Source organism: Lycium barbarum, chromosome 10 (genome assembly GCF_019175385.1).
Source record: "Lycium barbarum isolate Lr01 chromosome 10, ASM1917538v2, whole genome shotgun sequence".
Classification (NCBI taxonomy): domain Eukaryota; kingdom Viridiplantae; phylum Streptophyta; class Magnoliopsida; order Solanales; family Solanaceae; genus Lycium; species Lycium barbarum.
In genome coordinates this window covers 3728132-3800220 of record NC_083346.1, presented here as the reverse complement: position 1 = coordinate 3800220, position 72089 = coordinate 3728132, and the positions used below count along the sequence as shown (strand labels likewise).

The window sequence follows — 72089 nt, the reverse complement described above, 5'->3', positions numbered from 1 at the left end:
TGCAATTAACTTGTAGCTTTTGATTCCATGCTTCTGAAACTGATTCTGATTTTTATTCTTGGAAAGCAATACTTGTGCCATGTACAGATTTGCTATTGTATTCGCTTTTCACATGTCTACAACTCATAACTCTCACAGACGTTGGAATTGTTTACAAATTAGCAATACCTAGAAATTTATTTAAAATTTAAAATAAGAAAAATGACAGCAAGATCACACTGAGATTGTATAGACTACTGTACCATGGATCCATGGTGTGTTGACATATTTTTCTTTTTCATTATTAAAAAATAGTAAGGTGTACATGTGGCTTACCTTACAGGTAGTTATTATACCACTAACATGTTGAACATAACTTATCCTCGTCAGTCATTTGTCATTTTGATATGACTTAGGAACTTACAAAATACCAAACGTGAATAATTAGTAGATGAATGATTGGCTGGATCATTTGCCTCACTGCATAAGAACCCGTTTCTATGTTGCATACCCAATAAAAAATCGTCATAAGAACCCGTTTCTATGTTGAATACTCAATAAAAAATCGTTATCCTTCTGTTGCCTGGTGTGGCTAACACCAGATGATCAAGAAAAGACAAACTGATCAATCAAGATTCAGCCACGACCTTTCTAACATCACTAACATTTTTCTTTTCTAGAGTTTGCAACCATTATAACAAGGAACTATAAAAATGAAGAAGCTCATGATGATGGAATAATGTGGTTCTTGGTTTGCTTATATCTAAAAATGTGGACTGTCTGTTCTATATTTCCTTTCTTGTGGCATATGCAAATGTGGTGATCACATTGGTTGTAGTACTTTGTGTAAACCCCTATTGGAGAAATGTCTGGTTTTATTATGTCGAGTCTTATATGTATTCTTGTTACTATTATTTTGCTTCCAAATGTAACCTTAAAAATTAAGGTAACTTTAATTAGTTATTTCATTATGTAAATCATATGTATGAGTCGTTCTTGGTACCTATCAAGTTTATTAATACTAGTGAAAGTTCTATTGATTTGCTGTGTCTGCTTTCAGGAATTGCCAGAATGATATTCCTCCCATTGTACAAATGATTTCTATGTACGGACAAAATTAAGATTGAAACATCGTTTTAGAGCTTTCTTACTGAGCTATGCCAAAGGCACAATATAATCGAAAATGGCCTTCAAAAAATGTGTAATAACTGAATGCACTACTGCTGTCTACTGCACGCATCTAATTATGGCATACAATATGAGATTAGCATTATTAATTTGTGTGTAATCTTGGACTTCAGATTGGACGCGATATTTTTGAAACATCGAATTCTATGATTAAGTGCTTGTTTTGGCTAATCTGAAAATATTAGCTTCGCTGGGAAAACTTGCTTCCCACATTGCGAAAGTTCTTTTTCTGATGACCTCTGGTTCGTGAAAGAGAGCCTCTGTACCTGTTTGAAAGAAGTGAATTGCCTAAGTGACTGCCAGGAAACAGTGCATGCTTCAAAGAGAAAAAGAACATGCAACACTTGGATTTGAGGATATAAATATTATCGAAAATGGCCATTTAAACGTGTGTTTTCTCTGCAGGTGTGTAAATATGGCCTTGAAAGAAGTTTCTTTTCTCTGCACTTAACCTTGCATAGCAGTTTCCATGGATGGTTGTTCTTTCCCGCGTGTTTATTTACTACTCTTTCTGTTCCATTTTATGTGAAACACTTCCTTTTATAGTCTATTCCAAAAAAGAATTTCAACTTCTCTTTTGAAACACAATTTTGTAACCAAAAAAATGTCATGGCATACTTAAGACCTCAAGTTCCAAAAGTCTTGCTTTCTTAATCTCTGAGTCCAGTCAAACAACTTTACATGAAATGAAATGGAGGGAGTACAAATTTCAAACAAGAGAAGATTAGAAGTCCTTCTACGATTATATACTTGTTTGTGGCACATTTGCACGACCGTCTCTATGAACTCATGGTTATGGAGTGTTGTCTTCCAAAATCGGTGCGTTTATGCTTTGACAGTCTGGTCAATGCTTGTTATAGTTTGTCCCATAGTAGAGTTCAGGCTTTTCTATGTCGATCAATATGTAAATTGGATATTATCGTTTACTCCCTGCCTATCTGGTGTGAAGTTTATTTTTTGTCTTGCAATATTTGTTCTGTGTAGCAAAAATGAGTTGTATTGACTTGTTTTCATTTCTTTATTGCAGAGACATGGATTTTACAGGAAAGGTTGACTACTCATCTGCTGTGGCATTACTTGGATTTTCACTGATTTTGTCAATCAAGTCCTGGTTTATGCGCCTGTTCTTGCCTATACAGACACCTATCAAATGGACTCTGGTAATGTTATCGTCACATTTTAATTTTGGGATACAATGTGCATGCCTTAGCAATAAGATGTTGACTGTTCCTCTTGAGTTGTGCTTATACAAGTACTTATTTTTAGTTCACACAAAGTAGCCAGAACGGCAGAAGCAAATCTAGAGCGGATTTAGTAAGTTCAACTGACTTTACTGCTTTCAGATCGAACCATGAAGACATACATGGAAACAAAATTGTGCGTATATCTAATATATCACACCAATACTAAACTCACTAGGATTAAATGCTGGATTCGTCTCTGACTCTTCAGACAATCAGACCAAGCTTGTTATTTTCATTTAAACATGAAAGTAGTCACTTGATCAAACAGAGACGTGGATTTGAACCAATGATACTAAAGGGTGTCCATTTCCCTCTTAGTTGTGTCTATACTGATATCTTTTAATTCGCGCTGCCAGTGGAAACGCTTGGTTTTGGTCTTAGCCAGCAGTATTAAGGTATCCAGCACCTGTATTTCAAAAAGAAAAAAGAGCGTAAGAGATAGAGAATAGGCTAATGATTACTCGATAAGAAATCAGCATAAAGAAAATGGATATTGCATGTTTACGTCTTTAGATTTTACTAATATAATATTCAGTGACTGACAATCAGTGTTGTTGAAGGCAACAAGCTTTAAAAATCGCTCCAGATGTAATGGGGCTTTAGGCACAAAGCGCAGTTAAACTATGGCTTTAGTATAAAAAAGGGCAAAATGAAGATTTTTTTTTTTATATATATGTAATGTAAGAAATAATTAACAAATTGATTCGTAATGTTTTCCTTAACAATTAATACATCTCTTTGCCGATTAATTTTATCCTATGGGACTGCTCGATTCAAGATAGAACTCATGGGCGATGAGGCACCTGCGCCTTGCCTACACTGAAGTGCAGCTTAAGCAAGCGAAGCACGTTTAAGTTTTTCTGTGCTTAAGTGTGCCTCAAATGAGCTATTGACAACTCTGCTGACCATGTATTTCGACTTGTTGTAATAGGTTTTGCCTATATTATTTCTTAGGTCACTAATCCCACTTAATGAACAATATTACCTGCATATTATTTTATATGATCTAAATGTGTACAAATTCAAAGTTAAACTCTTATATTTGAATATCCACCCACAAGTACGAGCTGTACGAAAGGCTAGCTAGCTACATTTGAAAGGATTTCCTTTTAAAGCAAGAAGTTACCTGGAGTACTTTGCTGTTCGTACTTGGAAGTATTGACATGGTCATGGGACACATGATTATCAAATATGTTATGAGTGATTCAAAATGCAGCATAGGTCTAATGAATATATCGACTTTATCACTTGGGGGAATGGCAATTTCTCTTGGATCTTCATATTTGAGGATGTTCTTACTCTGCAATATTGTCAATGACATGACTATTAAACCAAATTCAAGAAGTACTAATGCATTAATTAATCAAGAAAGGAGCAACCAAAAAACAAAACGAATTCAAAATTCTTACCTTCTGGCAAAATATTGCTTATATGAGACCTTCAGAATAGTTGAACTTTCGGACAAAGTGAGAAAGGTTGGTGTGGGAACTAGTATCCAAATCTCCAAAACATAGTAAGGCTGTTTCCAATGTAGGAGGATCCATAGATGAAAAGGGCATTTTGTGACCTTCAAATTCAAATTCCATCAAACTTGGAGCTTGAATATCAACTTTTTCTAGATTCCTCAACTCTGATATTGTCAACTTCTTGAGTTTTTCACTCAAGATTTCTATATTTTTCAGCTTATAGCAACGTGTTAGATCCAATTCTGAAATGTTTGAGAGCTTAGAGAATATGGCTTGAAATTGTTGCTCTGTGATGTTGCTATGCTCGAATTTGAGTGTTTCTTAAGCATCCATAATTTCCATTTTGCAAGGAAGAAGATTGTCCTCCTGATTATAAACAACCGCATCGAAGATTTGGGAGTCCGGAGCCAAAATGGCTTATTTTTGCAGCCATTAGATCAAAATAGACTTTTTTTTTTTTTTAATACCACAATGACCAACGAAATACCCACACAAGACACTGTTCATAGCCGGAATTTTTTAACACTTTTTTTTTTTTTTTCATTTCGTGAATAAAAAAACTAAATAGGAAATTATATATATATATATATATAAATAGGATAAAAAAAAATTAAATTCGTTCATATAAAAACGAAATTGGAAAAAAAAAAAAAAAAATATATATATATATATATATATATATATATTGCATTTCGTTGGTATATCTACGAAATAGTAAAAAAAAAAAAATTGTATTTCGTTTATTAAAAAACGAAATATGTAAATAATTTTTTTTTGTATTTTTGTATTTCGTTTATATAAAAAAATAGGAAAATAATTTTATTTTCATTTCATTTATATAAAAACGAAATAGGAATACATATATATATATATATTTCATATACCAATGAAATAGGATAAATATATATAATATATATATTGTATTTCATTTATATAAAAACGAAATAGGAAAATAATTTTTTTTTTCCGTTTATATACCAACAAAATATATATTCATATAAAAATAATATTTTCCAATTTCGTTTTTATATAAATGAAATACAAAATATATATATATATATATATATATATATATATATATATATATATATATATATTTATCCTATTTCATTGGTATATGAAATATATATATATATATATATATATATATATATATATATATATATATATATATATAGTTTTTATATAAACGAAATGAAAATAAAATTATTTTCCTATTTTTTTATATAAACAAAATACAAAAAAAATTATTTTCATATTTCGTTTTTAGATGAACGAAATAAAAAAAAAATCTTATTTCGTTTTTTAATAAACAAAAAAACAAATAGTTGTAAAGTCAAGACATAACTTTATTTTGAATATAAATATAATTCTAAAAAATATAGGGAGAAAAACTAGTTGTAAAGTCGTTAAACTTTAGATGGTCATAACTTTGCGCTCGGACGTCCATTTTACGCGTTTTTTTTTTTTTTGAACTTGCGTATTTTTTCGAGATCTATGCGGACAAACCGCCAAAAACAACTTTTATTCTATTTAATTTCAATTTTTCCCCAAATTGGCGTGAAATTTTCAGTTTTATTTACTTATAAGATGATGATACGCAATATATTTCAACGTAAAATCTCGGGGTAATGTAGCTGTGAATGTCAATTTCACTTCTGCGGTTTCAATTTTTGAAAATAAAGCTGACTAATTTTCTCGACATATAAAGTTGACTAAAATAACCTTACAGTCAAACACTAAGTTTTTTCAAACAAAACTTACTTCGGCCACATTTTCAACACCTAAAATGACGATCCGAACGTCTACGTATCCTTGATGTATTGGGCCTACATTACTGTACGCAGAAAAAAATATCAGGTTCTATATAAAATATTGGCGTTTCGAAGTCTTGACACACGACTAATGATTGGTCAAGGTATGGAGAAAAACACTAAGTGTTGCAAAAAATAAAGTTGGCCAATTTTTATTATTTTTGGTACTGTTTCTATAACGCAGTATTTTACTGCGTTATAGTAAAAAAAAATTGGTATTGTTTTATTGCGTTATAGAAAAATATATATATATATATATATATATTTTCCAATTTCGTTTTGATATGAACGAAAAAAAAAATCACATTTCGTTTTTTAATAAACGAAATATCAATATATATATATATATATATATATATTCCAATTTCATTTTGATATGAACGAAATATTTTTTTTTTCATATTTCGTTTTTTAATAAACGAAATACAAAAAAGAAAAAATATACTATTTCGTTGATATACCAACGAAATGCAATATATATATATATATATATATTTTCCAATTTCGTTTTGATATGAATGAAATAAAAAAAAATCATATTTCAAATAAAATAAAAGAAATAATATATATATATATATGTATTCCTATTTCATTGGTATATAAACGAAAAAAAATAATTATTTTCCTATTTCGTTTTTATATAAATGAAATACAAAAAAAAAAAAAAAATTATCCTATTTCATTGGTATATGAAATATATATATATATATATATATATATATATATATATATATATATATATATATATATATATATATATATATATATATATATGTATGTATTCCTATTTCATTTTTATATAAACGAAATGAAAATAAAATTATTTTCCTATTTTTTTATATAAACGAAATACAAAAATACAAAAAAAATTATTTTCATATTTCGTTTTTTAATAAACGAAATACAATTTTTTTTTTTACTATTTCGTAGATATACCAACGAAATGCAAAATATATATATATATATATATATATATATATATATATATATATATATATATATATATATATATATATATATTCCAATTTCGTTTTTATATGAACGAAATTAAATTATTTTTTTTATCCTATTTCGTTTTTTAATACACGAAATGCAAAAAAAATATTATATATATAATTTCCTATTTCGTTTTTTTATTCACGAAATGCAAAAAAAAAAAAAATTGTTGCATTTCGTTGATTAACTCACGAAATGCAAAAAAAAAAAAAATATATTTGTTGCAATGCAACAAAAAATTCGGCTATGAACAGTGCCTTGTGTGGGTATTTCGTTGGATAACCAACGAAATACCCATTGTGGTATAAAAAAAAAAAGGCAGCCTATTTTAGTCTAATGGCTACAAAAATAAGCCATTTTGGCTCCGGACTCGAAGATTTGGGGCTTGGACTATCACACTTTCGAGATTTTTGCACGCCTCAACAACCAAATTCTCCAGATGTACTAAGCCACGAACATGCAATTTGTTTATTCCCTCGATATCGACTAGTCGTAGAATCGTGATGAACGGGCATCTATGGGTAAGTCTTTGGAATTGTTCTTCCAAGATATGGACATAGCACAGGTAAAGTTCTTCAGATTACTGAATGTAGTGAATCTAGCGGTGCTAATATCAAACTCAAACTTGCACCTGTATGGTTTCAATGCTGTCAGCTCTTTAGCTGCATAAATAGCATCAGGTAAACTATAGCACGAACGGATATCAAAAGACCAAATTTCCAGCACCCTGATGTTAAGTTTAACCACCAGATCGATCCAACGATCTATATGAGGAGCCAATTCTTGAATATCATCTCGACATTTAAGGCTGAATTGTTCAAGACGTACGTTTTGTTCGACATGGGGTCATAGGGATTGATCGACCAACTTGACAAACTCTTGTGAGGACATATAGCTAAAGGTGTTGACATATCGGTCTTGACTGAGTACCAGAATAGGTCGTGAAGTCCAAAAATCGTACCATCTCTTCGACAAAACACAAGTTCGAGCAGCCTCTTTCGGGTTAATTTCAGTCTGGCATAAGATTTGATGAATGATATGCACAGGTAACTCTGATATTCTATCCTCGCCATGAAAACTTTTGGCCTCCATCTTTAATAATGCTAGCCTACGTACCCTTTTTACCAGCTTCCCTTTTTTTATTTTCTGCTATAACAAAAGAAGATACGTTTGTTTAAATAGTACATTTCAACAGTCCTAGTGGGAATTGGTCACAACTTTTAACTTCCTTTTCTTCTCAAACGGGGAAAGTTCATGTGGGAAGTTTTTCTATCAGCATACTTAAGGTTTCAGTATAATTAATCGGTAGTGTTAATCAAGTTATTACAATTATGATCTCGTTTATCATAACATAATTGCAGTATAATTTTAAATATCATGTTTGGTTGAACAAGTGTAATTACATATTTTGATCTTATTCTATTTTAAATAATAAAAGCTAATTATAAAAAAATAAATTGTGTTATAAAAATAAATTGAATAAAAATATTCAATTCAATGCTGATTAAGTAATAAAAATTAAGATTAAATTGGTCCTAATGTTAAGACGTCGACAAATTAGCTCTTGAATATTCTCTCAACTTAGCCTCCAATCACTTAAGGAAAGTAAGATTAAAGGATAGGTCGATCAATGTGGGGAAAACTGTTTTAAATAAGATTCTTATAAAATTGTAATTTTCTTAATTTAACTTCAATCATTCATCAAGTTCATTGCATAGAAAGCAAGTCTATAGTATATCCTAATCTCTCCCGTCAGAAAATCACATTGTATACACAAGGTCAATACATGCTCATTCCAATCTTGTCAAACTTTGCTAACTCCCCCTTCTCAACCCGTATCTTGGTTGTTGTGGAAACACATCTTCCTATTTCATCTTTTTCTCGAATCTCTTTTAACGAAAGAAATAAAAGCTCGAGAAGGAATACCAAAACCTATTTCACTCGCTGAGTCTTTTTGGCTGAACAAAAATTCTACATCCGCAACATAATTCTGAGACATATAAACCCATTACACCGTTGATTTGTTTAACTCCCTAAAATAACCAGCTCAAGTCTTCTGCAAATACCAAAAGCTTATTAATAAGCCAACACTAATTAGCAATTGATGATAGAATGTACTTACAAAAAATGTAAATCCATTAAATCACTTCAAACTTTGTTATCTTGTTCTCCGCACTTGTCTTCCTAAGCCACAGAAAGTTTTGGAGACTAAACAAAGATTAAGACGAAAAGTCCAGCAGTTAAAATGACGTAGAGTTTACATAGAAAATTGAGAAGATTATAATATATAGATGAGCTAATCTAATGCAATTTTTTAAAGATTCAGCAAATTCAGACTCTCCTTAGATAATAAACAAGTTTAGTCTGTCAATAATTTCTTTAAACTAGTAATTTGACTGCAGAATATACAAACTAATTTTGATAAAACTAAATAAATGAACTTAACAATTAAACACCAAATTGTCAAACCCCTTGAATTTGTCCCAGAAAAAATAACCCCACAGAGTCGAGCAAAAGAACCTTAGCAAGAAGGAGCTAAAGGTTCGATTTTTAAGAGCTCGTTTTCATTTGGTAATTTGTAGTTATACTTAAGCAAAGTATTGAAAGCCGTATTTACTCTTTCTATTTCTAACCATCAGGAAGATTCATTAATTCTTCAAGCAATGAGAGTCGGGTCAACTATTCAATCAAATGATATTGAACATGTTTTCCATCTCTTCTCGAGAAATAAGTGAGTTATTTCTACCTTCAATAGCAAAGCTTAAAAACAATTACCTACTAGGAAACCTTCTAGAAGGGTGAGGGAAAATAAGAAGCATTTGTCAATATCGTAGAAGTCATAGAAACTGAGCTATTAAAACATCTGAAGAATGAAGAATATAAGTGAAAAGCTTCAAAATTCTAGGAAGATACTGGAAAACAAATTCATTGGCACATTCCATGATGTACTCGAAATGTTCTTGTTATGTAGATGGTCCCATACTTCATCATTATAACCATACAATTGCACTATGAGAAACTCCAGTTCAAGATACACCAAAGGTGGAAAATATATATATATATATATATATATATATATATATATATATATATATATGTCAAAGCTCAAACTAAAATGTGTAAACTAAATTAAAGAGAGGGCATGTTACCTGTGGCCATCTACTCAGAAGCTGCATAACCATAGGTACCCATTACACTAATAGATACACGGGTTCTAACGTCCATTGGTTCCCATTCTTTCCCAGTCTAATACTCATATCCTGAATAAACAGCATGAAGCTTTGTATCATCAATCGATTCTGTCAAATGAACGGTAAATCTGGACGTATGGGCATGTAAAGAGATATAGAAATGTAGTGAACAGAACCCCTTAGTAATTCCACAGATTATTCCACAAAAGGTAACATAGAAAATTTTAGGTACCAACTAGCAACTCAACTGCAGAAGCGATCAATCTAAAGTACCAGATAAAAAGTAATTAGAAGTGCATTTGTAACAACGTAATGCATTTATGTTATAAAGGATTGTTAACTGACAACAGCTGATGTTTGTATTTTAGCCTTGTCTTTTTAAGCAATATGCAATGAACTTTCTTCATCACAGCTTCACAGTGTATTTCTGTCAATTTTGTGGCATGGAAAGATCGTAGGAGGACGGTACGCAAGCTAGCACCGACACCACAGTTATTAAAAAAAAAACTAAGAGGACTAAAATAGAAAACCCAATATACCTCTTACTGAAAGACTTAAAACTAGAAAAACCAAAATATAATCCACATTCCCAGATTCCAAACCCATTGCTTGTAGTCTTATATTATGGGCTATAACGAACGTTCAATTCGACGGATAATTCTAGATGATGCAATTGAGAGCTAGGACTTTTATTTTTAACCTTTAATTATTCAAATGTCACTTTTCTATGCATTGAACTTTCTTCATCACAACTTGACAATGTATTTCTATCAATTTGTGGCATGGAAATATCATAAGAGGACTAAACTAAAACACCCAATATACCCCTTTACTTAAAAAGACTTAAACTAGAAAAGCCAAAATATTATCCACATTCCCAAATACCCCACTCAAGTTGCTAATGGTCTTAAACTACATGCTATAAAACTAAATTTTAATATGACGGATCAATCAAGATGATGCAATTGGGACTTTGGGAGGCAAGAACTTTTCTTTTGTAACCTTTAAATATTCAAAGGTCACTTTCCCCTATACCTAAACAAAATGAAAAGAAACGAAAAGACTAAAGTTTAACCAATTAAAATTAATATCATTCGTTTCAATGTCACATTTCTAACATTGATATTTCAACAACCCCCAATCTCCAAAGACTTGTAATAATATTTATGAACTCTCTCAAACATATACTACTACTTCTATAAGCTACCCAACTATTCGAACAGAGACGAAAATCGGCCATAGCTGTAAGGGCTCTCGCTCACCAGATCAAAACTACACCGAGCAAACTTGAGCTCTAAAACATACAATGGCAACTTTCACATTTTCCCTCTGTTTTCTCAGTTTCCTCTTTGTCTTTGTTCATTCTTCTTCTTCCCCTTATCTTCTATCACCCTCAACATTTTACCAAAGTTACAATAAGATGCTCACAAGTTTCAAAATATTCATTTACACCCCTCCTCAACCCATAACTTTTTCTCCTCCTCCTTCTTCAATCTTCTACAATTTCCTTCTTAACAGCCAATTTATAACAAAAGACCCAAACAAAGCTCATCTATTTTTCATACCTTTTGCACCTAACACCACCACGCGCTCTATAGCGCGTCTTGTTCGTGACCTTAGAACAAAATATCCTTACTGGAATCCAACACTCGGAGCTGATCACTTCTTCATATCACCTCAAGGAATCGACTTTTCTTCTGACAGAAATGCCCTTGAACTGAAGAAAAATTCAATTCAGATTTCTGTTTTTCCCACTACTTCCGGTAAGTTTATACCTCATAAGGACATCAGTTTGCCTCCGGTAACATCACCCTCACTCGCACGCGCCCACGCGCCGACGAAAGAAAAATCCTCATCCTTACTCGAACTATCTCACGCGCCGGTGAAAAGCGATCAGTCGTTTCTAGGTTATTTAAAATGGGACGGAAAGACGGAGTTAGACTTTGTAAACGAGTTGAAGTTAGACTCAGATTTCATCGTCGAATCTGAGCCGTCGGATCATATAGTAAGCAAATTCTGCTTGTTCCTCTACAACGCTGCTGACGTGGCGCTAACTATAACGGAAGCGATGTCATCGGGATGCGTGCCGGTAGTGATTGTAGACCGTCCGATTCAGGATTTACCGTTGACGGACGTACTGAGATGGTCGGAAATGGCGATGTTGATCGGAAACCGACGTGGAGTGAAAGGATTGAAGGATGTGCTGAGAGGTGTACACGTGGATCGATATGAGAAGATGAGGGGATTGTGTGTGGCGGCAGCTCACCATATGGTGTGGAACGCGGAACCTCAGCCGTACGATGCTTTTTATATGGTGATGTATCAGTTGTGGTTGAGACGGCATACGATTAGATACACTCGGAGGGAAGATTTTTTACTACATTTGCTTGTATAGTAGTTAATAATACTATAGTCCTGATTAATGGTCAATAAATTGGATGTTTTTTAGAATGATTGTTAATTTGTTTACTCCCCTAATATGAAAGAATATTTAATGCTTTTGAATAAAATATGTACAATTCGAACCTTTTAATGTTAATCTGAGCTCAACATGTTCAATCAAATCTTGGTTATTAATAGGTTTTTATTTTAGTTCTTATAATATAGCACATTAGACTTTTCATTAATTGAATTTTGTACTTTTTTTCTTTCTTTTGGTAATTGAAAAACTTTAGTAATTACCTGAGAACATTACATAACAGAGGTGAATAAACCAATTCAGCCCCTCTCTAAGGAAATACAAAATGCCATAAACTATCAAAACAGACCAAAAAAAAAAAAAAGGGATCGTCGGTGATGAGCAGGAGGAAGGTGAGGATGACGTCAAGTCATCACGCCTCATATGCCTTGGGCGACGCACGTGTCAATGAATGCTCTTATTACACTCATAGTCTCTAAAAGATGAGAATCAACTATATATCATCTATATCAAAAATTCAATTATTGTCAGGGGCGGACCTATGTAGAATTTTTGGGTGCTCGGGCACCCATTAAATTCAATTACGGAGTGTATAATTGTATAGAAAATATAAAGAAAACAGGTATAAATAGTTAATAGAGCACCCCCGAACTCAAAATTCCTGGATCCAGCACCCCCGAACTCAAAATCCTGGGTCCGCCTCTGATTATTGTATATGTTATTAGTCGATGCTTTGTACAAAGTACTGACACACTATAATGGCCACCACAAGATGAATACTTTCTTAAGGCATGCAACACTGCGGTTCAAAGTTTTTCATTGAACAGTATCCATTTCACATACACATATGAGATCTGTAACTTGGCCCGATGAACAGTCCCATTATTACTCCCTCCATCCCAATATAATTTAGGGTATTTCACTGGCCCGAAATTTAAGAAAGAATTTTTTTTTTAAATTTTGTGATCTAAAATAAGTTGTAGAACTTTTTATGGCTAGAAATCCTTTCATTTAGGGTAAAATGAGAATCTTAAAATTAAATTGTTGCTCAATATAAAGGTGTCGTTCTTTTTTTAACTGACTAAAAAGAAAAGAGTGTCATTTAAATTGGGACAGATGGAGTAGCATTCAAAACATGCCAGTACTTCCTTATATTTAAAATTTGACAAAATACATCAAATCCCACTTAAACTATACCCAAAATGTCGAATTCACACTCAAGCTATACAGGCGATCTATTACACACCTGATCATCTAAAAACTGAATTTATTTGCACCTTGCAAGATGATGTGGCAAAAAAAAATTATAATAAAATCAAGCGCGTATGCGATCGAAAATTAAAGCAAAAAATCAGAATCCCAACCCCCCCTCCCCTTCTTCTTCTTCTTCACGCCCCACCGTCCATTCGTTCTACTTCATTTTTTTTTATCACAATTCTCTACAACTACTTCATCAATCCAAAATGATCTTCACAATTCTTTATCAATCCATATAGAAGAAATTCACCTTGTTACAACAACTTCACCAATTTAAAACTTTTTCACTCTCCACAATCAAATCCGTACACACCAACCATGGATTTCACTACCCCTCTAAACCCCCACCCTAACAATTTCACCACTACCAAACCTTCCACCACCAAAGGTCACAACACCACCATCACCTATTTCAACACCCATCACCAAATATCACAGCAACACCACCCCCACCACAAAAAATGACGACCATCATCATCAATTTCATCACCGTCCACTAAAACCATCACTAAAGAATAATTCGGTGCAAAATCAAGAGAGGATTTTACATAGAGAAAGAGAGAGAGAGAGAGAGAGAGAGAGAGAGAGAGAGAGAGAAAGGAACGGTCCAACAAAATAGCAAAGATTGAATTTTGTGCAAAACCCAGAAAGAATTTTCCGGCATCTTGGCCGGATTTTTGCGGCAGATTCCGGCTTCTTTGTTTTCTTCTCTCCTTTTCTCTCACCATCGAGATTCATTTTCTGTTTTTTTACGGTGGGCCGTAAATTGGTGGTGATGGCATTTTTGTTTATAGTTAGTAAATTTGATGGTGATGATGGAATTGATGATTGGGTTGAGACGGTGATATGCCACCGGTGATAATGGCGGTTTTGTAATGAGTATAGAAGAAAAGGAAAAAGAAAATAGTGTAAATAAAAAAGAAAATAGAAAAACGAAAAAAGAAAAAGTACTTAAAATAATAAAATTTATTTTATTTCCACGTGGCGCTGACGTGACATGGGCATGTGGAACACCACACACTGTGAAAGTGGTATAATGCCTTGCAGGGTGCAAATAAATTCAGTTTTTAGATGTTCAGGTGTGTAATAGGTCGCCTGTATAGTTTGAATGTGAACTCAACATTTTGGATATAATTTAAGCGTGATTTGATGTATTTTGCCTTAAAATTTTCCTTACCATCCATAAAGCTTGCCTGAGGACTTCCGTTTGAGAAATGTACTTGCTATTTATATATAAGTATGGACTCATGTAATCCACAATTTTCTTTATCCAGACTTAGAGCCCAAAACAATTTGCATATAGCAGCCTGGTTCCACACCTTTGGATTCAAAATATTTATCCCACCTGCACTCCTGGGCTGCAAATAGCCTCTACCAGCTTGATCACCTTCTAAAGAAGCAAGAATTTGTTATATCCCGTATTTTTGCATATTCGGGAAATTTGAAATAATTGTGACTTGTAAGAAATAGGGCCATATTTTGATTTTATTTAATATATGTGTTGTCCATGAAACGTTGACGTGGAAATATGGAGGAAGGCCAAGGTCAAAATTTGAAATTGTGGAAATTAGTTTTCAAAAATTACAAAGTAAGACCTATAACTAAATGGGCTCAAAATAAATGAGAAAAAAAGGGAGGCCCAACACTTTGTGGGGTGGCCGACCAACTTGCAATGGCCCAAGCCCATGTGGAAAACTTAATCTAAGTAAATAAATAGAAGAGACCTTTACTTAGTCATCATTTTAGAAGCTTCAAGAAAACAAGATTGAGAGCATCACAAAAGAAGGCCATTCGGCCAATACAAGAAAAGAAGAGAAAAATTTTAGCCCATCTAAATTTGAGTCCAAAAATCTAAATTTGCTTGTATTCCTACTAAGTTCAAGACCCTCTTCAACGGGATATAAATTTCGAGGCAAGAAAGTACTTTTTTTATCAAGTGGAAAATTTGGAAAAAGGTAAAAATTGTATCTTTTCTTATGAAAAATTTATATTTTTATAGTGAGTAGAATTTAATGAAAAATATGAAGATGTTGTGTGTGGTGTGTGAGCCGTGTGTGTGTGTGTGTGTGTGTGTGTGTGTGTGTGTGTTGTGGCCGTGTGGTGTCTTTTGTGAAGAAAGATGAATTGAATTTGTTTAGTATGTTAATTATGTTGTTGTGGCCTTGTGATGTAAATGGAAGATTAATGGTTTTAGTAGGCATGAAAAATTTGTTGTTAAGTTGTTGTCGGAAAATATGTGACTTTATTATAGTTTATGTAATTATGGGAATGGAGTTGTAAGATGCAAATTGTTGTTGTTGTTGATGGAATTGGAAGAAGAAAATGCGACGTTGCGACTTTGTCACATTTGTGGAGATTTCGAATGGAATATGGTGATAGTGGGATTATGGAATATTTTGTGGAATTGTATGAAATGCTTGAATTGTATTTGGTCGATCTTGAATTAATAATGAATATGTGAACCTTGAGATTTGCTTGAAAATGCGCAGTTGAATTGAATAATGATGAAATATATAGAAAGGAAGGTTACTAGTGTTGGAATGCATTTTAAATTGATTTTTGATGTTATTAGTATGGTTGTTGATGAATTTGGTCGAGTTAAATTCTCGAGAATGTTGAATTTACAGGGGAGATGCTGCTGAAATTTCTGTAGACAAGTACTAATTAGAATTGAATTTCTAAGTACTTGTAGCTAATATTTGGTAATTGATAATATTATTGTAGATATTGGAGAGCCCGAGACTTGAGTCGGGATTTGTTTGGCGAGCGATCGAGAATTGTTAACGAGCGATCGAGGTATGTAAAGCCTACCGTTCCTTCTTTTTGGCATGATCCTTTTTTTTGGAATGAACAAAAAAATGTATATGTATGCTTATAAAGAAAATTCTATTCCTAGCGCCGCTAGGATGTCCTATGTCTTTGATTTCCCTAAACTATCCTATATGGTATGATGCATACTTGTGATGTTCGAAGTTCTAGTCGATACGTTTCCGGATGTTGTTCGAAAATATTTGATATGACTAAAGTTTTGGATATGTATATTTCGGATATGCGCATATGATTCTAAGGCTCCGTTTGATTTGCTCCATAATGTTATTTGAAAGCTTCTTAATACGAATGACACCTAAATTTCCAAAAATGACCTATGAAATGTTTTCTTTTGAAGGTTTTGAAATTCAAAAGCTCGCAACTTTTGTATACTAATTTCGATTAACTCGATACTTACTTTGAGCCTTCTGATATCAGTATATATATGTAATTATTCGTCGAGTCCTGGAATTTATTTATTGGTATGCATATGGTTTCCGCACTACTCCGCTCGTGCCTACTACTATGACATCGTTCGCCGGTTCCCGGGCCGGTTTTGTGATCGTGCGCATTATGTTATATTCGGCAGTATGATGTGTTACGGTTCCCGAGACCTCGCCATAGGGCCGGGTTCCGCTTATATACAGCGTTATGATGTGATATGGCATATGATGTGTTCTGATGATGTGATATGTTTGATGATATGATATGTTCGGGGATTGTACGGAGATTTGAAACCTTCTGGAGTATGATGTGTTGTGGCGCCAGCGTCGGAGTGGCGACCACGTTCCTGAGCCCTATGCATGATTTTTATTTGCATTAGATATATTTTCAGTACAGGTTTTGACATACTAATTCTGTATCCATTTTCTATACTCCTCACTTCGGTTATGATTTGGATTTCTGTATTTCACGCTTTACATACTCAGTACATATTTCGTACTGACCCCCTTTCTTCGGGGGCTACGTTTCATGCTCGCAGGTACATACGTTCGTTTTGGTGATCCTCCGGTATAGGATACATATTCTGCCACTTGGAGTACTCCTTTTGATCCGGAGCTCATCTTTTGGTACATATCTTCTATTATACATATTCTGTATATATGACTATTTGGGTATGGCGGGGCCCTGTCCCGTCATATGTTTCTGTCATGGTTTGTAGAGGCCTGTAGTCATATATGTGGGTCATGGGTCTTTTTTGTTTGTTTGTGATTATGATCTGCGTATTAATGCGGTCCCGTTTGCTATTATGGCCAAAACGGCCCATTTGTTTGTATATGTGTGTATATCTGGGCGATGTCTATTCCGCCAGCTTACAGGATTTGATATGATGTTTCAGTACGGACGACCGCTTAAGACGATATTTGTTTTCAGTATTTTCTTAAATTAACGTATATTAAGTTTGATTAAGTCTTTGATATGTCAATCCGGTACGTAAGTCTGTTTGGGTATCCAAATAGGGCACCAGTCGCGGTCCACGGGGTTGGGTCGTGACAGAAGTGGTATTAGAGCGGTTTGTCCTCGGAATGTCTACAGGCCGTGTCTAGTAGAGTCTTGTTTATCGGTGTGTTGTGCACCACATCTATAACAGGAGGCTACAGGACATTTAGGATGTTACCTTTCTTTGGATCTTAGATCGTGCGATAGAGCTGTGCTATTAGGATGATCTTTTCTGACCGATTGTTATGTTTACAGTGATGCCTCCGAAGAAGGTGACGGCTGCCCAGAAGGGCAAAGCAGTGGCAGGGGAGACCAGTCAGATACAGAGGGTCACTCGGGCTCGTGCTCAGATTATGCCCGATAGTGCGCCCTAGTCAGAGGGTTCTGCTACACCCCCACCACCAGAGGAGCCTGGAGCGGCTCCACCATTAGCTCCAGAGGCTCCAGCACCCGAGCCTCCAGCTCCTCAGTCAGGAGCAGAGGACAGGGCGATGAAAGAGGTTGTGCAGTTATTGACGACATTGGTAGCAGGACAGGCTCGCAGACGCGGGCCAGGGGGTGATGATATGTACAGACGTGACAGTCTGAGGGTTCGGAATTTCTTGACTTATGGTCCCCTAGAGTTTTACGGGTCAAAGCCCGAGGAGGATCCCCAGGATTTCATTCGACAGATGCAGCGTGCGTTGAGACTAGTCAGGGCTTCTGAGACTGAGTCTGTCGAGCTGGCTTCACACAGACTACGGGATGTCGCGATTAATTGGTACGAGTCTTGGGAGCTGTCCAGAGGCGAGGATGCTCCTCCAGCTGTGTGGGAGGAGTTTACAGCAGCTTTTCTCAGCCACTTTATGCCCCCAGAGTTGCGACGGGCGAGAGTTGACAGATTTTTACAGCTGAGACAAAGGGGTAGGAGTGTTCGAGAGTACAGCTTGGGGTTTGATTCTCTGGCCAGATATGCACCTACCATAGTAGCTGACATGGCTGACCGGATGCATCGGTACGTGATGGGTTTGGATCATTATTTGGTCGATAGTTGTATGGCAGTGGCATCCCAGTCTGGGATGGATATTGCCAGAGTCCAGGCATATGCGCAGGGAATGGAGGACCGGCGTAGGAGGAGCCAGCCAGAGAGAGATCGTGATAGGAGGCAGCCCAAGCGGGCTAAGTCAGCTGGGTATTCTGGAGAGTCCAGAAGCGTACAACCTCAGCAGCAGTATAGCAGATATCCTCCTCAGTCAGGCCGGAGTGCACATTCACAGCCTACAGGCAGACGATTTGACGGTGCAGGGAACTCAGGAGCGGGCCAGAGCTCCAGGGCTTCAGGTTCGCAGGTGAGCCGAGGGTCCAGCCAGGCGAGGCCACCTGTGCCTCGATGTTCTTATTGTGGGAGGTCTCATCCAGGAGAGTGCTACCGAGCTACAGGAGCCTGTTTTTCTTGTGGCCGCCAGGGCCATATTATGAGAGATTGTCCATTGGCGGGTAGTTTTGGTGGTGCAGCTCAGCCGACGAGATCAGCTGCTGGTTCGTCTTCCACTCCTTCAGCTATGCACCGTGCGGGGCGAGGTATGCCAGCACCAGCGGGCCGCGGTAGAGGTCGTGGCAGGGTTTCTGATTCTAGCGGTCCTTCGAACTACATATATGCATTGGCTAGCCGACAAGATCAGGAGGCGTCGCCAAATGTTGTCACAGGTACATTATTGGTTTTCTCTCGAGCTGTATATGCCTTGATAGACCCAGGTTCTACGTTATCATATATTTCTCCCCTCGTTGCTAGTAAAATTGAGATAACACCTGAACCTATAGAACCGTTCAAGGTAGCTACACCGGTTGGGGATTTTATTATAGCGAGGCAGGTATATAAAGATTGTTCGGTGATTATATGTGGCTGTTGTACTAAGGCCGATTTGGTAGAATTAGATATGATGGAATTCGACGTTATTATGGGTATGGATTGGTTAGCCTCCTGTTATGCTAATGTTGACTGTCAGAAAAAGGTAGTTTGTTTCCAGTTTCCAGGGGAACCAGTTATAGAATGGGCAGGAAATACAGCATCGCCGAGAGGTAAGTTTATTTCATACCTCAAGGCTAAGAAGATGATCCAGAAAGGGTATATTTATCATTTGGTCCGAGTGCATGATACTAAAGCAGAGACACCTACTCTCCAGTCAGTTCCGGTTGTTAATGAATTTCCAGATATATTTCCGGACGAGCTTCCAGGTCTTCCCCCTGAACGGGAGATAGACTTCACGATAGATGTGCTGCCAGATACTCAGCCTATATCTATTCCTCCCTACAGAATGACACCTGCATAATTGAAAGAATTAAAGGAGCAGCTGAAAGATCTATTAGAAAAAGGCTTCATCAGACCCAGTACGTCTCCCTGGGGAGCGTCGGTATTGTTTGTAAGAAAGAAAGACTGGTCGCTGCGGATGTGTATTGATTACAGACAGCTGAATAAGGTGACTATCAAGAATAAATATCCCCTTCCCCGGATTGATAATTTATTTGATCAGTTACAGGGTGCTAAATATTTTTCGAAGATAGATTTGCGTTCGGGTTATCATCAGGTGCGGGTACGCGAGGCAAACATTCCAAAGACTGCCTTCAAGACCTGATACGGGCATTATGAGTTCAGAGTGATGTCTTTTGGGCTGACTAACGCTCCAACAGTGTTTATGGATTTGATGAATCGGGTATTCAGGCCGTTCCTCGACATGTTCGTGATTGTGTTTATTGATGATATTCTGGTTTATTCACGATTAGTAGAGGAGCATTCAGATCATCTGAGGACCGTACTTGGCACACTGCGGCAACAAGAATTATATGCTAAATTCTCCAAGTGTGAATTCTGGTTAACCTCAGTGGCATTCTTGGGACATATCGTTGGAGCAGATGGTATTCGGGTCGATACACAGAAGATTGAGGCTGTACACAATTGGCCTAGGCCCACGACACCGACTGAGGTACGCAGTTTTCTGGGATTAGCCGGATATTGCAGGAGATTTGTGGAGAATTTTGCTTCTATTGCGGCACCATTAACAAAACTAACTCAGAAGGCAGCAAAATTTCAGTGGACTGATGCTTGTGAACGCAGCTTCCAGTTATTGAAGGAAAAATTAATTACAGCTCCAGTTCTAGCTCTTCCAGAGGGGTCAGACGGGTATGTCATTTATTGTGATGCTTCTGGTATTGGCATAGGTTGTGTATTAATGCAGCATGGTCGAGTTATAGCCTATGCTTCCCGGCAGCTCAGACCTCATGAGAGAAATTATCCTACGCGTGATCTGGAATTAGCCGCGGTGATTCATGCTTTAAAGATATGGCGGAATTACTTATATGGGGTCCATGTTGATATCTATACGGACCACAAAAGCCTTCAGTATATTTTTAAGCAAAAGGAGCTAAATTTGCGGCAAAGAAGATGGCTTGAATTATTGAAAGATTATGACGTCGATATTTTGTATCATCCTGGAAAAGCTAATGTTGTGGCAGATGCACTTAGTCGCAAATCTATGGGCAGTTTGACCGGCGTGCAGCCAGAGAAGAAGGAATTAGTCCGTGAAATTCATCAGTTAGCCAGTCTTGGAGTCCGTTTGGCCGATTCTGGAAATATTGGGGTTTCTGTCCGAGAAATTGCTGAATCATCGATTGCGGAAGAGGTAAAACGACGTCAGTTCGAGGATCCTATTTTGGTACAGTACAGAGATGTGGCCCTTAATAAAGAAAAGACCCAATTCGAGATGTCACCTGACGGGGTATTGCTATATAGTGGCTGGTTATGTGTGCCTGACGTCGCAGGACTGCGGTGACAGATTATGGGAGAGGCACATTATGCTCGATATTCTGTTCATCCTGGATCCACTAAAATATACCATGATCTCAGATGTTTATATTGGTGGGATGGTATGAAAAGAGATATCGCAGAGTTCGTTGCTCAGTGCCCGAATTGCCAGCAAGTTAAGATCGAGCATCAAAAGCCCGGTGGATTGTTACAGGAAATGGAAATCCCAGCTTGGAAATGGGAAATAATCAATATGGATTTCATTACAGGTTTACCGCGCACTCCACGCAGGTATGATTCTATATGGGTTATTGTTGATAGGCTGACAAAATCAGCCCATTTTGTTCCGGTCAAGACTACTTATTCGGCTGAGGATTATGCCAGATTGTATATTAAAGAGATAGTAAGGCTGCACGGAGTTCCTATATCTATTATAACCGACAGGGGTTCACAGTTTACAGCTAATTTTTGGAGGTCATTTCAGGAAGGATTGGGGACTCAGGTGAGTCTTAGCACAGCATTCCATCCTCAGTCCGATGGACAGGCCGAGCGTACTATTCAGACGCTGGAAGATATGCTACGGGCCTGTGTTATTGATTTCAGAGGTAGTTGGGATGATCATTTGCCGCTTATTGAATTTTCTTATAATAATAGTTATCATTCCATCATTCAGATGGCGCCGTATGAAGCCCTATATGGCAGAAAATGCTGATCTCCGATTGGTTGGTTCGATGTGGGTGAAACTAAATTGATTGGTCCCGATATGATTCAGCAAGAAGTCGATAAGGTGAAACTTATTCGGGAATGGTTATTGGCAGCACAGAGTCGACAGAAATCATATGAAGATAAACGACGTCGACCGTTAGAGTTCCAGATTGGAGACTGGGTATTCCTGAAAGTGTCGCCTATGAAAGGGGTGATGAGATTCGGCAGAAAAGGAAAGCTCAGTCCGCGATATATTGGGCCTTATCAGATTATTCGAAAGATAGGCGAGGTCGCCTACGAGCTAGACTTACCATCTGATCTAGAGGCAGTACATCTGCTATTTCATGTGTCAATGCTCGGTAAATGTATTGGTGATCCTTCCAGAGTATTCCCCATAGAAGATATTCAGGTAACGGAGGAGTTGTCCTATGAAGAACAGCCTGTAGCTATTTTGGATCACCAGGTGAGGAGACTGCGCACCAAAGATGTGCCTTCTGTTAAAATCTTGTGGCGGAACAATAACCGAGAGGAAATGACCTGGGAAGCGGAGGACGAGATGATGAAGAAGTACCCTCACCTGTTTCCTAAATTCCGTAATTGGTTATATTGATTAATAAATGATTTATATGTGCTGTCCATATAAAGAACCTCCCCCAAAACGCTTGTAAGACCTATAAGGCTAATTTAACATTCGAGGGCGAATGTTCTAAAGGGGGGGGGGGGAGGGGGGAGGATGCTATATCCCGTATTTTTGCATATTCGGAAAATTTGAAATAATTGTGACTTGTAAGAAATAGGGCCATATTTTGATTTTATTTAATATATGTGTTGTCCATGAAACGTTGACGTGGAAATATGGAGGAAGGCCAAGGTCAAAATTTGAAATTGTGGAAATTAGTTTTCGGAAATTACAAAGTAAGACCTATAACTAAATGGGCTCAAAATAAATGAGAAAAAAAAGGGAAGCCCAACACTTTGTGGCGTGGCCGGCCAACTTGCAATGGCCCAAGCCCATGTGGAAAACTTAATCTAAGTAAATAAATAGAAGAGACCTTTACTTAGTGATCATTTTAGAAGCTTCAAGAAAACAAGATTGAGAGCATCACAAAAGAAGGCCATTCGGCCAATACAAGAAAGAAGAGAAAAATTTTAGCCCATCAATCTTGAGTCCAAAAATCTAAATTTGCTTGTATTCCTACTAAGTTCAAGACCCTCTTCAACGGGATATAAATTTCGAGGCAAGAAAGTATTTTTTTTATCAAGTGGAAAAATTGGAAAAAGGTAAAAATTGTATCTTTTCTTATGGAAAATTTATATTGTTATAGTGAGTAGAATTTAATGAAAAATATGGAGATGTTGTGTGTGGTGTGTGAGTTGTGTGTGTGTGTGTTGTGGCCGTGTGGTGTCTTTTGTGAAGAAAGATGAATTGAATTTGTTTAGTATGTTAATTATGTTGTTGTGGCCTTGTGATGTAAATGGAAGATTAATGGTTTTAGTTGGCATGAAAAATTTGTTGTTAAGTTGTTGTCGGAAAGTATGTGACTTTATTATAGTTTATGTAATTATGGGAATGGAGTTGTAAGATGCAAATTGTAGTTGTTGTTGATGGAATTGGAAGAAGAAAATGCGACGTTGCGACTTTGTCACATTTGTGGAGATTTCGAATGGAATATGGTGATAGTGGGACTATGGAATATTTTGTGGAATTGTATGAAATGCTTGAATTGTATTTGGTCGATCTTGAATTAATAATGAATATGTGAACCTTGAGATTTGCTTGAAAATGCGCAGTTGAATTGAATAATGATGAAATATATAGAAAGGAAGGTTACTAGTGTTGGAATGCATTTTAAATTGATTTTTGATGTTATTAGTATGGTTGTTGGTATTGTTGGTATGGTTGTTGATGAATTTGGCCGAGTTAAATTCTCTAGGATGTTGAATTTACAGGGGAGATGCTGCCGAAATTTCTGTAGACAAGTACTAATTAGAATTGAATTTCTAAGTACTTGTAGCTAATATTTGGTAATTGATAATATTATTTTAGATATTGGAGAGCCCGAGACTTGAGTCGGGATTTGTTTGGCGAGCGATCGAGAATTGTTAACGAGCGATCGAGGTATGTAAAGCCTACCGTTCCTTCTTTTTGGCATGATCCTTTTTTTGGAATGAACAAAAAAATTTATATGTATGCTTATAAAGAAAATTCTATTCCTAGTGCCACTAGGATGACCTATGTCTTTGATTTCCCTAAACTATCCTATATGGTATGATGCATACTTGTGATGTTCGAAGTTCTAGTCGATACGTTTCCGGATGTTGTTCGAAAATATTTGATATGACTAAAGTTTTGGATATGTATATTTCGGATATGTGCATATGATTCTAAGGCTCCGTTTGATTTGCTCCATAATGTTATTTGAAAGCTTCTTAATACGAATGACACCTAAATTTCCAAAAATGACCTATGAAATGTTTTCTTTTGAAGGTTTTGAAATTCAAAAGCTCGCAACTTTTGTATACTAATTCCGATTGACTCGATACTTACTTTGAGCCTTCTGATATCAGTATATATATGTAATTATTCATCGAGTCCTGGAATTTATTTATTGGTATGCATATGGTTTCCGCACTACTCCGCTCGTGCCTACTACTATGACATCGTTCGCCGGTTCCCGGGCCGGTTTTGTGATCGTGCGCCTTATGTTATATTCGGCAGTATGATGTGTTACGGTTCCCGAGACCTCGCCATAGGGCCGGGTTCCGCTTATATACAGCGTTATGATGTGATATGGCATATGATGTGTTATGATGATGTGATATGTTTGATGATATGATATGTTCGGGGATTGTACGGAAATTTGAAACCTTCTGGAGTATGATGTGGTGTGGCGCCAGCGTCGAAGTGGTGACCACGTTCCTGAGCCCTATGCATGATTTTTATTTGCATTAGATATATTTTCAGTACAGGTTTTGACATACTAATTCTGTATCCATTTTCTGTACTCCTCACTTCGATTATGATTTGGATTTCTGTATTTCACGCTTTACATACTCAGTACATATTTCGTACTGACCCCCTTTCTTCGGGGGCTGCGTTTCATGCCCGCAGGTACAGACGTTCGTTTTGGTGATCCTCCGGTAGAGGATACATATTCTGCCACTTGGAGTACTCCTTTTGATCCAGAGCTCATCTTTTGGTACATATCTTCTATTATACATATTCTGTATATATGACTATTTGGGTACGGCGGGGTCCTGTCCCGTCATATGTTTCTGTCATGGTTTGTAGAGGCCTGTAGTCATATATGTGGGTCATGGGTCATATTTTTTCGTTTGTGATTATGATCTGCGGCTTAATGCGGTCCCGTTTGTTATTATGGCCAAAACGACCCATTTGTTTGTATATTTGTGTATATCTGGGCGATGTCTATTCCGCCAGCTTACAGGATTTGATATGATGTTTCAGTACGAACGACCGCTTATGACGATATTTGTTTTTCAGTATTTGCTTAAATTAACGTATGTTAAGTTTGATTAAGTCTTTGATATGTCGATCCGGTACGTAAGTCTATTTGGGTGTCCAAATAGGGCACCAGTCGCGGTCCACGGGGCTGGGTCGTGACAGAATTAATGCGCGAAATAAAATCTAATGTGACGCATTTGTTGCTCAGTATTTTTATCTTGCCAGACACTGAATTGATGTTACTGACAGATTTGCTTTTTCGGGAAGCATTGTTTTGAACACTTGAAGTAATTGAGCTGAAACAGTCAGTGTGTTCATATTTTGGGAGAAATATTCCTGTGCCATGTATATATATTTGCCATTATTCTGGATTTCCCTGAGGTTGGAACTCACAGTTCTTAAGATTGTTATGAATTAATACAGTCAGAAACTTAGATAAAGTCGAAAAAAGATCAATGACTGCAAGATCATATCACTACTGATATTGTATATATTAAAAAAAAAAAAAGGCAGCCCAGTGCAATATTGATATTGTATATATAAGATTAATGTAGCTGTAAATAAAACAAGGTCACAGAAGTTTGATCAGTCATTCTTAAGCACGTGCAGTCATTCACCAACAATTGAATCTACAATTTTAGGCAGAAGTTGGAGCTTTGGACCTCATTAGTTTTTTTCTTTGGAAACAAGGGAAGATGGATACTAACCAAAAATCTTGAGTAGATTAAAAAAAAATGTCAGACATAAAAGAGATGACCCAGTGACATGGAATATGACTGACATAATAGCATGTCGTAGAAGGAGATAACAGGTGGAGCCAACGACCAATCAAGACAAATCTATCTACAACTACATCCTCAGCGGTAGTTAAACGGGGCTTGAAAGCGAGATGTCAGCGGTCTGATAGATTTGTACTTTGATCTTGTTTTCACTAGGATAAAGGTTAGTCAATGTTGGAACTCCATCGCCATATTTTCCCAGCAACATCGAGGTTGAGGAAGATAGATTTGGTCAATGGGTTTTCTTAGTCAACTAGTTCGAGAAAGAGAGAGAAGATAAAATGAAGGTTCCAAATGGTTCTGGTGTTTTCAAGTTTATTTGAGTATTGGGCTTATTTTGATCTCTTTTCTCATTTGGGCTAGAATTATTGAAGACTATGTTGGGCCACTGATACAAAGAGAAATTCTGGCCCATTATACAAACCCTCCAGATTTTCATTCCTTGTAAATATTCTTGTACATATCCTATATAGTAATTGCTAGGTAATTTCCAGTACTAGTTTGTTATAGAATAGCAAATAGGAAATAGACACATGACAATTTGTCATGATTAGATTCCTTTACACTTGTATAAATTAGGATACAATGTACAACACTATTTACGCAAGATAATCAAAATCAGAAAATTCTCTATCTTTTTATTTTTATTTTTTATTCCAGCATGGTATCATAGCAGGATTAGTTTTTCCGATCATCTTCTATTTTTTTTTTCTGTTTGTCTTGCTATTTATTTGCTTTATCATATTTACAATGTCTACTTCTGCATAAACTACAAATACAATAGCAGAAACCACCACAGTTGGTGATTCTATTGCGTCTACTAGATCAACTACAACTAATGTTGTTGATTCCAGCCATCCTTTTTATCTTCACCCCTCGGATTATCCAGGGATGAGTCTTGTTTTTCTATTTTTGATGGAATAGGTTATGGTGGCTGGAAGAGAGAAGTAATTATTGCTCTTTTAGCCAAGAACAAGCTAGGATTTACTGATGGATCCATAATTGTCCAACCTTTGATCCTATCCTCATGAAGGCTTGGATCTGATGTAATGACTTGGTCCTGTCATGGCTACTGAACTCTCTTTCAAAAGCAATAGCTGAGAGTGTTTTGTATTTAGTCAGTGCCAAAGATTTGTAGAGAGACCTGGAAGAAAGATTTGGTCAGGCAAATGGTGCAAAACTATTTCAACTTCAAAAAGATTTAAATGTTGTAACTCAAGAAAATACAAGTGTGTCAACTTATTTCACAGAAATGAAAAGTTTATGGGATGAGTTGGATACCTTAAACACCTTTTCTATTTGCGTGTGCACGTGTATTTATGGTGCTAAAGAAAAAAGAAACAAAGCACATCAAGATGAAAGGTTGTTATAGTTTTAATGGGACTAAATGATGTGTTAATAGGAGTGAGAAGCAACATTCTGTTGTCTTCCCTTTTACCTTCTATTGGTCAAGCTTATTCACTAGTGGTACAAGATGAAAAGCAAAGGGAGATTCATGCTACACCATCCTACCCTGGTGAATGATCATTCACTGCTACTAATGAACATAATCAACAAAGAGGAAGGAGATTTAATGACTATAAAATTCAGAAACCAACTTTTGACTCTAAAAAGAATAATTTGATTTGTGGTTATTGTAAGAAACCAGGACACAGTATTGACAAATGTTATAGGCTTCATGGTTTCCCTTATGATTTTAAATTCACAAGACCAAGGAAATTTTAGGCAACAACTCAAGTCAATAATGTTTTTGGATTTAATGAAGAAACAGAAGTGACATGCAACAAAGCAACACGGTCCTTGAGCCAGGAAAATCTCACACAACTTCTCCAACTACTTCAACGATACAGGCCTGACCAGCAGCCTGAGAATGTCACTGAAGCTTTTGCTAATAGGATTTTTTCCTGGTATAACTAAATTCTTCGGCTCTTATGCCTGTTTTATTAATATTGACAGTTGCTCTTGGATATTAGACAGTGGAGCTACTCAACATATGACACACAACAAAGCCCTTCTTTCTAACTTAAAGCTTCTTCCTAAACCTCAAATGGTTAATCTTCCTAATTCATATAGAGTCAAAGTAACTCATTCAGGGACAGTGTCCATCTTTCCTAACTTATCACGACACAACGTGTTATATATACCTTATTTCAAGTTTAATTTATTATCTGTTCAAAAACTATGTAAACAACTCCAATATTATATTCTATTCACTCCTAACTCTTGTTTTATGCTGTAGGGCCTTTCTCTGAAGAGCCCTCTAGAGATTGGTATAGTGCAAGAAGGTCTATACATTCTCAACTCAAGTCAACCATCTCTAAGAAGTCAAGTTTCTGCTAGGATTAGTCCTTCTTCATCCAAGAAATCATCTATTTCCAATTCTGTTTTTAGTTCATGTAATTCCTTTCCAATCAAGAAGTTAGTTAAATCTAGTCCTAGTTTCAATTCTTGTCTTAGTTGTTTTGATAACAATGTAAAAGAACAGTTGTGGAACTATAGGTTAGGCCACATACCTTTGAGAAATATGAAGAAAGTTTCTTGTAATTCTATATTTTCTTGTCAACCTTTCTCTAATCCTTGTGTTATCTGCCCCATGGCAAGACAATCCTAACTCTCTTTCCCCACTAGTACTATTTCCACTAAGAAAACTTTTTGATTTAGTCCATATTGACACTTGGGGACGATACAAAACTGCTACTTATGATGGACATAAATTTTTTCTCACTATTGTGGATGATTTTAGTAGAGGAACATGGACCTTTTTATTAAATTCCAAGTCAAATGCCTTTTCTGTACTCAAATCTTTTCTATCCATGGTGGAAAGACAAGTCGAAACTAAAGTAAAAATTGTAAGGTCTGATAATGCTTTTGAATTAGGCAGTGGGACTGTTCGTTCTGAATTTTTTACTTCCCAGAGAATTTTACATCAAACTTCATATGTGTCAACTCCACAGTAAAATGGAATTGTAGAAAGAAAGCATAAACATTTGTTAGAAACAGCTAGGGCTCTTCTATACCAATCTCATTTGCCTATTAAATATTGGGGGGATTGTGTTTTGATAGCTACATATCTAATAAATAGGTTCCCAACCAGAATTTTACATCACAAAACACCTTTTGAATTAAATTTTCACACAAGAAAGCTTGATTTGCTGGAGTTGGTACATTCTGATTTGTGTGGTCCTTTTAATGTAAGCTCTCGCGGTGGTGCACTTTACTTTGTGACTTTTATTGATGATCATTCTCACAAACTCTAGGTATTTCCTCTAAAGTCCAAGGATCAAGTATTGGATGTGTTCAAGACTTTTCAGGACTTGGTTGAGAAACAAACAGGGAAGAAACTAAAATACATCCGCTCAGACAATGGTGGTGAATACATTGATCCTTTTGATAATTATTGTAGACAACAGGGTATTCGGCATCAGAAAACTCCTCCAAAGACTCCTCAGTTAAATGGTTTAGCAGAGAGGATAAACAGAACTCTAGTTGAAAGGGTTAGATGTTTGCTTTCAAATGCTAAGTTGCCAGATTCATTTTGGGCAGAAGCATTTAATATTGTTGCTTATGTTATCAATTTATATCCTGTTGTTGCTTTGGATGGTGATGTCCCTGACAGAGTTTGGTTTGGTAAGGATGTCTCTTATGCTCATTTGAGAGTCTTCGGGTGTAAGGCTTTTATGCATGTTCCTAAGAATGAGAGGTCGGAGCTGGAAGTTAAAACTAGGCAGTGTATCTTTATTGGTTATGGTCTTGAAAAATTTGGATATCGTTTCTATGATCCAGTTGAGAAGAAACTTGTTGGAAGCCGTGATGTTGTGTTCTTTGAAGACCAGACAATTAAAGATTTTGACAAAGCTGAGAAGGTTGATTCTCAGAGCAGTGAGAGCTTAGTTAATGTTGATCTAGTTCCTGTAACTATTGCACTTAAAGAAAATCTTTAAAATAATGAAGATCAAGTTGATAATGAATATAGTAATCATGTTCAGAATGACCAGCATGATGTTATTGATGCTCCAGTAGAAGATGATGTGGTTGGCCAGCAACTAGCTACTATTGATGCTCCAGAGAGTTCTCTTAGAAGATTTATAAGAGAAAAAGTACCTTCATCTCGTTATTCTCCCAATAAGTTTGTACTTTTTATATCCCGCATTTTGTGCAATCGGATAATTCAAGACAATCGCGGGAGGACAACAAGCAAGGCCATATTTTATTTTGTTTGGCATATGAGTTGCTTATGAAAAATTTAGAAGTGGAAATAATGAGGAAGGTCAAGAGCATAAAGGGAAATTCGCAATACGACTCGTGGAGATATGAAAGAAGACGAAGGGCAAACTTGGAAACTGGAAAAAAAAATTGTTTTCATGAATTACAAGAACTAGCCCAAAATATAAGTGGGCTTGAAATTTTTAAGAAAATGGAGAAGGCCCAACCGGCCATGACATGGGCTAGGCCCATGAGGGGGTTTAATTTTCATAATAAAAAGGATGAATAAGTCATCTATATCCTATAATTCTCTAGAAATTTCAAGAAAACAAGAACAAGAGAGAGAGGAGAAAAACCTAAGGGCCATTCGGCCAAGAGTAAGGAGCAACAAAAAAATTGACAAAAATTCCTTCAAATATTATTTTCTACTAAGTAGAGGGTCCTTAACAAAGTGGAGTTGTTGTTGAAGCAAGAAAAACTCATAATCATACAAGTTGCCAATTGTAGACAAGCGAGGAAGTGGAGAAGAAGCAAGGTGAGAACTTATGCTCTTTCACATGTTATGGATATTTATGCATGTTGTAGTATGCAAAAGTGAATGAAATTCATGAAGAACAAGAATATAGTATGTGGCCGTGTACATGTATGCATGTGTAGGAAGCATGTTTCAATTATTTTATTTAGTGTTTTGGTTGTTATTGTTGTGAATGTTATGTGGAAAATGGAAGTTGAATGAGTTTAGAGAGATTGTAGTTGTGCATGCATGTTGAAGCCGTGTAGTGTGTGGTGTGTATATAGCCGTATATGTGTGATGTATGGTGAATGGATAGTGAGCAAGTTTTATTTAGTATGTTGGTCGTTGTGTTGTGGAGCTTATATTACAAACGAAAGTCTAATGAGCTTAGTGAAATATTAGTAGTTGAAAGCTTGTTTTGGAAGATTATGTAAATTGAATGTTATGTTCTTGCATGTATGAAATATAATGATATTAGAATGGTGTTGTTGGAATATGTTATAAGGTTGTTATTGTTTTCATTGGAGTTGGTAGGTTGTGAAAGAAGTAGTAAAGTGATTAAGTCGTTATAATGCATCTTGAATTGAATATGTGAATCGCTAGTGTGGTTGTTGAGTTTATGTTGATAGTTTGGCCGGGTTTGAATTCCCGGATTGTGATTGATTAGAATTTGGCTAAGTTGAATGTTGAGGATGGTATATTTACAGAGGAAGTGCTGCCGAAATTTCGGTAGCCAAGTGTTAGCTTAAGATTCCAACTCTAAACACCCTAATAAAAGTTTGGGTAAATGTTACCAATTTGCAGATTTTGACGGATTTGCAGTTTGAATTCGGAATAGCATAAGGAGCGGAAAGAGGTATGTAAGGCTTCACCCTTCTTTCCATGGCATGTCTTAGACGTAATAAGTTGGGTACGAGCCTCGGGGACGATTCTATTCCCCGGAATCCGCACCTAAAGTTTCTCCTTTTTCATTCAGTAGAATTGAACTAGAAAGTGTGCGAAATGTTGGAAAAAAACCTCCTAAACCCCTAGAACTTCCATAAATGGGACCCGACTACCCTAAAACCCTCACAAGTAACGCCATGACATATAACATATGCAAATCGTATACGCTACCTCATTCGGCCCGAGGTGGGCCCGTTGCTCCCGAATTTTCCTTATAGTTCTGTCTGACTTACTTGAGGTTGAATCCAAAGGAAACCTTTGATCCTGATTTCGTTACCAAATGACAAGTACTGTAACTACTCCAACGGGAATACTTCTATGACGATAACGACAACGACAATGTTAGAAAAGAGAATATGCCCATGACAAATATGACCAGAATGATTCCATGACTAAGATTTTTAAGCTAAGGATTCAATGTGAATATGAAAGTGATAAACTAGTTCTTGAATCTTATTTCCATTTCCTAGCTATGACACTATTTTCTAAGGATTCCAAAGCCTATGAGTTGACGTCTATGATGCCCATGATTTCATTCTATGTTCACTTCTAACGCTATTCTCCGTTGGTAGTATCGCCTTAAAATACTTGTTTCTTCAAGGTGAGACAAAGCGACCACGATTGTTCCATAATTTAATCGGAGGTCACCGACCTTACGTCACTCCGATGGCTACATGATTTTTCTTGGGCTCTCTTGCATGCTTATATGACATATGTATACAAGATATGTATAAGTATATATAAGATATGTATATGAACATGGGATGGGGGGAAGGGATACATGGGGGAATGGGAAGGGAAACATGTTTCATTACCACCTGGTCAGCTGGCTTATCATCCCGGACGCGGGATATATGGGCGAGCCGGTATTTCGGCGCAATGTGGGCGAGCCGACATTGTTCGGTGCTATGCTATGACATGACCTGATATGCTATGACATTATACTCTATGACATGCTATGATATGATATGATACACTACGACCTGCTACACTATGATATGATACGCTATGACATGCTATGCTATGACATGATACGCTATGACATGCTATGCTATGACATGATACGCTATGATACGCTATGACATAATATACTATGATATGATATGCTACGACGTGATATGATACGACACGCTGTGATATGACAGGATATAATATGATAAAAACATGGCATGATATAAATCCTATTTTCTATGCCTATGAAAAAGAAACGTTTTGAAAAGGGAAAGACAAACATGCACGGTATCCGGCCTGAAAGGGGCGTTCCTACGTACAGGTTACTTTCTAGCCCCATTATATGTCCTACGACCTCATGATATTGTTAATCATACTCTATGTTCCTGTTTGTATTATTTTTTATGCCTTACATACTCGGTACACTATTCGTATTGACGTCCCTTCTTGTGGACGCTGCGTTTCATGCCGCGCAGGTCAGCAGACAGGCGGGTTTGATTCTTAGGAGCTCTACCAGCAGCATTTGACAGCGCTCCAGTTGTTCCGGAGCCTCACTTCCTTGGTACTATTTTGTGTATATATATTCGGGCACGGCAGTACTCGGCCCTTTCTATGTATATGTGTACTTTGTCTAGAGGCTCGTATATATATATGTACAGTTAGATGCCTTGTATTTTGAATTGTTCGCGTCTCTGTATAATGTGATAGTAACGCTTACTAGTCTATGTTTATGAGGATGCTACTAAGGTTAATGTTCAGTAACAAAAAAAAATATGGAATAGTTCACACGGCCCACTAAGGAATAGAGGTAGAACGATAGATACGGGGTGCTCGGTACAAGTATCGGGTACTCGTCACGGCCCCTAGTCGGGTCGTGACAGTACTCTTGACTGACGGGGGAGAGCCTGAAAGTTTTGATGAGGCCATAGATAGTGAAGAAAAAGAAAGGTGGTTTGATGCTATGCAAGATGAGATTAAATCCCTACATAATAACCTTACATTTGATCTGGTTAAGCTTCCTAAATAAAGAAAAGCTTTGAAAAACAGGTGGGTTTTCAGGGTGAAACATGAAGATGGTAGCCCAGTTCCATGGTACAAGGCTAGATTGGTTGTCAAGGGCTTTAATCAGAAGAAGAGAATTGATTTTGATGAAATTTTTCTCCAGTTGTGAAGATGTCATCCAGTCGGGTCGTTCTGGGCCTGGCTGCAAGTCTAGATTTAGAGTGTTGCTTGATCTTCGGGATGGCGGTCTCCTCCACATAGTCGGGAGGGGGAGAATTGTTGGGTTTTTGGGTTTTTCTCTTCCTATATGAAATTGGATTAATAAAACCCAATCCAATTTGGACCAGGCCACTTTTGTCCTAAATTCCACTATATATAGGATCAACTTAGGTCTTATTTTCATAACACAAGAGTGAATTCATAGCAGCCATATAGAGAGAAAAATTGAGAGAAAAGAGGTGATTTTCGGACCAGTAAAAATCAGCTATAGCAGTCCGCTTCAAAGTGCATTTTCGATTCGTTAACCATTGGATCGTTCCCAAATGTGAACTAGGGGTTCTCAACATCTGGCTATTTGATTTCAATGGTGGAGATCGGATTTTGTGGTTTGTAGCTCCAATTTTCTAATACGAACAGTAGCTCGCCTTTGGAGGTGATTTCTCTCCTTTCTTCACTAGTTTTGGTGTTATCTTTTATGTATTATTGTTCCGTATTTGGCGTTGATATTGTAGCCATTTGGAGAAAATCATTGTTACTTGTTGATTATAGTGGAGCTTTTGTGGGCCTAAGGTCCTGTGGATGTTTTCTCTTTATCTTGAAGGGGTTTTACCACGTAAATTTGGTGTCTCTTGCAATTGATTTACTTTTGCTTGCTTTGCTATTTTGTTGTTGGTATAGTTGCTTTCCGGATTCTATTTGTGCTAGTGTTTATTGTCTTCTCTGGGTTCAAATAGTGTGGAAATTTTGACGTGGGTATTTATTCCGTTGTTACCTCGTCGTGCAAATTGGTATTTGATTGTTTCTTCCCAACAAAGACTTATAAGTTTGAATCAGACAAGTGATACATGTACGTGCGATTATGATTTATATACATCTGATTTTTTATTATCACTAACTATTAAGTATCTCCATAACAAATAACTATTACTTCTTTGCATGTGTACACCATGAAATTGACAATGATATAGTGTCATCCTAATGAAGATATAAATTAATCAAATTTTTGTACAGCTTCTACAAATTACTATTTTCATTCGACAATGACTTCTTGATATGCATGTGGACGTAAAGAGGCGGAGGTTACGGTTTCTTAAAGACAGGGCACAAACTTTAAGACATGGAGCATTTGTAACCATAGTGATTGTTTCACATGTTCACATTTAAACTATGTATTGTTGAAATGCCAAGAAATGCATAACAAAATGTATACCATTTCATAGATCATGTACAACTACAAACTATAATTGTGACCGAAAGAACTACTGCTAAAGAAACGTTTCTTTCTCTTTGAATATAAAGGATGTCCTCTCAACTTCATTAGATAGAATTTTTTGGCTACAATGTACCTTGCGATTAATGACAATAAAAATTAATCATATAGGCTCATTCATTAGTTTGAGCTTGCGCTTTTCTATTTCAAATTTCATGTGATCCGCTTATTCCAATCTATATATATATTCTGTTTAAAAATATTATACTGATTAGCATGGAATACACGTGCAACTCGCGTGTCCCAAAACTAGTAAATTATAATAAACAAAAAGAAGGAAGAAGAAAGTGGCTAAGGAATCAAATATTGTTGACTAGTCAAGCACAATAATTATCAAAACGTGTAACACATAATTATCAAAATGTGTAACACGAAAAGTGATTACATGAAACTTCCATATCAAAATGTGTCACACATAATTATCAAAATGTGTAACACGTAAAAAGATTACATGAAACTTCCATACAAGTAACACTAGAGGGAAGTTTTCCTCATGAGAACGAAAAGTGATTGCATGAAACTTCTATACAAGTGACACTAGAGGGATTCTTTTTTCCTCATGAGAAAGGGTCTCAACTATCTGCTTTATTTCTATATTTTATCTTTTAAAATTGCTTTGAGATGAGTTACTTGAGTTGAGGGTCTTTCGGAAATAACCTCTCTACCTCCACAAGGTAGGGGTAAGGTCCACGTACACTCTACCCTCCCCAGACTCCACCTATGGGATTACACTAGTATGGTATTGTTGTTTGTTGTTGAGAAAGGGTCTCAAGTCAATGATAATGTTAGTCAAGGTTGTCTTTTTTTATAACAAAAGATTCCAGCTCACTTTAGACCAATCAAATTGCAAGCAATATTTTGATGCACATTAGAGAAAAATAAATGAATGATTTAATATTAAATTAGAGCAAAATATAGGCACGAAAGGACAAGAACAACATATCAAAATAAAAAACCTGAAAGGGATACGACAAGGTTCTTAATAAATATTCAGTAGAATAATGTTTCTGCAAAGAAATCTATATATCCTGAATCATCAACTTCCTTCTCTCATTTTATAGTCTTGTCATTCAGTGGGCTATGAAATTAGAAGATTGTTTGAACCTTTTGAGTGAGAGCAAGTAGGTAAAGAAGCAGAATATGACTAGCAAGATAGTATCTTGGTGGTTGTTGATTTTATTCATAGCAAATGGATGGTGGTGTTGTAATTCTTGTTGGAAAGAAGAAAGGACTGCTCTCTTGCAACTCAAGGCAAACATAAACTACAAGATAGCCGGCGATTATTTGCTATCATGGGTGGCTAATGAAACCTCAGATTGTTGTCGATGGGACGGAATTGTTTGCAGCAATAAGACCAGAAGAGTCACTGAGTTGTCCATTATTGTCGAGAAAATTAATCAAGAAGAACAATTTAGTACTCTCAATGGTACAAATACTGATGATAGTATTTTGGAGAACTGGCTTTTCAACGCATCTTTATTTATTCCCTTCAAAAATCTCAAAGCTCTGCTCCTCCCTGAACTTTCATTGGACGGTTGGGCGAAGAATGAAGGTCTGTTCTTTCTATATACCCTCCTCTCACATAGAATGAAAAAAAGAATATACCGCTCCCTCTTTTTCGTATTATATGGCTGTCTTTGACTAGACACGAAGTTTTGTTTAGAGGAAAATAAAAAAAGGAAAGACTTTTGGTAGACCAAAAGAACCTTAAAACATGTAGTCTTAAACAAGCTATGACAATTATGTGGTTATAAGAACATGTCATTAAAGTAAAATGAGGAATTTAAAGTTAAGAGCTTCCAAATGTAAAAAGGCATCGTCCTGTTCATACAGACTAAAAAGGAAAGAATGTCATATAAAATGAAACAGAGAAAGTAATACACATCTACAAAATGGTCCAGCCTAGCCATATAGGAATTATTAGTATGATAACAATAATTTGAATTACAACTTCCAAGGTTTAACTACATACTGGTTTAAGAGTGTTAAGTTCATAGTACAATCTATTTGACTCTTGAAAACTTGACTCTTTCACATAATTTAGCATGTCCATTTTAAGTTTCTTGTTAATTTGGTTACAGGTTTTGAGAAACTGAGACGACTGAGAAAACTGGAAACACTTGATTTATCAGGGAACAACTTCAATCGCAGCATCTTTCAGTCTCTTAGTGAACTTTCATCTCTCAAGTCATTGAACCTCTCAAACAACAACATTGGATCAGGTGCCAAAACATGGCCCCCTCCATCTGCCTCTTTGAACATTTTAGGTTCTGAGAGATTAACAGGTTTAGACAAGCTGGAAATCCTAGACCTGAGCCTTAACTATCTAGCTGATGAAAATGTTCTCTCTGCTTTAGGTAAATAAACTTACATAGTTTCCCTCTTGAGAAGCCCTTCTTTTTTTTTTGAGTAGCCTCCTAACATAATTATTATAAATTCCTGGACAGAGCTAAATACATCTAGAACAGCATTGAAGAAGCTCGATATAAGGTACAACACATTCCGAAGTTTTATACCAAATGAAGGTACACATAATTCCTGAAGTTTATTTCTTCAAATGATTTTTATTCTACCCCGTGTATGTCTCACTGTGATAATATTTCTTTTTTGTACTCAATCAAAGTCACAAGCTTAGAAGAACTGAAACGTCAAAAATCATTCACAAACTCCACAAGGCTCCATATGGATTTAGTTAAATGTATAGAAATCCATAGATTTACACGAAAAGATGTTTTAAATTTATAAATCAACATGAGCTGTAACTCTCACCATAAACATCTTACTTAGAAATATGTCCCACCATTTTAGGAGTCATTTGCAAGTCACCATCACCATTTCATGTTTCAACTCATGCATTTACACTTTCAAGCATATCTTTTAACACCTTAAACTACATGTATGATTCTTCTATGTTTCTGTTGCATGTAAGAGTTGGGAGCTTTAAGAAATATAAAGTACTTACTGTTGGATGGAAACACATTGGACGAGAACTTTCTCAGGAGCAGTGGTGTAATGTCATACCTTAAAGTATTATCAGTAGCTCAGTGCAACCTCAACGGAAACCTACCACTTCAAGGTAATTCCAGACATAGCATCCACCAAATTATCCTTTATACAACTAAGAATCTTGTCGTTTTATCGTTTAATGCATAAAGGGATGATGTGAATCCCTTTGCTTGAGTAAAATTATTTTCTTTTTTTCTTCAAAGTCTTTTTTTGGTTTTCCACCCGATGTCTGATATCTGTATTAGGGCCCGATTAAATTTGGATTCGCGCATTGCAGGGCCCGTTTCTGGGGGCAACACTCCCAACAAGATTTTTTCCATTCCCAAGGGCCCGAACCTAAGTCCTCTGGATAAGGGTGAAGGGATCCCGAACACTCCCACCACAACCCATATTGTTTTTTTTTTTTTTCTCTTTCAAAGTTCTCTTTGATGAAATGGTTATCAGCCTTACATTTTGCAAGTTCTCATATCATAATATTTTAAAAATTCTTTGTCTGCTAAAATGCTGGAAGAACATTAACGACAATGTCAATATAAGATTCAGAAGTATCAAATCTATCCATTAAATGTATGAATTAATTTGAACGGGAGTTGCATGAACATATGGTACAACTAGTGTATGTATCCGCGCTTCGCGCGGTCGAGAACAAAAGTTGCATATTAAAGTCATAAATTTTTAAAACACAATCTTTACCAATCAAATATCTTTTTAGAATTCTATGATTTTTTTTTTCATGATTCTTTAATTTCCTATATAATTTTTTTTAATAGAAATTACATGTTAAATTTGAAAACACATTTAAATCAGTATAGATGCCCGGATAAGGAAAAAAGGAAACAAAAAGAATTATGAAAAAAAGAGAAAAACTAACGCTTTCTCCATTTCAATTTCTTTAACTCGGTATGAAGTCTAAGAAAAAATGAAGCCTTTTAAAACTTGTGATCTAAATATGCTTATATTATATGTGTGAATATGAGACTTTTAAAATTTATGGTCTTAAAAATATAATATTTGTGTAATCATAAAAATTTCTCATTAAGAGTAGAACGAATTAAAAGGAAAATAGTGCCGAATAAAATGAAACAAAGAGAATAAATAATATCTAGTTACTTAATTCTGGCGGTCCCTGCTTTTTCTTCTTCCTCTAATGCCTTTTTCTAGTGTTATGAATTGAGACACTTGTGCTTTGATAAGGTTAACATTATTTTCAAATAAAACTTAAAAAAAGAGTAATACAAAATAAAAGGAAAGGAAACAAAAAAGAAATGGACAGAGAAAATAAATGAAAATAAGAGAGCGTAATTATCTTGCAAACTCTCTAGTAATTGATTGTTGAGAAGCTATGTGTATTTGTTTATGACAACAGGGAAGGTGAAAATGTTTGAAACTCATCTATGTAAATAACACAAATACATCAGATGAGCACGATTCAGGCAATCATAAGTAGATTAATATAATCTCTTAAGATGATTTGTTTCAAATTATATCATTCCAATTAATTAATTAAATTGTTGAAGTATATGAATAATTATCCATAACACAAAGAGAAAGTATCAAATATCTTTCTTTTTTTTTTTTTGCTTAAAAAGTATCAAATATCAATAACACAAAAACTTACAAAACCTATGCAAACTCAATCGTAATATATGGTGACAAAATAGTTTCCATTGCAGCGTTTAGGAGCAAAGATAGTTGATCATCATTCGGCAACATCAAACGTACATCAAAACCATTTCTTTGAATGAGACAATAGCATTCCAACCATTTTTTGCACCTAAAATATCAGAAAATTATCAACCAAATAGAGTAAATTAAATTTAAAAAATCTAAAGTTACTAAGAAAGTAGCAGAAAATAAAGGCATTGTATTAGCTTAGAAGTAGAAGCATGTGCTGAATGATAGGAATATTTATATGCTAGCCTTCAAGCTTAATGATAAAAACTCCTTCATAACCTGCAAATACATGATGGACTCCTTTAATTTCTTATTAATTGAAACAAATATGTTTCAACTTCTACATTAAATTTCCACAATGAATAACCAACGGTTGTAGAGGGGAATGTAACATATCATGGGTGAATGATTTGTAGAGTAGAGAATGAGGTTAATGGTTGGGAAATCATTGATTCAACATAATTAAGAGAATTAATTTGTGACTTTTGAGTTTCTTTTTAATATAACATATAAATGGTTAAAAAAATAGGAAAAAAAAAGGAGAAAAAAGGAGAGAAAAGCTAAATGTGAATGGTGCCCTAGAGAGATGTCACATAACTTTATTTGTGCCTAGCTTTATATTATATATAGATTAATGTCCTTTATCTCATTATCATCTTCCTAGATGTTTCATGATGAAATCAGTGTTTGGTTACTGATGTATAAATAAATTAATAGAATCTTCCTAGATGGTGCTACTTTTTGAGAAGCACTTTTTGGTTGTTGAAATTCGAGCAACTGATATATTAGGTGAAGTGCCTGCTCTGCTAAGACTGATCCACAAACATTATTACTGATTAACATAAACAGTTTAAATTTCTTTCTAAAAAAAGTTTAAAATCTAAACAATTGATTATGAGAAGATGTTTGTTGTAGCCTACAATGAAATTCTGGCTTAGTCTACAATATTTTAATCTTTCCTGCTTAGCCTCCGATTTCTTAAAGTTACCTGGCCATTTTGGTTTGTATGTTTCCTATATTTTCTGCATAACAACAAAATAGAATATGTATAACCATTATCTACTTGTTTTTATAGGCTTGTGTGATCTAAAATATCTTGAAGAACTAAGTCTCAGCAGAAACAGCTTCACTGGAAAAATTCCTACATGTCTTGGAAACTTAACATTTCTTCGGGTAATCGATCTCACTCAAAATCAGTTTACTGGAAACATTGCCTCATCTCCACTTTCGAGTCTCTTGTCCCTGGAATACCTCTTGTTAGCAAACAATAACTTTGAGATACCAATTTCATTCGAGTCATTTGCTAACCATTCAAAACTTAAGTTCATCATTGCTGACTACAACTCACTAATTGTACAAACTTCTCCCAAAAGTTGGATCCCAAAGTTTCAATTAGAAGCTTTATCTTTATTCAACTGCTCTCAAATGCCAAGTTTCCTTCATTATCAACATCATCTAAGACTTCTCTGTCTCTCGAATTGCAACATTGGTGGAGACTTTCCAAATTGGTTGTTAGAAAACAATTCTAGACTTGGAGAAGTTTACTTGGATGGAAATGCATTCACTGGATCTCTTCAATTGCCATTCCTTCCTAATCTGAAAGCTCTTGATATCTCAAACAATAAGATTCAAGGGAAACTTCCTCTTGACATTGGGTCCATTTTCCCGAATCTCGTGATGACAACAATGTCCCACAATATGCTTGAAGGCTTGTTGCCTTCAAGTTTTGCTGACATGAAGAACCTTGCATGCTTGGATTTGTCATACAATAAGTTAACAGGAGACCTACCGATTGCATTTGCTCGTGAAGGATCCAAGTTATATTTTCTGAGATTGTCGAATAACACGTTGAAAGGGGAAATATTTCCAGTTTCAGCTACCATCAACAATTTCGAATATTTATACTTGGATAGGAACAACTTCTCCGGCCCAATTCCGCAGAAGTTATCGACTGCTCCTTTACGCACATTGGACTTAAGTTACAACAAATTGTCAGGAAACATACCAGCCTGGCTTGGTAATATCTCCTCCTTAACCTCCCTTGCATTGTCTAGAAACCATCTAAAGGGTCATATTCCACCTGATTATTGTAGACTTCAAGGACTTGAGGTCTTGGATCTCTCTGAAAACAACCTTGTTGGTGCAATTCCATCATGTTTCAGTTCTTTCCGAGACTTAAACCGTGTGTATTTGAGCAAAAACAAGTTACAAGGGAATTTCAACATGTTCTCAAACTCAGATCTAGAAGTGTTGGATCTTAGATATAACAATTTTAGTGGTTCGATTCCAAAATGGTTGGGTACTACTCTTGGAATAACCACCTTACTCTTGAAAGGAAATCATCTTCAAGGCAACATTCCCACAGAGCTGTGCCTTGCGAGTAGATTGAGAATTTTGGATCTTGCTCATAATAATCTCTCGGGTCCTATTCCTCGTTGCTTTGGGAACATAATGCAAAAAGACATTGTAATAGAAGCATACCCATACAGTGGATCATTTGGACATACAGGATTCGAGACGTTTGGAGGAGATGCCATGATAGATGTAGGGACCTCGATCAGTTCATCATCGATAACTTTATTTGAAAAAAACTATGCATGGGTTGGAGCAGAGTTTACGACCAAACATAATACATATTCCTACGAGGGTAGCATTGTTGATGATATGTTTGGAATTGATCTTTCTTGCAACCAATTAAGTGGTCAAATACCCAAGGAACTCGGTAACCTTACCATTCTTCGTGCACTTAACTTGTCACATAACCACCTTACCGGAGCGATGCCGTCACAGTTTTCGAATCTCCAGAATATTGAGAGTATGGACCTATCATACAACAACTTGACTGGGAGGCTTCCCACTCAACTTCTAGAGTTGACAACTCTAGGAGTTTTTACCGTGGCACATAATAATCTAACAGGTAGGACTCCACAGCTTTCCGCGCAGTTTGCAACTTTTAATGAAAGCAGTTATGAGGGAAATCCTTTTCTTTGTGGTCTTCCATTACATACCAGTTGCATGGAGACTAAAGAGCTACCAATGTCACCTCCTGGACCAGATTATTGTGAAGAAGATACTGGTTTCCTAGATATGGAGTCGTTCTATATTTCCTTTCTTGTGGCATATGCAAATGTGGTGCTCGTAGTGATTGTAGTTCTCTGGGTTAACCCCTACTGGAGAAATGTTTGGTTTTATTATGTTGAGTCTTTCATGTATTCTTGTTACTACTTTTTTGCTTCCAAAATGTAAACTTTACATATTAAGGTTACTTTCAAGTAAATCATACGCTTGAGTTCTGCTCCTTATACCTTCTTGTTTTCTAATACTAGGGGTGTGTTTGGTACGAGGGAAAATGTTTTCCTATTTTCTCTTGTTTGATTGCGCTAAATATCTTGAAAAATATTTTCCTAAATAAAAACACATCAAGGCATCTCAAACCCACCCCCACACTATCCCTATCCCCCAACCACCCCACCCCACCCCCAACCCCTGCTTACCTTATCTCCCACCCCGCCTACCCCCACCACTAGAAGTTGCACTCTGAATTCAAAAACTTCATAGTGTTTTGCTTTGAATATATACAAATGCTCTTAAAATGATATTTTCCAACTTGCGTATCAAACACAAGAAAATGAGTGAGAAAATCACTTATTTTATGAGAAAATATTTTCTACCAAACACAGGCTAAGTAAATGATTATTCAGTTGCTAGTATCAGCTTCCATAACACATATTCGAAATCAACATAACCAATTCAACAAATCATCAACAAAATACGAACCTTTCCTACACTAGCAAATATAACTCTACTTAAACAACATTCTTCAGCAAAATTAAGGAAAAGACTCATTTTTTAACAATTTTTCAGCAGCATAACCTCTCCAAGTAAACAGCATGCATCACGGATGCAAATACTCAACTTGCACATTTTCATTATTAATTTTCTAAAACAAAACATAGTATAAAGTTTAGTTGCGAATAGAGATGAAACTTGCCTAGAATCGCTTGACATGAAATTTGCCGAGGTCTGCTCCAATTCCATTACACCGCAAATGCTTATTTTTTTAGTTATTTCATAACACTTACACATCTATATTTTATCGTTTCACTTTATTCCATTATACTAGTCTCACGAGGCCCGTGCTATACCACATATAAAAAATAATATTTTAATTTAAAAAAATAATTTATGTTGGTAATAATTAAACTTCAAATAAGTATATTTTAAATATATAAAAGAAAAAATTTCATTTCACTCTTTTAATATCTTAACTTTCATTTTGATGAAATTATTTACTTCAAATTAAATGTGGAGCCATAATTTGAAATATATGAGTTTCGAATCCTAATTTTTTTTAAAATTTAGTTCTAAATTAATAATTTATACAAAATGAACTTTTAAGACAAATACAGAATTTGAACCAAATTGCTACCGAATCCGATCAAATCGGTAGCTGACACTCTAGTTTAGCCCTACTTAAACTCATTTTGTGTTTAATAGGTTAATTTTAGTTAGCCAAACAAGAGATTTTAGAGATAACCAGACCTTGACTGATAATATTGTTTTCATTTCAACATAGTATGGGATCATTTAATAATTTTTAAAACTATCTGAAGATCATTTTTGTATTAATCTTGGTAAACACACATATGAGCTCATTAAAGTATAAACATAAAGTAAAATAAATGCCTACATACGAGTAAAAAAATTTTAAGAAATTCTCGAATTTCATAATACAAATATAAAGTAAAAGAAGTGCTTCCATGTAAAATTCTATGATAAGCAACAAATGAAAAAGAAGAAAACAAAGAGCAACAAGAAGCAAGACTATCTAGCGAAGAAATGACTATTTTTTAGGTTAATAGTAAGATCAATAGAAGAAAGAAACTGGGAAAATAAAGGGCACCGGATGGTGTTTTTCCTCCCTTAATCAGGGGTCTCGGTTTCAAGCCTGAGTATGAAGAAATCCTTGATAGGGAGCGCTTCCCCCGATTGGGCCCTATGCAATGCGAATCTGGATTAGGCGAGCTCCAATGCAGGTATCAGAAACCATACAGAAAATAGATAAATAAGGCAGAATATTCGATAACTTTTAAAAAGTAACCATAAGAACAAAAATTAAATTTGACTTCAAAAAATAAGATCAGAGCCTAGAAGTAATTAATTGAAAAGTTTGACACTTTTTGAAAAAAAATTGTGAGGACTACAAAATCCCTTTTGTAGTCCCTTATATATAATAGTAAAGTAAAGTAATATAATATAAAAATATAATTTGCAAACTTTATAGTTGATACTGGTTGCATCATTGCATGAGGTCCGTGTTAAGTCCGGACTCAAACTCATGATATAGAAATAATAAATTTAATTATAAAAATATAACTTATATCACATTTTTCTATTGTATAGTTAATTTAATTTAATGGCACGTTAATCATGTCTTGTTGGAATCTTGATAACTATTAAAATTTTCTTAGTCATAATTGAATAATTTTTAAAGAACAAATTATTTATAAGGAAGGAAGTTTTGAAGGAGAATTAACAAATACAAGGGACACAATATTCGATATTTACTAAAGAATCAAAGGGCCTATAAGATAAAAAACAAACGGAATGAATAATTTAATAATGGGCATGTCCACAAACGATAAGATATACAGGGCGCGCAATTCGCAGAATTGCCCTTCTTTTGGGGTGGTCTTTAAATTTTGCCCTTCGCTAAATCTCATGGGTTTCAGGTTCGAACCCCCACACAGTCAAAATTTAAAAAAAAAAAATCACAAGGCAGAGTTTAAATTTCGCTATGCCCCCATCGGCATACACTTGTGAAGGAATTAGCAAAGTTATGCCGGACCCGGCATACTTATGCCTTATGGGCAGACTTGGCATAAGTATGCCAGTTCCGGCATAACTTTGATAATTCCTTCACAAGTTTATGCCGGATCCGGCATAAAAGTTTGCCCATTAAAAGTATGCCCCCATCGGCATAAACTTGTTAAGGAATTACCAAACTTATGCCGATGGGGGCATACTTATGCCTTATGGGCAAACTTTGCCTTGAAGCATATATCTGTATTTGTTTTTTAACTTTTCAAGGTAAATATTTAGTAATGTCTTAACTAAGAGTATACCCATAAAACATAACTAAAAGTATGTCGCATAAGGCATAAGTTTTCCTTAAGGCATAACTAAAGTTTGTCTTATAAGGCAAAGTTTAAATTTTGTATGCCCCCTCCAGCAGACTTTTAGTTATGTTTAACTAAAAGTCTGTTGGAAGGGGTAGACTTTGCCTTGAGGGGAAAAATTTTAGTTATGCCGGATCCAGCATAACTTTAATTTTTTCTTAAAGATTGTATGTTGGATCCGGCATACACTCCCCCAGTCCTATCTTGCGAATTTTTTTTATTTATTTTATGTCTGAGTGGGGTTCGAACCTAGAACTTCATTTATTCGCCCATCTTTCCAAGCAAAGGGCAAAATTTAAAGACCATAAATATGAAGGGCAAAATTTAAAGACCACAACTTTGAGGGGCAAAATTTAAAGACCACCCCAAACGAAGGGCAATCCGCGCAAAAAAATGAGATATATAGTGAGCACTCAATATGGTCCAATGACTTAGGCCCAAGTGGGCATGGCTACAAGAAAACGAAAGAGAGCAAAAGTAAAACGGAAAAGGGTCAAAATTACCCCTGAACTTTGAAAAATAGTTCATTCATACCTTTCGTTATACTTTAGGGCCAATTATACTCTTACAGTTATACTATGGGGTCAATTATACCCTTATGACTAACTGATGCCACGTGGCATCATCCCAACCCTTCAAAATTATTTTACCCTCAAATAATTTTTTACCCACTAAAATAACTCAACCCGACCCGATTTTTTTTTCCAGCAAAAATAATACGGATACTTTTTCCAGGAAAAAAATAAAAATAATTTCGTATTACTTTTGCTGGAAAAAAAATTGTTGAGTTATTTTAGTGGGTAAAAAATTATTTGAGGGTAAAATAATTTTGAAGGGTTGGGATGATGCCACGTGGCAGCAGTTAGTCATAAGGGTATACTTGACCCCATAGTATAACTGTAAGGGTATAATTGGCCCTAAAGTATAACGAAGGGTATAAATGAACTATTTTTCAAAGTTCAGGGATAATTTTGGCCCTTTTCCGAAAGTAAATTATGTAGGGTAAAGCAGCCACGTGTAGGAGCCTTATTGTACAAAGACTAATGTGAAGACGACAAAAGCCTCAGCACTTACATATATTAGTAATTTAGGGAAGATTTATATTTTTTATATTTACTAGTCTCTATGCTTATGCGATGCATGAAATATCACGTGTTAAATACTTCCTCTGGATCAAAAAGAGTATCCACTCAGTCTTTTTTTTTTTTAGTAAAAAAGAGTGCTCACTTATCAAATCAAGAAAGTATTAACATTATTTTTCTAGATTTGCCCCCATCAAATGCATGTGATCAAATCTCAATACCTATTTAATTAGGGGTAATTTAGTCAAATTACCATTTTTTGGCTAGAAGTTAGTTTAGTCAAATTACCATTTTTTGGCTAGAAGTTAGTATTTTTTTAAGAGATGTGCAAATGGATAAGTGAACACTCTTTTTGATGTGGAGGGAGTATTACAAAAATGCATACAAAACTAATAAACTTACCATTCCGATATCAATTCCTTAAAACCAAAAACAAAGGATACTATGCAACTCAAACTAATTCACTAATAAAGTTTGACACAATTAAAGGACAAAATGAAACAAAACATTCTAAGAGTTATTTAAAAGTTGTAAAATCACTTGGAAAGTCCCAATTTATTAGATTAAGATACATTTTAGTAGAGGAGAAAATAGAGATAAGAAGTGAAAAAAAAAATCATGTCTTCCATGGCATTACTTTTTGATCTGAGGCTTCGTGGTCAGAATTTTAGTATACCTTACTTGAGGAAAATAATTTGATACTGTTAATTAGTATAATAATTTAACGAACATATTATTAATAAATATATTTTGATTGTGCAAAAAAATGCTCACAGACAGCTATCACTTTAATGCTATCAATAAATTAAACCGAGAAATTTACAAATAGATTTGAAACAATTTCTAACAATATACACCTAACATCCACATACTAAAAATCTGAAAAAACTTCAGTCAAACACAAGTGCAAGAAAAATCCCTGCATGTAAATTAAATTCCTATGTCTCCTAAATTATTAGGAGAATTTCTGATAATGCACACCAAATTGCCTAATAAACTAAACCCAACAAATAGATTCGCAGAATTTTCTGATAATTTACACCTAAAAATGCACAGATTCACGATAAAAAGGGATTCCTCATAGTTTATCACTTTTCTCAGATGACAAATACTTTCTCCAAAATTAATTTTAATTCCATTCATGACTCTACTTTGTCTACACTTAAATCCCCCTGTGAAAATGAGATTTCTTGCCTTTTTACAATTCTACTAGAATAAAATTGTCTTTTCAGATCTCTTATGTGTTCTTTTTCAATCTTTTACGTGTAAAAAATCAAAATCTTTTAAAAAAAGACTATAAAATTAAAAAGAGTTTGTAAAGAGCTACGAAACTTTCTAAACACCACCTATAGTAAGAGAGGCCGATGGCATTATCTTATTAAGCAAAGGAATAAAAAGACTTAAGTTAATCTTTATTGATTTTCGTACTTTTATTATTAATATATTGCGTTAGATTTTTCGGTTTTCTGAAGTGATTTGATTTCTTTTTAGATAAAAATCTATACAAGTTAATCCATGAACACCCCTAGAACTAAATATAAGTTGAAGTATTTATACCTTAACTAATACTATAAATTACTAATAACTCGTGAAGAAACCACGATCATAGAGATAGCAAAAAGAGGAAAAAGGGTAAGTGCTGTTTTTAAAGAATAGTTGAGCAAAGATCATTTTAACCTTTTCTCCCATCACCTCTTCCTCTTTTCCAATCTCCAGCTATCTACATCTATTCCTCAATCAGTAAATATGGCAAAATTAAGCAATAGCATCTATGACATAAATCAATCAGATCCCCGGGATTATTATTTTTTTATAAAAAATAACACACACACACAATCAGATTATTAATTCATTACACGTCGATGAGCCATATGTGGGGTCCAGTCCCCTATCTCATATTTTAAGGAAGTGAGATTTTTTTTTCTGTAACAAAATCACATTGGTAGCAATTATGGAATTGGCCAACAACTAATTCTTTTGTTCACATAGCCGTGATGTAAGCGCTTACGTCATCTTAGTCGTGATGTAAGCGTTTACCTCATCATAGTCGTGATGTAAGCGCTTACCTCATCATAGTCGTGATGTAAGCGCTTACCTTATCATACGAAATTCATTCCTATAAATAGGCAGCTTATGGTTCATTTGTAACACACCAAAATCTCACACAATACATCTGAGTGAGAGCAAAGTGAGATAATCCATAGACTGTAAGAAAATAGTCTGTGAAGAAAAATAGAGTGTGAGTGATATTGTAATGAGGTGGAAAAATAAAAAAGGTGTTTTTCTTTTAAGGGTGTAGTGGTCTAAGGAGTATTTATACTCGTGACTACACCGTGTAAAATTCCTTACTATAGTGATATCAGCTGCTTCTCTTGATCGTGTTTTTTCCCCTTTTCAGAAGGGTTTCCACGTAAAATCTTGGGGTCATTATTGTTGCATTTTATTCTTGCTGATTTAACCATAAGTTAGTGTTCCACGTTTATCACTAATACCGTCAATATTATTTTTACGGGTCTATTTTATTCCCAACAAGTGGTATCAAAATCAAGGTTCTGTCTGAGTATGCTCTGTGGTTGCAGCACAGTCTGAACTTCCACATCAGAAAAGAATTACTTTGGTCTTCGAATAAAATAGTATTTGTATTTGTGATAAACGATGGAAGCCAACACTAGTAGAATGGTTACTTTGAGTGGCGTAAATTATACCATTTGGAAGGGGAAAATGGAAGATTTGCTCTATGTCAAGAATTTTCATCAACCTGTCTTTGCCAATAAAAAGCCTGATAATAAATCAGATGAAGAGTGAAATTTATTGCATCGGCAAGTTTGCGGCTTTATTAGACAGTGGGTTGACGATAATGTGTTGAACCATATTTCTGGGGAGACACATGCTCGGACCCTATGGAAGCATCTTGAAAGTTTGTATGCTCGGAAAACTGGTAACAACAAGATGTTTTTGATAAAGCAAATGTTGGGTTTAAAATACCACAATGGTTCCGCAATGACAGATCATCTGAATATTTTTCAGGGGATCATGAACCAGTTATCTACTATGGGCATTAATTTTGATGAAATTCAAGGCTTGTTTCTACTTGGTTCCCTACCAGATTCTTGGGAAATTATTAGAACTTCATTATCAAATTCTGCTCCGAATGGTGTGATCTCTATGGATCTTGCCAAGAGCAGTCTTTTAAATGAAGAGATGAGAAGAAAATCTCAAGGTTCCTCCTCATCAGATATCTTGGTGACTGACACTAGGGAGAGGCAAGAATCGTGGTTCATAAGAGGCTTAGCCACATTAGCGAGAAAGGACTAAATGTTCTGGCCAAAAAGAAATTATTATCAAATTTCGAAAGTGCTAAATTAGAAAAGTGTGAGCACTGCTTGGCTGGAAAACAAAATAGAGTTTCTTTCAAGTCTCATCCTCCTTCAAGAAAGACAGAGTTGCTTGAGTTGGTGCATTCAGATTTATGTGGTCCAATGAAGACAAGGATCTTGGGTGGGGCACTTTATTTTGCTATCTTTATTGATGATTGCTCAAGGAAACTTTGGGTCTACGTCTTAAAGACTAAAGACCAAGTGTTGGGTGTCTTTAAGCAGTTTCATGCCTCAGTTGAAAGAGAAACTGGAAAGAAGATGAAGTGTATTTGTACTGACAACGGTGGTGAATATTGTGGACCGTTTGACGAATACTGCCAGCAACATGGTATCAAACACCAGAAGACTCCTCATAAGACTCCTCGGCTTAATGGTTTAGCAAAGAGGATGAACAGGACCTTGATGGAAAGAGTCAGATGTTTGCTTTCTGAAGCAAAGTTGCTGAATTCCTTTTGGGGTGAGGCTTTATTCACCGCCGCACATGTTATTAACCTATCCCCTGCGGTTGTTTTGCAAAGTGATGTTCCAAACAGAGTTTGGTATGGCAAGGATGTTTCCTATGATCACTTGAAAGTGTTTGGTTGCAAAGCTTTTGTACATGTGCCTAAAGATGAGAGGTCAAAATTAACTGCCAAGACAAGGCAGTGCATCTTCATTGGTTATGGCCTTGATGAATTTGGTTACAGGCTATATGATCCAATTTAGAAGAAGGTCGTGAGAAGCTGTGATGGTATCTTCATGGAGGATCAAACCATTGAAGATATTAACAAAGCGGAGAAGATAAAATCTTCAAGTTCTGAAGGTTTAGTTAATCTTGATCAAGTTCCTCATACAAATGTTGATGAAGTTGGTGGGCTCGATGACGATGGTGATATCCAGAATCATGTTCCAATTCAGCATGTTGATGATGATAACGATGCTGTTATTGATGAAGTAGATGCTTCTACTCATGAAGTCATAAATGAGCCAGATATTCCACTTAGAAGATCTACTAGACAACATGTTCCTTCTTCCCGTTATTCACCTAATGAGTATGTATTAATCACTAATGGGGAAGAGTTTGAATGTTATGAGGAGGCCATAGAAGATGAGCACAATGATCAATGGATTGAAGCCATGCAAAATGAGATGAAATCTCTGCATGAGAACCATACTTATGAGTTGGTGAAATTGCCTAAGGGCATGAGAGCTTTGAAGAACAAATGGGTGTTCAAAGTTAAAGCTGAAGAACACAGCTTGAAGCCCAGATACAAAGCTAGGTTGGTTGTTAAGGGATTTGGTCAAAGGAAAGGTATTGACTTTGACGAAATATTTTCTCTTGTCGTGAAAATGTCCTCCATTCGGATAGTTCTTGGTTTGGCTGCTAGTCTTGATTTGGAGATTGAGCAAATGGATGTGAAGACTGCTTTTCTTCACGGTGACTTAGAAGAGGAGATTTATATGGAACAACTTGAAGGCTTCAAGGCAAAAGGTAAAGAAAGTCTTGTGTGCAAATTTAAGAAGAGTCTATATGGATTGAAGCAAGCTCCCAGACAGTGGTACAAGAAGTTTGAGACTGTTATGGGGGAGCAAGGCTACAAGAAGACTTCTTTAGATCACTGTGTGTTTGTACAAAGATTTTCTGATGATGACTTTATCATCCTTCTGTTATATGTGAATGATATGTTGATTGTAGGCAAAAATGCTTCCAGGATTGACGAGTTGAAGAAACAGTTGAGTAAGTCTTTTGCAATGAAAGACTTGGGTCATGCTAATCAGATTTTGAGCATGAGAATTACTCGTTCGAGATATGAAAAGAAGCTTTATTTGTCGCAGAAAAAGTACATAGAACGTGTACTAGAGCGCTTCAATATGAAGAGTGCTAAGTGGGTTAGCACACCTCTTCCTGGTCATTTAAAATTGAGCAAAAAGATGTGTCCTACAACAACAGAGGAAAAAAAAATAATGGCCAAGATTCCTTATTCCTCTGCCGTCGGAAGTTTAATGTATGCAATGGTATGCACTCGACCAGATATTACTCATGCAATCGGTGTTGTTAGCAGATTTCTCGAAATTCCAGGGAAAGAGCATTGGGAAGCTGTGAAGTGGATACTCAGATATCTAAAAGGAAGCTCAGATGAATGCTTGTGTTTTGGAGGATCAAATCCAATTTTGAATGGCTATACAAATTCTGATATGGCAGGTGACCTTGATATCAGAAAATCCACTACTGGATATTTGTTTACTTTTTTAGGGGGAGCTATATCATGGAAGTCGAAGTTGCAGAAGTGTGTCGCACTGTCTACAACAGAAGCGGAGTATATTGCGGCTACTGAAGCTGGCAAAGAGATGATATGGCTCAAGAGATTCCTTCAAGAACTTGGATTGCATCAAATTAGTGCTGGAATAAATTTATACCTTGTACCAAACATGATATAAAAATTAGTGTTGGGATAACTCAGCTTATTCTTAACCCACTTATACTGAGATTATTTTATACCATCTAAAAGATGGTATAAAATAATCCCAATAGATGAGATAAATTAGTCCCGAAATTATAATTCGGGGACTAATGAGTTCTTAAACCAAACGACCCCTAATAGAATTCTTTTTTATGACTACGATAGGATTGGTACCAAAATTTAGCCCAGAGATAGTATTTAGTTACAGTTCTATTGCTTAAAAAGGTCAGACAATAATAAAAGAATATGATTATTTTTTAAAATTTATTAACTACAATATTATCCAATTATACAATTTTAATTATCTTTTTTTTTTTTCTACTTGAAATGGTAGACTCGAAATCTTAGGTGGTGTCCAGTGTCCCCTTCAAAACTTATATACTTCTGTATTTATCATAATTTAGAATTTAAAATCAACATCTAATAGTTTTTCCGTACGTCTATATTAAGTGAACTCACTCATTTTCAAGTTGGGTTTTTAAAAAACATCATATTATTTAAGTGTTTGTTACTGCATAGAACTATAATTGATATTGTATCTTGTTTAGAAGTTTTACTTGTAATTTACCAATTTTACCCTAAATAAAATTATTGTTTAGAACTTTTGAAGGACATAAAAGTGATCAACATGCTCGTCGTTCAATATTTAGCAAAAATAATTCATATTTTTAATATATATAGATTACTATTCTTAAGCTATTTTAGACATTTAAATTAATATTATTAAAAATGAATATTTCTATTGCCGCCAAATATTTAACAAACTCTAACATTTCATAGATTCAATGCAACAGTGAAAATATATTAACTATAAACTTTTTCTTTAGGCCTGTGAATACCTCTAAATATGACAAAAGAAAAAAAAAAAAAAAATCGGCCATTTAATATTAGCTCACGGACCCTTAAAAAAAAGGTTAATGAACATTTGACACATGTGTCAACAACTTTTGCTTCTAAAGAATCAAATTGACTAGCTTTTGGATACCAAAAAAGAAAATTGACTAGCTTTTAGGTAATTGTAAACCAAAAAAAATTACTCCATATTTAGGCCCCGTTTGGACATGGTTTGAAACCATATTAGGACATACAATTTGAATATTTTAAGTTGTATTTTCTCTTATAAACATAAAAGTCTCACAAATTGTGAAAATTATCAAAACATTCTCAATTCTTATACAATCTTACCAAATGAGCAAATCATAGTTTACAACAAAATTAGTACACTATTAGAAGGTTTTTCTAAAAAAAAAATGTAACATCAATTAATCAAACTTTACTTCAATAAAAACGAAAATTTAACATAAATAGTAATGTAACAAATCTTTAATATAATCTTCTCACATAAATTAAAGGTTGGTATAAATAAAGTTTGGTGGAAGTTAATGAGATTGGTAAATAATTAATGGAGGTAATTGTTAAAAATATTTACCAACTTATGGATCTTTTTTTATAAAATATAAACTTTTGAGTTAAATTTTATATTTAAAAAAATTGAAATCATGGTTTCAAATCCCAAATCATGCTTTTTGAACAACTTGGGGTTTGAAACCAAATCATGACTGAAAACGCACGTCCAAGCACTGGTTTGAAACCATACGCGGGTTTCAAACCATGATTTGAAACCATACGCGGGTTTCAAACCATGATTTGAAAATTGACGGCCAAACACCTACTTAGCATAAAGAATCTTTAGGGTTATTTGATAAAATGAGTCCATATTTTTTTTTTATTTCTCACTTGGTGTCCAATATCGTATTGTTATCTGGCTAAATCCCTATTCACGTTGAAAAGTGTCGCATTGAGAAGTAAAGATTTCACCAACAATTAAAATGAGTTGATATGATACGACAAGCGGGGCTATTTTATAATAAATTTTGTAAAGTTTTAATGGGGTGACCAATTATATTTTACTGTTTAAATTATATCCAGTCTGACAAAAACGCTGCTCAACCACGCAATAACTGTAAATTAAAAAATTAACCACAAAAATTGTAAACTAAAATAAGATTATTGTATTTACATAGAGAGGCGTGTGTAGCATATTAGAGATGGGTTCAATTGCTAACCTTACACGGAGCATAATTTTTTATTAAAATTACATAATCCTATAAATATTTAAAGTTTGTTTTGAATCATAAATTTCAAAAATATTTAATTTTTTTCTAGATTTTGTGTCCAAACAAAATATATCCTTAAATTGAGGCGAAAGGAGTGCATAATAACTAGAAGGACAAAAGTTATATACAAAGACAATTATCTAGATTTTTTTTTATAAATCCTCCAATTGAAAATGAGTGTTTCTCTTATTCCAACTGTATCCATACCCCAGCAGTTAATTTTCTTTTATTAGTAGTGTTGGCAAATAAGGGACCATATGCTATATTTGTGGTTGCAAACTATCCATGTTTTTGAATGCTTACTTTTTTCTTTCCCTTTAGCTAAATCCACTTATTCCAACCCCACTCGCCCCTCTCTCTCTGTTTGTACTCTGCTGCAAAGGTAAGTCTTTTTCCTTTAATGTGCAATTGAGTTAATTCCTTCATCTCCATCTTTCTTGTTCTAAGATGAAATTTTTATAGTTGTTTTGCTTTATTTGCTTATTTTTTCCTGTGGGTGTCCCTCAAATTCTTCCAAGATTTCATCATTATTGTCCCCTCAGTCTGTTCATAAGTTGTACTTCTTGGTTGCTGAAATGAGGATTTTTCTGCTTGCTTAGCCCAGCTTTTTATTATATTAAAGAAAAGCCTATTTATATTAAATTGGTCTTTCAACTAATACTCCAATTGATCAGAAACGATAAAATATGGATATGGTCAAAGTTGGTCCAGCGAAAGCACAAGGATATTGTGGAAACTTTTGGGACGAAAAGGGGCGAGGAGAATTAGCCCAGCTTTTTGTTGCATGCGATGGTATCGGAGTTTCTTCACTGCAGTTCTTGTTCTACGAGAATAGCACATTAGTGTTGTCAGACAAACATGGTAGTGACGATTGTAATAAGTTCAATGCAATTGTCTTGGATTATCCGTCAGAGTTTCTTACTTCGATCAGTGGTCAATTCGTCAGTGGTCAATTCGTCAATGGTCAATCCGGGTTGATGACCAGATTTAGTTATTTGAAAACAATATCATTTTACACCAACAAGGGTTCCTATGGACCATTTGGGAGTACTGCAACTGATGGCAGCGACTTCTTCAACTTTGAGATAGGAAATTATCGTTCTTTTTGTGGTTTTCACGGCACCGCACATGGGTATGGCATTGGGAGTATTGGAGTCTATATGAAGCCCATCACAACCTCCATGATTCATTTTAGAAATCCTCTAGTAAAGGTTGAAAGTGAAGAAGATCAAGAGGAGGTGTAACTCAAGCTGCATCCCTCTTTTACAAATTTCTGAATGATACAGGTCGTATTAGTTTTCTCTATTGCTTATGGTTGTTTCTACTTTTCATATCAATTTCAGTTGGTGTTACTTGTTATGTGAGAATAGTTTTCCTACTCTAAAAATGAATATAAAGAAGATGGCTAACGCCCTATCCTCTATGATCAATGACGTAAATTACTTTTAATTTTGATTAATCAAATAGTGTAGAATGTCGCTTATGAAACTTGTTTTTACTACTCTAATGAGACAAGTAATGCATATGAGTTACAAAAGTAGTTGTTAATTGGCTTGCATGATTGCATTATCATTCAAAACAGCAGTACTAAATCTAATAACTTGTTTGATCGTCAAGTAGCCTTTTTTTGCCAGAACCATGGGACTATCCATCTAAGTACATGAATGGCACAGGGTTTTCTCTTTAATAAGACACTGTAATATCCGATTCCTTTACCACGCACTTTACAGAAGCTAATTTATTTATCAGTAAGATTCAGAAAATGTCATGACTTGAACTTTATTCTTTTGGCCAATAAGACTTGAAACCTAATAACATTTTGGTCGATGCCTCCAAGGTGTGTGGTTTATTATGCAACTTGGAGTTTATAACAAAAATTTAACATGAATAGTAATGTAACAACTCTTTAATATAATCTTTCCACATAAATTAAAGGTTGGTATAAATAAAGTTTGGTGGAAGTTAATGAGATTGGTAAATAATTGATGGAGGTAATTGTTAAAAATATTTACCAATTTATGGATCTTTTTTTATAAAATATAAACTTTTGAGTTAAATTTTATATTTAAAAAAATTGAAATCATGATTTTAAATCTCAAATCATGCTTTTTGGATAACTTGGGGTTTGAAACCAAATCATGACTGAAAACGCACGTCCAAGCACTGGTTTGAAACCATACGCGGGTTTCAAACCATGATTTGAAAATTGACGGTCAAACACCTACTTAGCATAAAGAATCTTTAGGGTTATTTGATAAAATGAGTCCATATTTTTTTTTATTTCTCACTTGGTGTCCAATATCGTATTGTTATCAGGCTAAATCCCTATTCACGTTGAAAAGTGTCGCATTGAGAAGTAAAGATTTCACTAACAAATAAAATGAGTTGATATGATACGACAAGCGGGGCTATTTTATAATAAATTTTGTAAAGTTTTAATGGGGTGACCAATTATATTTTACTGTTTAAATTATATCCAGTCTGACAAAAACGCGGCTCAACCACGCAATAACTGTAAATTAAAAAATTAACCACAAAAATTGTAAACTAAAATAAGATTATTGTATTTACATAGAGAGGCGTGTGTAGCATATTAGAGATGGGTTCAATTGCTAACCTTACACTGAGCATAATTTTTTATTAAAATTATACAATCATACAAATATTTAAAACTTATTTTAAATTATAAATTTTAAAAATATTCATTTTTTTCTTAGATTCCGAGCCCAATCAAACTAAATCCTTAAATTGAGGCGAAAGGAGGGCATAATAACTAGAAGGACAAAAGTTATATACAAAGACAATTATCTAGATTTTTTTTTATAAATCCTCCAATTGAAAATGAGTGTTTCTCTTATTCCAACTGTATCCATACCCCAGCAGTTAATCTTCTTTTGTTAGGTAGTGTTGGCAAATAAGGGACCATATGCTATATTTGTGGTGGCAAACTATCCATGTTTTTGAATGCTTACTTTTTTCTTTCCCTTTAGCTAAATCCACTTATTGCAACCCCACTCGCCCCCCTCTCTCTCTTTGTACTCTGCTGCAAAGGTAAGTCTTTTTTCTTTAATGTGCAATTGAGTTAATTCCTTCATCTCTATCTTTCTTGTTCTAAGATGAAATTTTTATAGTTGCTTTGCTTTATTTGCTTATTTTTTCCTGTGGGTGTCCATCAAATTCTTCCAAGATTTCATCATTATTGTCCCTTCAGTCTGTTCATAAGTTGTACTTCTTGGTTGCTGAAATGAGGATTTTTCTGCTTGCTTAGCCTTATTTTGATTTGTTTCCATGTGGGTGTCTTTATAAATGACATTTTATAATGCTTTGAGATGTTATGTTCTTGTGTCGAGCGTCCACCGGAAATAGCCTCTCTACCTCCCATCCCAAGGTATAGGTAAGGTCTGCGTACACTCTACCATTCGTGGGATTACATTGGATATGTTGTTGTTGTGTTTCCATGTAGGTGTCTCTCAAAATTCCAAGATTATAGCGTTATTATCCCCTCAGTCTGTTTATAAGTTGTACCTCTTGGTTGCTGAAACTGATGCTTTTTCTGTTGTGCTTAGCTTTGTTTTGATTAATTCCATATGGGTGTCCATCAAATTCTTCCAAGATTTCATCTTTACTGTCCTATTAATCTGTTCATAAGTTGTATGTACCTCTTGGTTGCTGAAACTGAGTATTTTTCTACTTGTTTAGCTTTATTTTGATTGGTTTCCTTGTGGCTGTCTATGAAAATTCCAAGATTTTAGCTTTATTATCCCCATTCTGTTCTCAATGGTACCTTTTGGCAGAAGAGGTGCTAGGATTTTGAGTTTATGGGTTCACAATAAATTATTTATACATATGAAGTGGATTTTTGACACAAATACCGGGTTTGGGTCAAAGCTACTGGGTTTTGCCGAATCCATAAGCGAAATTGCAACTTCTCCTCTGCCTCTTGGTTACTGAAACTGAGAAGATTTCTGTTTTGTATGAGGTCAAGTTTCAAAGCAAACAGGTAGTTTAAGTTTAGCTAATTATAAGAACTGCTGAGAAGCTCTTGCTGGAGAAAGAGTAAGAAAGAACAAAGATAGATAACTAACTACCTTTTTCATGAACTTCTACAGATGACTGGTCGAATTCATTCAATATGACGGTATTTGATTGAAGACAGAGTTTAAAATGCTAATTAATGCTTATCTATTACATTAGTGATAGCTCAAGGAAATATTAAAGTAATGGTTAAAAGGTTAGTTTGATGGAAAACACAAATGAATTTGAATTCTTAATACAAGTTGGATAAATGAGTGGTGTCAAACATTTTTTGAAAGTGGAGACTTTACACAAAGTTGTTGCACCATATTTTAAATACATCTCTCCTCAAAATCACAATAGTTAAAATACAAAAATATTTTATACATTGGAATTAGATTATCTGTTTTGTTGTACATTCTCTACCAGCAAGGACATCATAGAATAACCTTCGTCTTTATTTACGTCAGTAACCATTTTGATACTACACTGTTATTCATACTCTAAACTAAGAATCTTATTTGTTAGAATTTGCTTTGCCTTTCAGGTTTTCGGTTAATGCTTTGTTAAATATTTCTTTGCCTCTCCGGATACAGCCAAGAAGTTTTGTTTTTGCCTTGCATGATCTTGTAGATAACCATGGCTACCTCAAATGGGATCATCTATTATTCTGCCAAATCGCCTCAACACCCAAAGGTTCACAACGGATATTCTCCTATACCAAGACTGAAGTTTTCTAATAAGGGGTTCTGGGAGGTGTGCGGAAAACTAAGCAACCGTGTCATCTTCAGGGGATCTCCTGTGTTATGTCGCTCAACAGAAACACATGATACTGAGACCAAAGAGTTTGCTTACAGTGGTGATTGTTCCAACATAGCTAGGCAAGCACGGTTCAATGTCAATCAATACATACCAGCAAAAATATGAAAAGAACTATTTAGAAATGAAAATTTAAGACAGTGTCATCATTACTCCGTCCGTTTCAATTTGTTTATGTTAGTTTGACTCGGCATGAAGCTTAAGAAAATGAAGCAGACTTTTGAATCTTGTGGTCAAATGTGTATAATGTACCAAAATGCCCTTTGAATCTTGTGTTCTTAAATATGTCATGTAGGATGCTGGGTGTAAAGAGTTACTAAATATAGAAGGTGGCATTCTTTTGAAACAAACTAAAAAGGAAAGTAAGACAAACAAATTGAAACAGAGGAAATATTAGTTTTTGTTCAAAGTCTAAACATTCACTAAGAGACTATTGATTAGGGAACTTTGTGTTTGCTTCATGAGGAAAGCATTTCCTTGTATTTGAGGATGCTAATCAGTGTAGCTTACTATAAATACCAATCATCTTTTTCTGCTTAAAATATATTCGCATGAGATCATTCTTAATAGAACATGAGCATAGCTTCTTTGCAAAAAGAAAAGGGAAGATAAGGAGAGGATAGGGAACAGCAGTGTATTTTGGATAGAATTAATTCAGCTACTTCTTTCCTCTCCCCCTTTCCTTCCAAATCCTTCCTTACAAACACTATTATATTGCTGCTTCTTGGATTTCTTGTGTTGGTATTATTGTAATTTTTGTTCATCTCTGGACTATATTTTTGCAGTGTACAAGAAGATGATCAAGCAATCACAGTTGGGAAAGTTATTCCTTCAAGCCAGGCGATTTCTGAAGCTTGTAAATTTGCTTACAACGATGCCAAATTTGTGAATGAAAGGGCTAAGAATGATATTGTGCTGCTTTCTCGGTACAATATGTGCCTGACATTTTATGCATTATTTATTCAAGTCTCAAATCAGTTTAATATAATTATTCCCTCCGCTTCAATTTATACGGCGGTATTTGATTGGGCGCGGAGTTCATGAATGAAAGATTTTTGGAACTCGTGGTACTAAGCATGCCATGAGGTTTCTGAAGCTATAAAAGCATTCCACTATAAAATAAGAAGTTCAAAATTAAGTTGTTTCCAAATATAGGAAGGTGTCATTCTTTGAAACAAACTAACAAGGAGGTAGTGCCAAGTAGAGGGATTACTTTATACACCCTAGAAAATCCTAAGAGGGATCCTAAGCTTGATTACTGTCTTCATCACCCCTCCCCCCCACCCCCCCAACCCCCCCCCCCCCCCACCCCTTCTTCCTCGCTATTATTTTTTTTTTGAGTCAAAGTAACCATTCTTCCTCGCTATTATTGAAAACGAAATAGTTTCCATCATCATTGTGGGGTTGGTGAAGACAATAATCAAATGCCTCAATACATCATCTTGACAGACTACTTTATGAAATGAAATATGATACAATAGCTTCATGTGAAATATCTTCTCAATTAATTTTTACCTAACAGGGAAATAATGAGAATGGACGCTCGTGCACGCCAAGATGTTGCATTTCTTGGTTCGGAGTTTCTTAAGCTTGATGGTAAAATTCTTCACTCGGTTCTCTAGCTTGGACACATGATGAAAGAATCATATTCAACTGGCTATTTTCTTTCTTTAATTAGCTCGGGCAAGGGAAGATACTGAGAAAGTTGATCATGATGTTAAGAGAAGAGCCGAAAGAATCCATCATGTTGCCACTGTAAGAGAGTTTTGTACCTAAAATTACTACCATAAGATATGTCATCACCATCTTTTCCTTGTGAATGCTTATGAATTGTGCTTAGCAGATTCTTAAAAACATAGCTCAATCGAGACTGAAAAAAGCTGCTGATCGACACTGGAGCGATGGCGCCTTGGAGGTGTATTTTTTCACTTATTCTGTATAAATTTGCGAAGTGCATCTTTTCACTTGTTCCCTAAGTTAACTGGAGGCAAAGAGGACAGAATCATTTTCTTGGGGAATTTAAAAAATAATTTTACCTCTGAATTCTGATGTTTTATTCAGGCTTCAAGATCTGAAATTGTAATATGCTGTAATTTAACTTGGGTAAGATGAAGCAAGAGTTAAATATTGACTTTCAAATACATTCTAATGGCCCCACCAGATAGACCGCCTATTAGAGAGGTAATTGCATAATCCCAGTCCAAATAGGAAAGGGCTTCTAATTGGAGATACAAAATGCAATAAAAGGTTATAAACTTCGGAGCACTGATAGTTACCAGTTTCAAAAAAAGGTTATAAACTTTGGAGCACTGATAAATTGCAAGTTTTGCTTTGCACACCGATAGGTTCATCAAAATTATTTGGTGGCTAATATAAATAATATAAAAGCAGCTGATTTTTTCCCAATAATCAGGCTGATTTAAGACGTGCTGACTTTGTGGCGAAACAACGTGCAATGGAAGATTCTCTGATGGCTTTGGAGGTATGGTTATTGCAGAAAAAGGATTTAATCTTCCATATGTTGTGTTTTATGAAGGCGTCTTTATTTACTTGCTCCTTTTTATCAATGACTGCACTCGTTACTTATACACTCCTTCCGAATTCATGTGGCACTCCTTCCTTTTTCGTCAGTCCCAAAAAGAATCACCTTTTAATATTTAGTAGCAACTTGACTTTAAACTTTCCATTTTAGCCTTAATAAGATGATTTATAGCCACACAAATATCTATGGCTTATTTTAGACCACAAGTTTCAAAAGTCTTCATTTCATTCGTAAACTCCGTGCCCAGTCAAACACGCTCAACTACATTTGTGGTTTTGCAGTTTGTCAAGAACATTCATGATAGAATGGTGAGCAAAATGTGCAAATTGTAAGTGCATCTAGTGATTTTGCATCCTAGCAGTAATAACAGGAAGAAAAAAATGCACAATTCATCTGACTTTAAATCTTCATTTCTGCTCCCTACTTGTATCCATCATCTGTTCAGAAAAAGAAGTTCCATAGATTCAGAGAAAACGAAGCATATTACACTTGAGAAGAATGGGAAAACTCTGGAGTTTCTTCCTGGGGAAGTTTCTGCTGATCGCCTCACTGCTATCCAGGTATTGAGCCTTGTCTGCTGTCAAAGTTCTAATGATTATTCTTCCGATATGTATAATTGTATATTACCACATGCAGGAAGCTTATTGGGATATAGCATCTGCACTTTCGGAAGCTGATGGAATTGACTATACTGATCCAGAAGAGGTCCTAACTTAAAAAACTTGAATTGATACTCCCCTCCATCCCACTTTATGTGACTTTTTCCTTTTTCGTCAGTCCCAAAAGGAAAAGAATGACGCTTTTCTATATTTAGTAACAATTTAACATTAAACTTCCCGTTTCACCCTTAGTGAGATGATTTATCGTCATAGTAATATCTATGACTTATTTTGGACTTCAAGTTTCAAATGTCTTCTTTTCATTCATAAACTCCGTGCCCAATCAAACACCTTTTCATAAATTGGGACAGAGGGAGTACTATAATTTCCTGCAATGACCTTAGATGTATTTATGCTTCTTTTTGATATCTCATTTCTTTTATAAATTTACTGGTTGGAGTAGCTCGAGCTGTTGGTTGCAACACTCATAGATCTTGATGCAATGGATGGTAAAAGTAGTGTATCATTGCTGGCTGAGTGTTCAAGTTCTCCTGATGTAAATACAAGGTTAGCTTTTTTTTTTTTTTTTTTTTTTTTAACCCTCTTTGGACATTTCTATGAAATGAATTAGAACTTGTGGTATTCTATTTCGTGCTATCTTCTCTAATATGTGCAACTAAACCTCAAATATTTCATACCCAAGGCTCCCAAATTAGTGTTTCTGTTCCTTATAATCAGCAGCACTTTGTTTAGGATTGATGTACCTGTTAGATTTCCAGCTTAAATTCAAAAGGATTGATGTATCTGTTAGATTTCCAGCTTAAATTCAACCTTACTTTTTGGTAGTTAAGAAATTATTGAACTTACAGACTCTTAAAGATTGGATATGTAGCCTGTTCATATACATAGATTGAAGCGATTTCAACTTCTTTTGTCTAATATAATCTTGAGACGAAGATGAAGGCGTAACATCCTCATTTGTGATACTTTTCTTTTTTTGGTTGGTACTGCATTTGTCATTTTAGATCTAATCTATGACTTGGGCACTTGTAAATTTCACGGGAAATTTCATCGTGTAGGAAAGCATTAGCAAATGCACTCTCAGCTGCACCATCCATGTGGACTTTAGGAAATGCCGGCATGGGAGCGTTGCAGGTAATTTTTTACGGAAAACATTTTCTCTTATTGACATCATTCAACACTAAAGATAACGGAGGCTTTATATATGTGTCCATATAGAGACTGGCAGAAGACGATAACCCTGCCATTGCTGCTGCTGCATCGAAAACCATTCTTGAATTGAAAAGACAATGGGAAATAGGAGAGGGCGATAGCTGGAGGTTCATGGTGGACGAAGAGTCACCCGAGGACGACAACGGAACATATTAGAACACGCCCCATAACTCAAAATACTGTAGATATCTAGATGAAGGGACTAATCAATATTTCAGAGTCCTGTGAAAAATAGTTCATAAGCTCTACTTACATTAGAAAACAAAAAAGAAACAAATATCCCAAAATGATGTTCATCCTTTTATGCTATGTAACTTGTTCGTCTCTTTGGATCCTTGATATTTTATGTATGAAAAGTCTAAAGCAACACTTTATTCTTCTTATTATACACACCAGATTTCTAATAAATTTCTTGTTCTCGTGAACACTTGAGATTTGACACATCCGACTTTCTTTGAATAAAAAAAATGTCTTGATTCGAATTCCAACATATTGTGCTAGAGTTTTTTCGTGTTTGTGTAGGGCATTTTTGTCTAAATAGTTTTTCTGCATGGACCTTTGTCTGTCTGAAGCAATTTTTAACCGGTCCTTAATAATTTCTATCTTGTCTTCAGTTTGTTGCATAATTTCATGACCTAAAATTTTTCTTTCACCGACTTCACTCCAACACAGAGGGATTTTACATTTCATCACGTATAAAGGAGGCCTGCTTATAAGCATATGTCATTAACACTGATAATCTCTTAATAAATAAAATTAGCTTTCAAATTATCGATGAAGAAGATTACAAGGCCACAAGTAGTTAGCGTTAAGTTGTAGCTATTCTTTGAGCAACCTATCCTTCAGCAACTCTTAACTGTGACTATCTGATTCTTTCTTAAATGGGAGAAACATGTAATTATAGTTTCCAATTTGATGTTTTATGTCCTCCAATAAAACCTATTTTTGGGGGGTTATCTAGTTTTTATGGGTCAAATTTAGGCTTAGGCAAATGAGAAGAAATCAACTAACTAGTTTTGTCTTGCTTGAATTTTGAATCATAGTTTTTGTTCCAACTTCACTAGACCACATACCCTTGAGTGCTTTATTTGTGGTGTGAAGCTAAGTGGGTGTTTGGACATAAGAACTGTGAAATTTGAAAAAAAAAAACGTAGTATTTATTATCTAGTTGGAAATGGTATTTGAAAATTGGAGTTGTGCTTGGACATGAAGACAAACTGGAGTTGTTTTGTAGTTCTACGAATGATTTGGAGTGAAAATAGTGCATACAGCTTTATGGAGTTCTCGAATTCCGAAAAATGATAACAATTCTATATCCAAACAATTTTCTAAAATAAATATTCCGGAAAAAAAGTGAACTATCCATGGCGAAACGGAAACTAAGTCAAATCAAAGAATTGAACATAGATAATCACAACTTAGCTTTACCTCAAGGGAGTAGCTTACAGGCTAGCTTAAAGAGAAGCGAGGCACAAAATATGCTAGAGTGTTTCGCTTAGCAGGCGCTTCAGCCAGGGGCGGAGATAGGTAGGCTCAAGGTGGTTCATCCGAACCCCCTCGGTAAAAAGTTATACACTGTATATATAAGATTAAAATTAATTTTTGTGTATATAGTAGTTGATGATCTCCCTTGACTTCTTCGTGTATTTACTTCTTCATATTTTTAACCCCCTAGGTGAAAATCCTGGTTCCGTCACTTCAGCCTTGTGATTAAGGCTCTAAGATATACTTCTCATTGTCGATGGGTTTAGGACATCCAAGGGACCATATGGAGTGTTGCCTCGATCTCCTAACACGAATGTAGGATTCATTTTTACGGAAAGTTTGATCTCTCCAAAATTACTTATTTAGTATTTTTCTTTCTGATCAAGAGTTTTTTTTTTTTTTCTTTTTCCAAACGATGTTAACTCTTAGTCTTGTAAGTTATCGACTTGCCAGTTTTTTGTCCAACAGATTGTTCTTTCTGTAATTAGTTGTCTTCATTGTTATTTGAATGATTCATATTGGAAGCAAGATAGAAGTTGTTTCCGCTCCCTAGTGTAATCTTTAGATGAAATGTATAAATAAATAATTATGCCTCTTTTCTAATATCTTAAACCTTTAAAATAAAGTGGTCCTGACATAATTCATTAGGTGAACTAAAAAATTACTTACTAGATGCCTTACTAAAATTGGCTGTGACAAGAAAAGTTTGTGCTTATTTTCTTATTGCACCACACAGGAGGATCAACAGTGTTCGAGCTTACCCTTTGCATAATTCGAACTGTCAGTTTATTCAGGGTTAATTAAGCCATATTAATACAAACTAGAAGGATTGCAGCTATTGGATATTGCTCTGTCTTACTATAATTTGACAACCAAAAAGCTTTGTATTTCATTTCAGCCCCTTCAAATTAGCCCGGGGATAACAACCTTTGACAGCCCCACACCATTGCGAGTTTGTGACAAGAGGGGGCTTGTCCATTAGCCTACTTAGCCAAGAGGCGGCACGCATAAGGACCTTAGTTCAAACTTATTTAAACAAAAATTTGCTTACGTGAATATACTGTCGGCAAAACTTAATTACCGACAGTAGTCCAAATATATAAAACTTATACACTGATATGTATATTATACGTATAGTATATAAAGTATAAATATACAAAACTTATACCTTTGCTGGCTATTTTATAAATTAGATCATCCTAAGATATTGTGCTGTAACTAAGCCCTTTAAGCAACCTAAAGGCTTCGCCCAATCTGAAAATAGACTAGTGAGTGGGAAGATGCTCTACAACTAGAGCGAATCTCACTTGTTGAAAACTGAAGTGATGCACCAACGAAGAGTGTGGTAAAGTGATAAAAGTTCATTCACCTTTCATTAGTGATTTGGGTTTGAGTTCGGGAATTGAGTTGACTTTCTACAATACAAATTGTTGGAAAATATATATCATGAACACAAAAGCTATATGAACAAGAACACAAAGATGAAGGTTTGACAATATAAACAACGAATACAGAATAGAAGGCTTGAAACACGTGCAAAATGCTTTCCTAAATATGATATTTGCTCCCTCTCTTCTGCGAGATTGGTGTGGAATTGTACGCAAATAGTCTTAGTGGATATGACAACCCTTTTGAAAATCTGCACTGAGTAAACAGTGAAAAAATCCGTCATAAAAAAATAAGAATTTTTCTGATTTTCAAGTGTAGAATTTTTATTGTACAAAAAAAGAGTTTTGAAGGGAAGACAAGACAAAGTAACGTTAAAATCATTATTCAAAAGGCAAGAAAATTCTCTTTAAATAAACAATAGTGGTTATGTAATTTCGAAACGACACTTCCTTTCATAAAAAAGACACCTTTTCGTGTAAAACTCTTTTATAAATAATTTCTTTTTAAATAAAAAAATTTCAACACAAAAATACAAAATTGAGCTCATGCACTACAAGATTGGCTAATTACAATTCATTACTCTTATGACAGACAAAAGTTAGCATAGGCCAACAAGATTCAATGATGTGGTAAAAAAATTAAAAATAAGATTTCAATGATAAAAAGACAAAGGAAGTCCAAGTCATGTATCCTTGTGACCCCTTGTAATGAAGATTTATAACCGTTGGATTTTGGTCATATGCTCTCATCTCCTTCAAGAAAATGAATATTCGTTTTTCCTTATCCCTTCAACTTTACAATTTATAGTGAATATATTTTTCGTTAATAAAATTAAGACGTGGTTTAAAAAAATAAGTCTACTAAAAAATAAGTAGACTTACTTTTATTAAGTCACCTGACATTTTTTTAATTAAAAAAAATTAAATGAATTTAAGAAACATATTTTGTTAGTATAAAGGTCTACGTAAGGTGAAGTATGAGGATGATAGAGTGTACGCAGACCTTACCCCATCTTACCCCTATCTAAGGTGGGGGTAAGGTCTACGTACACTCTACCCTCCCCAGACCCTACGTTATGAGATTCACTGGGTATGTTGTTGTAGTTGTTGTATTTTGTTAATATAAATGGTATATTTGTACTGTTTGTGTAACGGCAAATGTATACACTACTTTTTTAACCCGCGATATATTCGCTCTAAGTCACAAAATTAAATAGTATATTTACACCTTTGCCCTTTTTAATATAAATATTTTTGTGGATAAGCTTTCTGTTCACAACCTGAGTTAAGTTGTATAGCAAAATTATTACTCAATGTGCTTTTGAAGCTGACACTGTCCTTTCTCTCTCTCTATCTCTTTGTGGGGTCATCTCTCTTTCTCTCTCTGCAAGTTTCAATGGAGACTGAACATGTCAACAAGATTCATCCTGAATACCCTGAGGTAAAAACTATCAACAATATTTTCACTTTGACCCCTTTATTTTTTTCTGTTACATATCATGCTCTATTGTTCTATCTTTTCTCAAAATTTGACCCTTTTTTCACATATGAAAGATGATTTTTTTTTTCTTTCTTGGTTTTACAAGAAAGATTTGAACTTTATGAAGATATTATATGTTCTTTCTTGTTTTAGTTTAAGATGTTCACTTGAGCTATGCATGTTTCAGAAACTTAAGAAAAAATCTACTTTTCTCTTAACCTAATTGTTACAAAGTTTCTTGCTTTCTAACCAGTTTTGTTTTAGCTCAAATTTTATTCTTATTAAGTGCTTCACTTAAGGGTTCTCTTGGTTTTGGAAGAAAGATTTAATCTTTGAGAACTAAGAAGAGAGGAAAAAAGTAAGTAGTCACTTTTCTTTAAACATAATGCTACTCCATCCGTCTCAAATTATTTGTCTTTTGTTTTTTTTTTTTAAATGTCCTTGAGAAATTTTAATTATTTATCCTTATTTATATCTAATTTATAATCTTTTTTTCACTAAATATTTATTCTATTTATTTGTCAATTTTCATTAATGATAAATTTCTACTGAGGGTAAAATTGAAAAAGAAAAAAAATTGAAATAAAATTTGAGGCGAAGGGAGTAGCTTTTGTGCAGTCATATGTATAATTCACTTGATTTCTCTAATTTTTCCTTGAATTTTGGCTTTTCAAAATGTAGGTTCTTAGTGCCAAAATGAAATTTGGAATCCCGAGTAAACTTTGGAAAAAGAGATAATAAAGAGACAGGAACAACTTTTGTCTAGTTCTTATTTGTTTGCTTTTTTACTGGCTCCCACATGAGCACATGATCATCAAGATTGCTTTTTTTTTTTTTTTTTACACAGATCTGCATGTCTTTTTTTCTTTATTATTTATTTCATTACCAATAATTTCAACTTTTTGGGGTTTTGGTTTTTATTATCAGATGATTTATGAAGCACTTGATGCACTGCAACAAAAAGAAGGTTCAAACAAGTCATCAATATCCAAGTACATTGAATCTAAGTATGGTAACTTGAATGATGCACACTCAAAGTTGCTAACTTACCATTTGGATAGAATGAAACAAACTGGTGAACTTATTTTCCTGAAAAACAACTACATTAAACCTGGTCCAGATGCACCACCTAAGCGTGGCCGGGGCCGACCACCAAAACCGAAAACTACATTGCCACAAGGAACAGAAATGGCAGCTCCCAAGCCGAGAGGTCGCCCGAAAAAAGACCCTAATGCACCACCTACTCCCAAGAAAGTGAAATCAACAATTGCCCCTAGTAACTTTGCTGCTCCTGTTTCGAAAACCGGAAGGCCTAGAGGTAGGCCTAGGAAGATTAAGCCACAGCCAGCACAAATTGGTGTGGAGTGAAGCTGAAAATTTGTGGACTTTGTTGATGGTGATGACTCTTAGGACTTGTGTTGGTTGATGTTGTACTTGTAGTGAGTTGTGTATTGAGTTGTGTTTCTCTTAGCTGTGCAATGTGTAGATTGTTAGATGAGTGTGTACTTGTTTAATGCTTGTTGATTCAAGATTCACAAGTAGATAGGAAGGTTAGCCACAGCTAGCACAAAAGGGTGGAGTGAATCTTGAATATTTCTGGAATTTGTTGATGGTGATGATTCTTATGACTGTGTTATGTCTTTAAGGTTTTCTTAGTTGATGTTGTATTTGCAGTGAGTTGTGTTTAGTTCTTGTAGCTGTGCATTGTTAGAGAGTGTGTACTTGTTTAATGCTTGTTGATTCAAGATACACAGTGAAATTTTGTGGGATCTTCTTCGTTCATTGGGCTTTGTTGTTGGTGATTATTCTTAGATTATATTGTGTTGTCTTTTTTTACCTCTTTATTTAGGTATTAGTCTTCTTTTTTCTTGGTTTGTCTTGTATTTGTAATGGGTAATTTGTAGTTCTTGTACCTGTGCAATGTAGAATTGTAGACTGTTAGAAGATGTTGTACTTGAATGCTTCTTGTTTCAAGATTCATAGTAGATACATCTCTAATTAACCCTATTATCATCTTTAGGTTACTGCACATTTCTCGTGTATTTGTTATTTGCCATGCATTTCTCTACAACTGATTTTCTGCCACTGGAATATCTTATAATTGTTGAAATGTCTTGCATTGGTTAAGGGAATGGACTGCTGTCTTCCGGACGATCTTCATCTCATAAGCTAGCTTTTGAAGTTGAGTCAGACCGGAATTTATTTTCTTAATTAACATGGGAGTATTAAACTAGAGTCATTCTTATTCTTGGTTTACCTAGTAGTGAGTCTCATGTTGTCCACCCTAGTGTGGAGCCAAAATTTTCATTAAATGGATTCAAAATATAATAAAGAGTAAACATATGAAGAAGTTAAAGGTATTCAATATCTATTATAATACATAGAAAAATAATTTTGGCCTTGTAGCTCCGTCGAGTCCACGTTCCAATGTCTGAGTTTGAGGTTGAAGTAGGTCGATCTATTTTCTTTAACAACAATACTTGAATCCAAGAGTTTTCTTATAAGAAATGAAAATGGTGAGAGTTAATTTTATGGTTGAGACCTAGTTCTTGGTTAATTTCATGAAATTATATAAGTGAAAGTACTTCTTATTTATTTTTTTATTTTTTTTAAAGGAAAAGTTCAATTGTAATGCTTGATGGTGACTGATATAGTGTGTGCTGGAGGTGAAGGTGGAAGAAAGGAGAATATTTGGATACGGAATTGATATAAATATGGATAGTGGGAAAGTGGATTTGTGGTATGTTTTGTGAACCAAAAACATCATATGTACTAGTACAAAAAAAGCAAGATAGTCTCTGTCCAACACATTATCTCTTTATCTTCTAAAATTTCCTATGAATTAGTAATGTCTTTGTCCATGGTGTTTAAGGTCCCCACTTGGGTTTGGAATCTTGATTTATTACAAATAGTCCTTGGCTGCCTGCTGCTGCTTATAACTTCTTGTTGGAATCTTCTTTTGTATTAAGAGATAGTGAAAGAGTTTGGTTGTAATTTTAGCAGGCGTTTGGCCATGAAA

The 72089-nt window shown here is 35.1% G+C and overlaps 6 protein-coding genes across 7 annotated transcripts in view; all 6 read left to right on the top strand.

The window, feature by feature from the left end:
- LOC132614992 (uncharacterized) overlaps positions 1 to 84 on the top strand; it is a 5209-nt gene extending 5125 nt beyond the window's left edge. The window contains exon 6 of the mRNA XM_060329548.1: positions 1 to 84. This exon is cut by the window's left edge and continues 552 nt beyond it. The gene's annotated coding sequence lies outside the window, so the exon portion shown is untranslated.
- A 10861-nt stretch (positions 85 to 10945) lies between these two features.
- LOC132614623 (probable glycosyltransferase At5g03795) lies at positions 10946 to 12442 on the top strand. Its single transcript, XM_060329117.1, has one exon. It carries the CDS (start codon positions 11185 to 11187, stop codon positions 12271 to 12273), a length of 1089 nt encoding a protein of 362 aa, XP_060185100.1. The 5' UTR covers positions 10946 to 11184; the 3' UTR covers positions 12274 to 12442.
- Positions 12443 to 36257: 23815 nt separating this feature from the next.
- On the top strand, positions 36258 to 43604 carry LOC132615892 (cuscuta receptor 1-like). The gene is made up of 5 exons (XM_060330485.1): positions 36258 to 37186; positions 37716 to 37991; positions 38082 to 38159; positions 38564 to 38710; positions 41390 to 43604. The coding sequence occupies exons 1-5, from the start codon at positions 36775 to 36777 to the stop codon at positions 43558 to 43560; spliced, it is 3084 nt and encodes a 1027-aa protein (XP_060186468.1). The 5' UTR covers positions 36258 to 36774; the 3' UTR covers positions 43561 to 43604.
- Positions 43605 to 55740: 12136 nt separating this feature from the next.
- Positions 55741 to 56933, top strand: LOC132613575 (inactive protein RESTRICTED TEV MOVEMENT 1-like). The gene is made up of 2 exons (XM_060327642.1): positions 55741 to 55892; positions 56185 to 56933. Exon 2 carries the CDS (start codon positions 56197 to 56199, stop codon positions 56752 to 56754), a length of 558 nt encoding a protein of 185 aa, XP_060183625.1. The 5' UTR covers positions 55741 to 55892; positions 56185 to 56196; the 3' UTR covers positions 56755 to 56933.
- A 1472-nt stretch (positions 56934 to 58405) lies between these two features.
- On the top strand, positions 58406 to 65142 carry LOC132613574 (senescence-associated protein SPA15, chloroplastic). Of its 2 annotated transcripts, none has more exons than XM_060327640.1 (13): positions 58406 to 58561; positions 60072 to 60405; positions 61129 to 61269; positions 61866 to 61939; positions 62022 to 62098; positions 62187 to 62258; positions 62757 to 62825; positions 63167 to 63213; positions 63331 to 63445; positions 63522 to 63590; positions 63948 to 64051; positions 64564 to 64639; positions 64724 to 65142. In XM_060327640.1, exons 2-13 carry the CDS (start codon positions 60164 to 60166, stop codon positions 64871 to 64873), a joined length of 1236 nt encoding a protein of 411 aa, XP_060183623.1. In that variant the 5' UTR covers positions 58406 to 58561; positions 60072 to 60163; the 3' UTR covers positions 64874 to 65142. The 2 variants fall into 2 exon arrangements, with proteins under 2 accessions (XP_060183623.1, XP_060183624.1); XM_060327641.1 differs by lacking the exon at positions 58406 to 58561 and adding an exon at positions 58601 to 58904.
- Positions 65143 to 68870: 3728 nt separating this feature from the next.
- LOC132613576 (HMG-Y-related protein A-like) lies at positions 68871 to 70852 on the top strand. The gene is made up of 2 exons (XM_060327643.1): positions 68871 to 69031; positions 69998 to 70852. Exons 1-2 carry the CDS (start codon positions 68987 to 68989, stop codon positions 70436 to 70438), a joined length of 486 nt encoding a protein of 161 aa, XP_060183626.1. The 5' UTR covers positions 68871 to 68986; the 3' UTR covers positions 70439 to 70852.
- Positions 70853 to 72089: the final 1237 nt, after the last annotated feature.

Bases quoted from the DNA above. Each gene is read 5' to 3' on its own strand.
- LOC132614623 (XM_060329117.1), top strand. From the start codon at position 11,185: ATGGCAACTTTCACATTTTCCCTCTGTTTTCTCAGTTTCCTCTTTGTC.
- LOC132615892 (XM_060330485.1), top strand. From the start codon at position 36,775: ATGACTAGCAAGATAGTATCTTGGTGGTTGTTGATTTTATTCATAGCA. The intron at 37,992-38,081 runs GTAAATAAACTT...ATTCCTGGACAG, and splicing joins AAATGTTCTCTCTGCTTTAG to AGCTAAATACATCTAGAACA. The intron at 38,711-41,389 runs GTAATTCCAGAC...TTGTTTTTATAG, and splicing joins CGGAAACCTACCACTTCAAG to GCTTGTGTGATCTAAAATAT.
- LOC132613575 (XM_060327642.1), top strand. From the start codon at position 56,197: ATGGATATGGTCAAAGTTGGTCCAGCGAAAGCACAAGGATATTGTGGA.
- LOC132613574 (XM_060327640.1), top strand. From the start codon at position 60,164: ATGGCTACCTCAAATGGGATCATCTATTATTCTGCCAAATCGCCTCAA. The intron at 62,826-63,166 runs GTATGGTTATTG...GTGGTTTTGCAG, and splicing joins ATTCTCTGATGGCTTTGGAG to TTTGTCAAGAACATTCATGA. The intron at 63,591-63,947 runs GTCCTAACTTAA...TGGTTGGAGTAG, and splicing joins ACTATACTGATCCAGAAGAG to CTCGAGCTGTTGGTTGCAAC.
- LOC132613576 (XM_060327643.1), top strand. From the start codon at position 68,987: ATGGAGACTGAACATGTCAACAAGATTCATCCTGAATACCCTGAG. The intron at 69,032-69,997 runs GTAAAAACTATC...TTTTATTATCAG, and splicing joins TTCATCCTGAATACCCTGAG to ATGATTTATGAAGCACTTGA.